Source organism: Martes martes (genome assembly GCF_963455335.1).
Source record: "Martes martes genome assembly, chromosome: 6".
NCBI lineage: Eukaryota > Metazoa > Chordata > Mammalia > Carnivora > Mustelidae > Martes > Martes martes.
The window spans coordinates 63,690,312-63,762,400 of NC_137893.1; the positions used below are offsets into that span (position 1 = coordinate 63,690,312).

Here is a 72,089-nt window from a genome sequence, read left to right on the forward strand (position 1 = left end):
GTGATAGAAAGAGAGAGAGAGAATGTGTGAGAGATGGGGGGGCGGATTATAGGCTAGATCAGGCACATAGTTGGTGGAATTTCATATTAAAACAAAATCACAGGGCGCCTGGGTGGCTCAGTGGGTTAAAGCCTCTGCCTTCAGCTCAGGTCATGATCCCAGTGTCCTGAGATCGAGCCCCGCATCAGACTCTCTGCTCGGCAGGGAGTCTGCTTCTTCCTCTCTCTCTGCCTGCCTCTCTGCCTGCTTGTGATCTCCGTCTGTCAAATAAATAAATAAAACCTTAAAAAAACACAAAAAACCAAAATCACTGAAAGGCAGTTTGGCGTACCATTTTTATTTATTTATTTGTTTGTTTGTTTGTTTATAATTTATTTATTTTAAAGATTTTATTTATTCATTTGACAGATGGAGATCACAAGTAGGCAGAGAAGCAGGCAGAGAGAAAGGAGGAAGCAGGCTCCCTGCCAAGCAGAGAGCCTGATGCGGGGCTCGATCCCAGAACCCTGGGATCATGACCTGAGCCGAAGGCAGAGGCCTTAACCCACTGAGCCACACAGGTGCCCCCATTTTTTTTTTTAAACTTAGAATTTTGTACTCCAGAAATTTTTTCCTGAGTAAATCATTATGGGATGGTAGAAAGTTATAATTATAGTAACAAAAAATTGAATACTATCCGCATGTAACAAAATAAAATAATTATAATACACATACATGTATAATTAGACATACAGTGGCATACATTATGCATTTATCAAAAATAATGTTGCAGAAGAATTTTCAGCAGTGTGAAAAAATGGTTGCATATATTGTTTATGAAAAATATCAGGTTACATAATTGAATGTACATTACCTCATTTGTGTTAAAAATGTGTTTATTATTCAAATAAAGGACCGAATGAATGTAACATCAAAAAGCAGTTTTTCACTAGAAAGCAAAATCCTTGGAAATAGGGAATAAAATAGCCACATTCAGATACATGATAAGTTATTTAAAAATGTTGGTGAATTTTATTAAATGTGTGATGGAATTATGTGTGATTTTGATTTTCTTGTTATTCCTTTTTATAAATTTTCTGCAACTAATAGATATCACTTAAAGATGAGAAAACATACCAAATTTATAGTATAGAAAATTTATGTATATGGACAAAGAATGAAATAAATGTACAAAAATGAAATTAAGGGGGCACCTGGGTGGCTCAGTCTGTTGAGCATCTGCCTTTGGCTCAGGTCATGATCCCGGGGTTCTGGGATAGAGCCCTGTGCTGCGCTCCCTCCTCAGCAGGGAACCTACTTCTCCCTCTCCCCCTACCTCATGCTCTCTCTCACATCATTTCTTTAAATAAATGAGTAAATAATATTTATTAGAAAAAAGAAATTAAGTTTTGTTTAAGTGATAAAACAACAGAATGATGGATGCCTTTTTAGTCTAATGTATCTTTATACACATGTGTATGCACACACAGAGACACACAGACACAAAACTTAAAAATCACACGTCCTGTGATATAACTGTGTTCACAGAGAACATGAATCTATAGTCTATTAAAACACCAACTCTACACACAAAAGTCAATTTTATATAATAGCAAATAAGTTAGAAAAAATAACCAAAGTTTTAAAAAAGGTAGTTCTCACAAAAGCAATAAAAAATAAGGTACACAGAAATACTCCTTTCAAAAGAAGAGCAAGAATGTTATCAAGAATCTAGTAACATTTTAATTATTGAACACAGGTGACCTGGCCTCAGATTATGTGCCTCTCCTGAATTCATGGAAAGGAGTAAAGCCAAATTCCTCACTATTCTCTACCATATCCCAAAATCAATTTTGGAGATATTGAAGATTTAAATCTGGAGAACAAAACTTAAAAAAGGTTTAAATGGACATAAAGGAGAACATTTTTATGACCTCTGAGAAAGAAAAGATTTCATAAGATTTTTGCTTATAAGGGAAAAAAAATTAAATTTGACATGAAAAGTAAGAGTTTGTGAAAATTCATGCAAAAATTTGGAGAAAATATTTGCAACATGTATGTCTAATGAAAAAATAGTAATAAGAATATAGAAAGGCAGCCTACAAATTAATTTAAAAAATGGCAAACAGAATAATAGAAAAACAATGGAAAATGAGCAAAAAATATGAGCAGACTTGTCACAGAAAAGCAAACCCAAATGATCAATAAACATACAAAAAGAATTTCAAGCTCATTAGTAATCAGGGAAATTTATACCAAACTCAGAATGAGATTCTGTTTCATACCTATCAGACTGGTGAAAATCGAAGTTCTTTGAACAACATCAAGTGTTGGTGAGAATGCGAAACAATGGAACATCTAAAATAGTATAAGTAGAAATATAAAACTTTTGTTTCCCCCAAAGTATAAAGTGATTGGCATCATTCTGGAAGACTGAACATTGACATACATTGTGACCTGCCAATTTTATTCATGGAGATACACCCAAGGTAAATTTTAGCATGCGTGTACCAGGAGACTCGGACAAAAATGTTCGTTTCTTTGTAACAGCAAAACCCAGAAATGACACGGATGCAGATAAACAAGAGAATGTATAAATAAATGTGATATATTCATACAGCTAAATACTATGTCATGGTGCAAATGAGCTACACACTATTCTCATCAGCGTAGATAATTTTGAATGAAAAGAACAAATCACAAAAGAAAATCATCTTAAGTTCAAACCTGAGCAAAATAAAGCAATACACTGTTTAGGAATAAATGCCCATGTGGTAAAACTAGGAAGAAAAACAAAAGAATCATGAACCTATGACCAAAAAACAGTTCTTTTCTCATGAAGTCTACTTTCTAATTGGAGAGATCACTTAACACCCATGCTCTAAGTCACAAGTCTCTGGAATGATGACTAGAATTGGAAAAAACTACATGGGTCTTCAAAAATGTCTAAGTTCTTAAGCTCCGTGGTGGTTATACAAGTATCCAGCCCCATAATTATTCTTTGGACTTTACACATAAGTTAAAAATATGCTTTTTGGGGGGCGCCTGGGTGGCTCAGTGGGTTAAGCCTCTGCCTTCAGCTCGGGTCATGGTCTCAGGGTCCTGGGATCGAGCCCTGCATCAGGCTCTCTGCTCAGCAGGGAGACTGTTTCCCCCCTCTCTCTGCCTGCCTCTCTGCTTACTTGTGATCTCTCTGTCAAATAAATAAATATAATCTTTTAAAAAAATATGCTTTTTTGTATTACTTACTTACAAAGTAAGTAAGTTCTTTTGTTAAAGAAACAGAAGTAGGAGTTAGAGTCTTTTGAAATGGACTATAGAGGTTATATTCAATAATGCTGCATTACTTATACTATTGCTCCCAAATTTGAGGAATATGTTTTATCAGAGTAACTGAAAATAAATGCTGCACCTCATCTGGACTTGGTTACACCCCATTTGCATGTGACATTTACAGGTGAGTTGGATTCTGTCTTTAATATTGGGCTTGATGACTTCTTCGTTACCACAGGTCTTCAGACAACCAGCACTGAAGATTATTTAGATTAATGTTCACTTCTCTTTGAAAGAAGATAGAGGGGAAAAGTGACATGAATTTCAAAAAGGAAACTGAAGGCGACAGGTCCTAACAGTGTTGGCTGAGATGTGCCTCTTTAGATGACACCAAGCCTGCAAGGCAGGCAGGGAGTCCCCTCAGGAGTTGGGTCTTAGGTGTGCACTCACTCCAGGGGCATGACATCATTTGATAAATTTACATCAAAGCCCTTTGGTTTTAGCCCCGGAGAGGTGGGTTTGGGGTAGCTTTCATGGACAAAAGTCAGACTTAGAAAAAAAAAAAAAAGTTACATCGCTAGTTTCTGAACCAAAAGAAGACAGAATTTCCTCCAATCGCAAGGAACCAAGACAAAGATCACATTTCCCGGCTGCCCACTCGACTTACCACACCCCCTCCCCCGGTTCCCCTTTAGCAACAGAGAAAGAAATCACAGTAGTGAATTAATAATTCTGTGAGACAGACTTTCCTTCTCGGGTGTGATTCAGCCCAGCAGCCTGGAGGAGGGGTAGGTAGTGAGTTCTTTAACTCTGAGCGCTCTGGACTGGCTTTCAATATTAGACATCGGGAGTTTTTGAAAATTAACACTGGAACAAAAGTGACTATCGTACTCCATGTTCCCTTCCCCCGCCCTCTATCCAAACTTAATCTTCTGTTGCTTTGGGGCGCTTAAAAACAAAACAAACAAAACCCCCCAAACAACTGGGAAACACTATCTAGAAAGGTAGAGATCAAACCAGTACTCAGAGCGCGCTGTGACAATCATCACCACCTATGATTGATTTTACTACGCGCTAAAGGAAAAATCTGTTTTACCATAAATGACACTCCTTCACCTCTGTAATCAGCCTCCTTCCTCTCTCTTTCCAGCGTATCTACTTAATCATGCATGACTGCAGCAAGGTGATGCAGTAGTTTCAATGTAACTGCCTTATCTAGGTCTGGAATGAGCAAGCCTGTGTGACTGAGGCGTCCTCAGCTCCACCGGCGCCGCCCCTTGGCTATGAGAATAGCAGCGAGAGTTTTTCCACTGTGGCCTTCCAGGGGTGTCTGTGCCACCTGAACCCCCTGGGACATGCCCCCCAATAATCCACAGACCAGATGGGAACTCCAGGGCACTGTGCTGACTTTCTTGCCCGACACATTTCTAAGTTAAAAGTCTCACAATAAATTTAATTTCCAGTCCCCTTCTCTGCTTTCTGGGTTTTCAAAACCAGGGAGACTTTGCCTCCAGTAACATATGGGTCCAGAGGAGATCCTGTTCATTGTGGATTGAGAACTCATTTTTTTTCTTTTTAGAAGATTTTATTTTATTTGTTTGAGAGAGAGGGAGGACAAGCAGGGGGAGGGGCAGAGGGAGGGAGAGAGAGAAGCAGACTTCTGCTGACCAGGGACACCCCTACCCCCACCCCAGGCTGGAGCCCAGGACCCCGGGATCATGACCTGAACTGAAGGCTCATGCTTAACCAACTGAGCCACCCAGGCACCCCTGGACGAGGACTCAGAGATGCCCCTGTTGAGTCTGGTTTTTCAGTCCTCCACTGACATTCTTGGGATGATTTCTATTGGAGATATGCTTCTAGTGGATGAACTTCCCACTAAGAGGTAATGTAAACCCTTTTAGCCCACCAGAGTAAAATCAACACTTAATGGTAAAGCCTCACAGGACTTCCTCACCCGGGGAGGGTGGATTATTGTATTCATAATACAGCTGTTATCCACAATTAGGTCGGATGGTAGTCAACTCAAGCAAAGCCTGAGATAATCCTTAAAAAGCAAACCCTCTGGGACCACTCAAAAGTCACTATTATTCCTCTCCAGCACATGATAGAACATTCTAGAGAGAGCCCAAGGGCAGCTCAGACTCACAAAGGAATAAGGAACCCCAAATATAACTTTTGGTTGGGAGATGTCTGGACAGTTGCCATTCTCTGAGGAGGAGATCCCAGGCCCTGGGGCCCAGAGCAGGAGGGTTCCTTGAATCTCATCTCCACCCTCCCTCCTTTGGGAAAACTCTGCATTGGATTTTGACCTTGAAAATCAATATGATCCTATCCATTAAATGCACTTCACACAAGCTACATGTCAAATATTTTAATATAGACTCTGCTTCCCATTACAAGTATGTTCCCACTGTTAGAAAATTTGTCCCACCCTTTTCTTAATAATGTTAACACTTGACGAAGAAAACTGAGATTTTTTCCCTACAGCTTTCCCTAAACTAGAGGAAATGGACAAAAAATTCTTATAGTTTAATATTGCATTTAAAAATAGATATTTTATGAGAGTTTTTTTTTTATAACTCTATGTCTTTTATGAAGGATAAATCTGGTAACAGAAGGATTTTTATTTTGTTGAACAACATGTTGAGGTCTGGGTAGAAAACTTTGTAAAAGAGGAGCTCTATTGGAGTGTAATTGTTAATCAAATTTATCAGTATTTTCTCTTAGGACAACATATTCAGTTTTGTTTAAGAAATCATTTTCTATCTCCAGATCAAACCTGTGTTTTCTCCCCAGAGATGTAAAGTTTTGCGTTTGACTTACACGTCCTTGCTTTATCTAAAATTGATTTTTGTGTGTGGTGTGAACTAGGACTTTCAACTTCAATTTGGTCCATAATTTTAATCAGTTTTCCAACTGTGTTTATTAAAGATTCCTTCCTTTCCTTATTGCTCTGCTATGTCATCCCCATGTAACAAATTTCCATGTATCCATATGTCATATAAAGTGATGCTTAACCTCACTAATGATCAAGGAAATGCAAATCAGGACTATGGAGGTATCGTTTTATACCTGTTCAATTGGCATCTCTTCTTCTCTTCCATTGAAAGTTTGTTTGTCCTTGTGCCGATGTCAAGGTGTATTATTTTCTATAAATTGTCCTTCTAGGACAAACCTTGTAGGTTTCAGTGCATGGGTCTTATTAACCCTCTTGGTTAAATTTAACCTCCTTGATTCTTTTTGATGCAAGTGTACATGGGATTGTTTTCTTAATTTCTCTTTCTGATAGTTCATTATTAGGGTATAAAAATGTAACAGATATTTGTATATTCATTTTGTATCCCGCAATTTTACTGATTTTGTTAGTTCTAACAGTTTTTCATTGAGCCTTTATGGTTTTCTATTTATAAAATTATGTCATCCATAAATAGTAACAGTTTTATTCCTTCCTTTCCAGTTTGGAGGGCTTTTCTTTTTTCCTGCCTAATTACTCTGGCTAGAACTTCTAATCTTATATTGAATAAAAAGTGACAAGAGTATGCATGTTTGCTTGTTCCTGATCTTAGAGGAAAAGCTTTCTGCTTTTTACTATTGAATACAATGCTAATTGTGGACCTATCCTATATGGCCTTTATTATGTTGAGGTACATTCCTTGTGTATTTGCTTTGTTGAGGCTTTTTATCATAAATGAATATTGAATTTTGTCAAGTGCCTTTTCTACATCTGTTGAGATGATCATATGCTTTTAATCTTTCATTTTGTAAATGTGATGTATATTGTTGATTGATTTGCAGGTATTGAACTGTCTTTGTATTGCTGGTTAAATCACACTTAATCATGGTATATGATTTTTTTAATGTACTATAGAATTTGATTTCCCCCTATTTTGTTGAGGATTTTTGCATCTATGTTCATCAAGGATATGGGCCTATAAATTCTTTCTTTCTTCCCTGCCCTCTTTCCCTTTTGTCTTCCTTCCTTCCTTTCTTTCCCTCCCTGCCTCCCTCCCTCCTTCCTTTTATCTCTTCTTTCTTTCATTTTCCTTCCTTCCTTCCTTCCTTCCTTCCTTCCTTCCTTCCTTCCTTCCTTCCTTCTTTGTGTCTTTGTCTGGTTTTGGTATCAGGGTAATGCTGGTCTAGTAAAATGAATTAGGAAGCATTCCCTCCTCTTCAATTTTTTTTTTTTTTTTTTTAAAGATGAATTTTGAGTCTCTGTCATTTTTGTTTTTTTTTTTTTAAGATTTTATTTATTTACTTGACAGAGATCACAAGTAGGCAGAGAGACAGGCAGAGAGAGAGAGAGAGAGAGAGGAGGAAGCAGATTCCCTGCTGAGCAGAGAGCCCGATGCGGGGCTCGATCCCAGGACCCTGGGATCATGACCCGAGCCGAAGGCAGAGGCTTTAACCCACTGAGCCACCCAGGTGCCCCTCCTCTTCAATTTTTTTGCATGAGTTTAAGAAGGGTAGGTATTAAATTTTCTTTGAATCTTTGATAGAATTTACTTACAGATCCATCTGGTTCTGGTCTTTTGTTTGTTGGAGGTTTTTATTACTGATTTAATCTCCTTTTAGTAATTGGTCTAGTCAGCTTTTCTATTTCTTCACAATTCAGTCTTGGAAGATTGAGTATTTCTAGGAATTTACCCATTTCTTCTGGGTTGTCCAATTTGTTGGCATATAATCATTCATAGTAGTCTCTTATGAAACTTTGTATTTCTTAAGTATCAACTGTATCTTTCCCTCTTTCATTTCTGACTTTATTTATGTGGGCTCTCTCTCTTTTCTCTTAATGAGTCTAGCTAAAGTCTTATTACTTTTGTTTATCTTTTTAAAGAACTAGTTCTTAGTTTCATTGATCTTTTCTATTGTCTTTTAGTCTCTATTTTATCTATTTCTACTCTTACCCTTATTATTTCCTTCCTTCCACTGACTTTGGGCTTCATCTGTTCCTCTTTTTCTAGTTCCTTTAAGTGAAGATTTAGATTGTTTACTTGAGATTTTTCTTGTTTTTGAGGGAGGCCTGTATTACTATGAACTTTCCTCTTAGTACAGCTTTTGCTGCATCCCATAGATTTTGGTATGTCATATTTTCATTTGCATTTGTCTCAGGATATTTTTTTAAAATTTCTCCTTTGATTTCTTCATAGACCCATTGGCTTTCAGCAGCATATTTTTTAATCTCCACACATTGGTGATTTTCTAGTTTTATTTTTGTGATTGATTTTTAGTTTTATACCAGTGTGGTCTGAAAAGATGCTTAATAAGATTTCAATCTTTTCAAATTTATTGAGACTTGTTTTGTGGCCGAAAATATGACTGATCCTGCAGAATGTTCATGTGCACTTGAGAAGAATATGTATTCCACTGCTTTTGAATAGCTGCTTCTGTATATATCTGTTAAGTCCTTCTGGTTTAATGTGTTGTTTTCTCAATATTTCCTTATTGATTTTCTGTCTGGATGATCCATATAATGATGTAAGTGTGGTATTAAAATCCCCCAATATTTATTGTATCACTGTCAATTTCTTTCTTTAGGTCTGTTAATATTTGCTTTATATATTTAGCTGCTTCTATTTTGAGTGCATAAATATTTATAACTGTTATATATTCTTGGGCTCCTGGGTGGCTCAGTTGGTTAAGCAACTGCCTTCAGCTCAGGTCTTGATCCTGGAGTCCCAGGATCGAGTCCCACATTGGGCTCCCTTCTGGGCAGGGAGTCTGCTTCTGCTGACCTTTCCCCACTCATGTTCTCTCTCTCTCATTCACTCTCTCTCTCTCTCTCTCAAATAAATAAGTAAATGTTATATATTCTTGTTGGATATCATTACATATTATAATCTTTGTCTCATTAAAGTCTTTATTTTAAAATCTATTTTTCTTTTTTTTTTTAAAGATTTTATTTATTTGACAGACGGAGATCACAAGTAGGCAGAGAGGAAGGCAGAGAGAGAGGAGGAAGCAGGCTCCCTGCGGAGCAGAGAGCCTGATGCGGGGCTCGATCCCAGGACCCGGGATCATGACCTGAGCCGAAGGCAGAGGCTTTAACCCACTGAGCCACCCAGGCGCCCCTAAAATCTATTTTTCTGATGTAAGTATAGTAGCTATATTATATAAAGTAGCTATACTTATATCAGAAAAAATAGAAACAGAAAAAGATAAAAGTGTCTTTTTCTTTTTTTTTTCCATTTTATTTTATTTCTTTTCAGTGTTCCAAAATTCATTTTTTTTTTTTTTAAGATTTTATCTATTTATCTGACAGACAGAGATCAGAAGTAGTCAGAGAGGCAGGCAGAGAGAGGGGAAGGGAAGCAGGCTCCCCGCTGAGCAGAGAGCCCGATGCGGGGCTCGAACCCAGGACTCTGGGACCATGACCTGAGCTGAAGACAGAGGCCTTAACACGCTGAGCCACCCAGGCGCCCCAAAATTCATTTTTTATGCACAAACCCAGTGCTGCACGCAATACGTGCCCTCCGTAATACCCACTACCATGCTCACCAACCCCACCCCACCCCCAAAACTCTCAGTTTGTCTCTCAGAGTCCACAGTCTCTCATGGTTTGTCTCCCCCTCTGATTTCCCCCATCTAACTTCTCCTCTCCACCTCCCCATGTCCTCTGTGTTATTCCTTATGCTCCACAAGTAAGTGCAACCATATGATAATTGACTCTCTCTGCTTGACTTATTTCACTCAGCATAATCTCTTCCAGTCCCATCCATGTTGATATAAAAGTTGGGTATTCATCCTTTCTGATGGAGGCATAATATTTCATTGTATATATGGACCATATCTTCTTTATCCATTCGTCCAATGAAGGACATCTTGATTCTTTCTACAGTTTGGCAACTATGGCCATTTCTGCTATGAACACTGGAGTACAGATGGCCCTTCTTTTCACTACATCTGTATCTTTGGGGTAAATACCCAGTAGTGCAATTGCAGGGTCATAGGGAAGCTCTACTTTTAATTTTTTGAGGAATCTTTGCACTGTTTTCCAAAGTGGTTGCACCAACTTGCATTCCCACCAACAGTGTAAGCGGGTTCCCCTTTCTCCACATCCTCTCCAACACATGTTGTTTACTGTCCTGTTAATTTTGGTCATTCTAACTGGTGTAAGGTGGTATCTCAATGTGGTTTTGATTTGAATCTCTCTGATGGCTAATGATGATGAACATTTTTTCATGTGTCTGTTAGCCATTTGTATGTCTTCTTTGGAGAAGTGTCTGTTCATGTCTTCTGCCCATTTTTTGACGTGATTATCTGTTCTGTGTGTGTTGCGTTTGAGGAGTTCTTTATAGATCTTTTGACATTTTTAATTATAATGTGTCTTGGCGTGGATATTTTTGGATTAATCTTCTTTGGAATTTTCTGGGCTTCCTGGATCTGGATGTCTGTTTCCTTCCGCAGGGTAGGGAAGTTTTTAACCACTATTGTTTCAAATGTGTTTCCTGTCCATTTATCTCTTTTTTCATTCTGGGACTTCTATTATGTGAATGTTGCTCCACTTGATGCTGTTCCATAGTTCCCTTGAATTATCTTCACTTACCCAAAAAATGGTTTTCTTTTTTGCTTCTCTGTTTGGGTGAGTTCTACTGTTCTGTGTTCCAGGTTACTGATTCTTTTGTCTGTCATCTAGTCTGCTATTGAACCCCTCTGTTGTATTTTTCTGTTCAGTTATTATGTTCCTTAGCACTGTGATTTCTGTTTGGTACATATGTTTTCTCTTTATTAAAGTTCTTTCTGTGTTTATCCTTCTTCTCTTGGGATTAGTGATCATCTTTATGGCCATTAATTTGAACTTTTTATCAGGTAAATTACTTATCACCATTTAATTAAGGTTTTCTTCTAGGGTTTTATTTTGTGCTCTCATTTGGAATATATTCCTGTTTCTTCATTTTGCTCAACTCTCTCTGTTTGTTTGTATGTATTAGGCAAAAACAGCTATCTTCCCCAGACTTAAAGAAGTAGTCATAAGACTGGGGGTGTGTTAATGTCTGTTTTCTGTGCATCAGGGAAATGGGAGCCTGCCAAGAATTGTCTGGGGATGGGGAGCCTGCCAGAAATAGTCTCTCCAATTGTTTTAGTCCCATGGTACTCAGAAATGCAAGTCCTCCTGGCCACCAGAGCCAGGCATTCAAGGGGTGTACCATGTGTGGACTATGTACTCCTGCTAGCTTTGGTAGGACTGCTGGGAAGTGCCAGGCCAGGGGAAGTTTGCCTGCTGAGTTTAGCAGGATGCTGCTGCAGGAGAGTTCAGGGTTGAGGCAAGCAGAGCTAACAAGGTAGAGAGAGAGTGCAAAAATGGAGCCCAATAGTATTTGTCCCTGGAGAGAGTTCCAACAGATCTCTCTCCCTCTGATAGATGCTTTAAGAATAGCCAATGTATCTCCTTCATGTATGGTCTAGACACTTTCCAATCTGCTGGTTTTGTGCTGCCTCCAGGGATGAGTGAGTCTGTATGTGAACTCTTTAAGAGTGGAGTCTCAGTTTCCTAGAGCCTTTTGGTTCTCCTAGTCATAAGCCCCATTGGTTTTCAAACCCAGACATTTTGGGGACTGGTCCCCAACTAGGGTTGGTGTCCCTGATATGGGCCTCAAATCTCTTACTCTTCAGGGATACCCTCCATATATTTGAGGTTCCTCCGCTTGTGGGCCATTGTGTAGGGGGATGAGGAGGGAAATTTTTGGTGAGACTGTGCCTCTTGCTTTCCTACCTGTTTTGATGTGGACTCTTTGTCCTTTGTTGTGAATGAGTTGTTCAGCTTGTTTTCAGGTCTTTCCAGAGTGAACTATATTTAGCTATAGATTTGGTGTGCCTGTGGAAGAAGATGAATTCAGGGTCTTCCTGAACTACCATCTTGAACTGCTCCCAAGAAAACTTTTTTAAAAAAAGATTACAAAAGGAATACTTGTCCATCACCAGAAATTATAAAAATATCCAAAATCATAAATTAAAAATAAAAATAATTTTTAAGATTTTTATTTAGTATGTTAGCTTCATAAACACTATTCATATTTAGGAAATACTCTTAATTTACTACTAATTATACTTTGGTATATATTCTTCTGGTATTTTTTGTCAGTTTGTCCAGAATATGTCCAATTTACTCTTCATATATACCTCTGCATATTCTTAGATACACATATACAAATGCATATATTCACAGAATTATGATCATAACAGTATATAGTATTTTATCTACTTCTTTTTCTATTTCATTAACATTTTCCCATATTTTTCTTCAAAAACAGGAAATTTAGTAACTGTGTATTAAGCTAATTACTAAAGTGAATCCAAATTATACTCCCTCTGGATCTTAAAGCAAAATTTTCATTTTTTAAAGTGAGTAATTGTTTAACAACTCAGTACAATAATTCATTAATGTATATTTTCACTTCTTGTTAAGCTTTAGGCACATGCTGTGTTCATTCATAGCTCCAACCTAGTCTTGACCTAGTTGGCCTTATCAAGCCTGGAGGTATATAAAGTGCCCCAACCCTAACCATAGATGCAATCCTTAATTTATATTGGAGCCATGACATTGTTCGTGAGGTGGGTTCTTACATCTTTAGTTCATTGAGCTGCATCCTTTCTTTTCTTTCTGGCCTGCACAGAGCTAGCTGAGCTCATGTCACTGGGCAGCTAATCCTGATTAATACTAAAATTCCCCCTAACGTCCCTGGAGCCAGATTATAAAACTGTACTGAGCTTTTCTGGGGCCTTGACAGAATGCTTTCTTATTGCCAGGTATTTATTAATTTATTTTGTTAGTCAAGTCAATAAAAATATATTGATTGCCTCCTCCATGCCAAGGTATAGGTGGGGATACTACTGCCTGGGCTTTGATCTGCTGCTAAATGAATGATAAGATATCATTTCGAAACAGATGGACTACAGTCAACCTGATAAGTGCCTGATTCTGAAAATCACCACGGCCTGGACAGTCCTGTTTTGCTCCAAATTGGATCTCTTAGATATTTATCAGTATTTATCAATATCTTAGCTATTGCCCCAAAGTGGATCTCTTAGATATTTATCAATATCTCAGATATTGATACTATATGGAATTTACTATACTTTTTGGACACTATAACTTGAAAATCTGGTTGCCCATTTTAGGACTCTGTTCCATAGCTAGGTTAGTCCCCCATAAATTCTGGCTTCTGCTCCTATCCTCGTCTCCCACTTGCAAAGGTCCTGGCAGACGTTTCATGCAAGTTTTCTTGGGGCTGAGCTTCACAATATTTAGTTTATATTATGTTTTATAAACATAGTTTATAAAAATATCTTTATATACTTTTCTCACTTTTCATATACTTTTTCTCACCCTAGTTTTAAGTCTTCAAGTAACTATTAGAGGTAGGATGGAAGGTTTGTTACATTCTGTTTCACTGCGAGGAAATTAACTTTAAGAAGTCAAATGACTTATTGATATTTACATAGTTAATAATTGGTCTCCCTAGGTCTTGAACACTGACCTTTTTTCTCTTATTTCCCTGGTTTTTCCATCTGATGGGGGCCAGAGATGACTAACCTCCACTTTGAATCGACCTTACAGTTCATCTCAGAAAGCAGTCAACTTTTCAGAGTGAAAGATTAATGTATCAGACCTTCCAGGATAGTTTAACCTCCAAATAGCTACTCAAAACTATCAATATCAGATACTGTATAGTTAGTAGGATAAAAACCAGTGGATATAAAGGACATATCAGATAAAGGGCTAGTTTTCAAAACCTATACAGAACTTACCAAACTCAACACCCAAAAAACAAATAATCCAATCAAGAAATGGGCAGAAGATGTGAACACATATTTCTCCAAAGAAGATATCCAAATGGTCAACAGACACGTGACAAAGTATTCAATATCACTCAACATCAGGGAAATACACATCAAAACCACAATGAGATACCACCTCACACCAGTCAGGTTGGCTAAAACTAACAAGTCAGGAAACGACAGATGTTGAAGAGGATGTGGAGAAAGGGGAACCCTCCTACACTGTTGATGGGAATGCATGTTGGTGCACCTACTCTGGAAAACAGTATGAAGGCTCCTCAAAAAGTTGAAAATAGAGCTACCCTATGACCCAGGAATTGCACTACTGAGCAAAGATACAAATGTAGTGATCTGAAGGGGCACCAGCAACCTAATGTTTATAGCATTGTCAACAATAGCCAACTATAGAAAGAACCAGATGACCACTGACAGATGAATGGATAAAGAAGTTGTGGTGTACGTATACAATGGAATATTATGCAGTCATGAAAAATGAAATATTGCCATTTGCAACAACATGGGTGGAACTAGAGGGTATTATGCTAAGTGAAATAAGTCAGTCAGAGAAAGACAATTATCTTATGATTTCACTGATATGTGAAATTTAAGAAACAAGGCAGAAGATCATAGGGGAAAAGAGGAAAAAAGTGAAACAAGGTGAAAACTAAAGAGGGAGACAAACCGTAAGAGACTCTTAATCTTAGGAAATAAACTGAGGGTTGCTGGAGGGGAGGATGTGGGGGGATGGGGTAACTGGGTGATGGACATTGGGGAGGGTATGTGTTATAATGAGCACTGGGTCTTATATCAGACTGATGACTCACAGACTTGTACCCCTGAAAAAAATAATATATTACATGTTAATTAATTGAATTTAAATTTAAAAAAAGATGAGAGAAATTAAAAAAACAGTGGATATTAAGGACTTTTGATAAACATCCCTTAAATTTCTCCTGGTCTCTTGAATATAGAGCTAGCTTCTATGTTAGAATATGGTTTTTATTGGCATAGACCTAACAGAGGGAAAGTGCTGTACAGGATTCCTGGAGATCCATGCTAACTTGGCTATCTCCAGAACAGAGACGTTATCCTCTTACATGTAGTGTATGGGTGGTGTGAGTTGCTAGCATCTTTGCCAGCCTTTCTAGATGCCCCTTTCTGGGTTGGGGCTAAAGGCCTGGAAATGACATTTCCCAGGCTATCTTGCTGGCAAGACTCTTGCATAGAGTGACCCCATGAGAGGAACTCACTAGAAATGGAAAAACAAAAGAAACAATTATCCTGTGGTAATGGAGGTAGGTAGCAGATATAGGCAGAATGGAAATGCAGTCCTTGGATTTCCCTACTTTTCGAAAATCAACATTTTTTTTTTTCCTGAGCTTCTCTCTACCAATAATTCTGTTTTATTAGCATCATGCTTCTTATATTAAATCCCTTCCTGCTTAGGGGTGCCAAGGTGGCTCAATCTGTTAAGTGGCTGCCTTCAGACCAGGTCATGGTCTCAGGGTCCTGAGATCGAGCCCTGAGTCATGCTCCCTACCTAGTGGGGAGTCTGCTTCTCCCTCTCCTTCTGATCCTCTCCTGGTTCACTCACTCTCTCTCTCTCTCTCTCATAAGTAAAATCATAAATAAATAAATAAATACATACATAAATCTCTTCCTGCTTAGAACTTCTAGAGTGGTATCTTTTATTTCTTGAACTAATTTTGACCAATTTCAGAACTTTCCCCGTGGTATTGTAATTTTGGTATTCATATTTGTTTCTTTCTCTGGATGTTTTTTCCTCTGTTCTCTCAAAGAGGTGGATGTGTCTTTTTCATCTTTGTATCCCAATGTTTGCAATATAAAAGCACTCAATAAATTTCAAAAGAGTATACAAAGAATAAATTTGAGTAAGGAGAGGGTGAGGTGTTTTGGAGCGAGCCAAAAAATGTATAAACTGAGTAGGCAAACCAAAATCTTCAAAGTGTCAATCTTTAAACCCAGAGTTGGTTCAGTTGGTCAACTAGTTGATTCAATCAGCACTACCTTGATTAAGAAATTCTATGCAAATAAAGCCTTTTTATAACCAAGTTGGACCTCTTAAGAAATCACAAAAATCATGTATTTGTAGATCATGCAAATTAGCATTGATGTTCTTGTTAGGGTTAAATTCAATGGTGACATGTCTCCTCACTGAAGTTCTTTAGTGGCTGATGATCACTATAAGGGAAACTACATATATATTGTCCAGGTTGGGCCTATCGTTGGAAGTGGAGAGGGTTGACCCTGAGCAAAACATGAAATTCTGACCCCTGATAAACATATTTTCTCAAATACTGTCTCAGCATTTGCTTCCAGACAAAGTCTAAACTAAGCTGTGTCAGACATTGGGTTAAGCATTTGGGGCACAGAATAAGTAAGTTTTCCTATTTTAAGAAAATCACATTGATGATTAACTGGTTCACCAATAGTTATAAAATAGTGATAGAAAGTGTACAATTTAATGGGAATATGTAGGAAAAGCAGTTAACTCAGACTGAGTTTCTTAGATGAGGGGACTCTGCAGTTGAATTCTGGGGGCTATATAAGAGTTGGGTAACGAATAGAAGTGGTGTAGAACAAAAGAGGGCATAGCAGAGGCAGGCTCTGGGCTGTGGGCTCACGGCATGCCTGGATTCTACGTGGGTGTGCATATATGCAGAGAGCCCCAGGTCTACATCACAAAGAGCCTTGTGGGCCATGCTTAAGGGCTTGGATTTAGCTGAAAGTCCATGGAGGGCCATTAAATATAGATACTGTGTTTCAGTGAAATTCTGCTCAGTTCAGAGACCCCCAGCTTTATTCAAGTCCTTGCCCCTAAAATCCTCCAGTTCTAGGGTGTCCCATTGGTCCATAAACCTGATCAGATGGATATTTTAGAAAGATCCCATGGGCTGCCTTACAGAAGATGGTTTGCCGGTATCATAACTGAGAGCCAGAGGACCAGTTAACAAGCTGGTATAGTGGTCCAGGTGGGAGGTAATCTGGTTGATGATATGGAAGCCTAAAAGAGCAGATCAGTAGATTCCAAATGAACAAATTTTGACCCTTTTCCTCCTGTCTTCTATTTTTTTTAATTAAAAAATTTTCTTGGGGCGCCTGGGTGGCTCAGTGGGTTAAGTCTCTGCCTTCAGCTCTGGTCATGATCTCAGGGACCTGGGATCAAGCTCCGCATCAGGATCTCTGCTCAGCAGGAAGCCTGCTTCCCCCTCTCTCTCTGCCTGCCTCTCTGCCTACTTGTGATCTCTCTCTCTCTCTCTCACTCTCTGTCAAACAAATAAAATATTTGAAAAAAATTTTTTTCTTGTTCATTCTATTTCATTTTCATTTGTATTAAATAATATTTTCTATTTACCAGATGGTTTGGAACATATCCCTACTATGTTATTATGACATCTGTTAGAAAATAATCAGGTATGATCTTGAATGTGTGTTGGGGATAGAAGAGACACGAGGGGATTTACTTGGACCTACAATACCAAGTTATCCTTTCTTCGAAAATACAAAATCCTACATAGACAACAAAAGAAGCATAAAGTCAGTTTAAGCAATATATTTCCAAACTCTGTGGTTAAAAATAATTGTGGTACATTTTCCACAGGCCCCAAAACTATTCTGCTGCCCCTAGGGTTCCTGTGTAGCTTGTGCTGGGCCAACAGGGCTGAACCTTCTGTGGATCCAGAAGTTTCTTTGGGAACAATTTCCTTTCCACTCTGTAAAATTATTCTTGTTTTTTTTCCCCCACTGTGAAAAAGACCATCCCTTTTAAACATTCATTTATTAAATACATTTTTTTTTTTTACTAGCAGTAATTTTGCATGTTTTGTCTTTAGTCTGTTTCAGCTATTAGAAAGCTGGAACTCTCAGTTTCGGGTAAGAAAAAGTCAGTTGCCATTTTAGATATTCAAATGTTGAATATTTGAAATATTCTCTACTTTAAATACAGTGTTTTAAACAAAATGTAATTTTGGACACGAGTTAGAAAATATAATAGTGTGAAAACTAAGAAATAGCTAATAACATGACAAATACTTTTATTTTCAAGTGCCTGCTTTAAAACCTGCAAACCTGATGTGTTTAAATCCTGAGGAAAATATAAAACAACTACCAGACTTCTATCTAGTCATTTTACATTTTCTAAAATTTGAGTTTAAGTCGTTTTCTGTTCAAGTTTTCTAAAGATAAGCATGAAAATTGTGAAGTGCTAGCTAGCTACTTCCTATTTTCTGACTCATTATTCTACTGGAATATCTAACTACAAAACAGGAATTCACAGAGAAGCATTATAGATTTGTGAAACGTGTTCAATAGTCAATCAATATGTTAGGAGATTTCACCTTCACAAAGCCTGTTGATAGAGGACACAGGATCCTCCGGACCTGGAGGATCTGGGGAGCAAGGACTTGAATGAAGTCTAGGTCCCTAAGTTCTGAGCATAATTGCACTGAATCACAGGACCGGAAAATAAATAGTTCAGTATCGTTTCATTTTTAAAAAATTTTAAAAAGATTTATTTATTTATTTTTGAGAGAGAGAAAGAGAGGGCACAAGTTGGGAGGAGGGGCAGAGGGAGAGCTAGAGGGAGAAGCAGGCTTCCCATTGAGCAGGGAACCCGACGTGGTACTTGATCCCAGGACCCTGGGATCATGACCTGAACTGAAGGCAGATGCTTAACTGACTGAGCCACCCAGGTGCCCATCAGTATTGTTTTAAAGGCAGAGGTAAGTAGGTGAGGGCTGGGGATGGGTGAGGACAGCAAGAGAGGGATCTTATTCCACTTCTCTCCTTAGTCATTGCAGGACTCCCAAGTTTCTTAATATTAACAAATAAATGAGTGTGTTTGCTAGGATTCCTCATGCTGTAAATAATGTCTTCTCTTACTTTGATTCCTGTGTAGACTGACAGCTGGATGTCATTTTAAATATGATAAAATATTATTATAGTAATATTATATTATATATACTATGTAATACATATTATATATTATATAAGAAATATAATATATAATATAATAATATATATATAATATAAGTAATATAGTAAGTAGCATCTTATTCTAACGATCTCTAAGGATTACCCAAATTACTACCTGTAACTCAAGATTCTTAGGTCTTAAATGGATGGGGGTGTAGCTCGGAAATAGGGATTTCCTCTGTGAGTTAAATAACAAACCAGTTCAGAAGTGTACAAAGTCACTGGAAGAGACAGAGTGTGGCCGAACTGAAGGTGTTGACGTGATTAAAGTGGGCCAACCAGAAATTGGGGTAGTGACACAAAGAACAGGGCAAAGTCTCAAAAGCAGACAGGGTCCATCAAAGTATCATGGGCAGGAGATGGCATTCGGGACTCCTGCTGTGTAAGGAAAGAGGACTTGACCATTGAGACCTAGAGGTGGGCATGTCCCAGTGCATAGAAGAGTGCATTTGTCCTGTGAACTCAGATACTAGCTCCCCCAATCTGATTCCAGGCTTGCCAGGCGTCCTAATAAGGATTCTCATAGAGTGAGCCTCTGAGGAGGGAGCATACTGACGAGACGGTGCAAGTGTTTGTACCTCTTTGGTAGTAAATTGTTCTCATGTAAATTACCAATACACTAATATATCTCTGATCTTGGTTAATATGGCATTGCCTCTGGAAGATGGAGCTTTTATGGCAAAAAAGGCACACGGGGATAATCAATGCCACCTATGGGGTTGCAGATGATAGGCTGATCACCTGCAGAAGGCACCACCTGAAGGAAGACACCTGCCTTCTTCAAATGCCCCACGTGCACGGTATAATTGTGTTCTCTTTCTCTCTGTTGCGTTTATGAAAATAGTGCTTCTTTGGCTACTATTGATTCCAAATCCTGACTGCATATTAGATTCATCTGAACTTAAAAAAAAAATCCAATTCCGAAGAGTGCCATCTCAGGCCAATTAAAGGTGGAATCTCTGGACACTGAGCGAGTTTAATATGTCCTTGGCTCAGTTACTGATAGAGAAGAACATTTTCTGGTAGGATGAGCAAGGAGACATTCCCTAATATATTTTAGAGAAGATTTAAGGAGAATTTTACAGTTGAGGAAGCTGAACAGGCAACTGAGCCATGGTCTGAATCTGAAGTTTCTTTTACAAAATAGCAAGTTCTTTCTATGATACCTGGCAGAATGCAGAACATAAGGAAAGAACTCTGCCAGATTCTAGTGAAGAGAGGGGGGAGACGGGAAAGGAAGGCAGAAGGGGCATCCAGAAAGACAGCCCAAGAAAAGGCAAAGAGGTAGAGAAATTTGCAGGATGATCTGTAGAGCTGTCTTCAAAGTGTGTGCATATGACTCACTGGGGCATGGCTGGAAAATGGTAGAATTTTGTTTTGTTTAGTTTTTTTATCTCTCTTTTTTCTTTTCCTTTTTTTTTTTTTTTGCATGTTTTACAAGGTGCAGGATCCATTGATATGGTAATATAGGTATATAGTATATCAAGAAATAAATACACATATAATGGAGTACATGCTCAAAAACTGTTTGCTAGTAGGGACAAATCGTCAAAAAAGCCTAGAGTCCATTGTGTAGAGAAGATCTTCTCCACTAGGGCTGTGTACAGGGCCCTGTCTGGCCACAGGTACCGAATTACTGGCCACAGGCAGGGCACAGGCATGACATTCTCAAAACATTCTGCAGGTGTTACTGGTGTGGTGATGGCAACCTTAGGTTAAGAATCATTATTCTAGAGCAGAGGTTCTTAAAGTATTGTCTGGAGATCTCCAGGGGTCCTTATGACTTTGTCAGGGACTCCACGAGGTTAAAAATTATGTTCATAACAATACTCAGGTGTTATTTGTCTTTCTTGTTCTCAGACTCTCCTAAGTGTGCTGTGGAGTTTTCCCTAGGCTCTGTGACATGTAATGACATCATCATTTTGGAAGCTGATGGAATTTTTGCTTATATATTCTGTGCTTTGACATGTTTTAGTTTTAATTTCTAAATGCTAAGTATAAATAGATATAACACACATAAACAAAAGTTCTCTGGAGTCTTTAGTAATTTTTAAGAGTGTAAAAGGGTCCCAAGACCAAACTATGTCTTTTCTAGATGGAACAGGAGAGAGTATAGAAGGGCAGGAGATATCTATACTAGTGGCAGACGGAAAAAATGAATACTTAAATTGGCTCAAATTGTCAACAGCACCACATAACATGTTGGAAATTCAATTCCAAGGGCTTTTAAAACTTTTTTTAAGATCTTATTTATTTATCTGACAGAGAGAGAGAGATCGCAAGTAGGCAGAAAGGCAGGCCGGTGGAGGAAGCAGGCCGATGCGGGGCTCGATCCCAGGACCCTGAGATCATGACCTGAGCCAAAGGCAGAGGCTTAACCCACTGAGCCACCCAGTCGCCCCAATGCCAAGGGCTTTTGATCTCATCTCATGTGATGATTTAAATCTTTAAAAACATGTCTGAGAGTGCATTCACAATATATGTATTATTTTAAATCAATGAAAATATACTATTAAAAATAAAAAAATGTGAGGATTTCAAAGCAGTGCAATAAAGATGAAGTAATACTCTAAAATAATAATAATTTTTTTTTTTTAGATTTTTATTTATTTGACAGAGGTCACAAGTAGGCAGAGAGGCAGGCAGAGAGAGAGGAGGAAGCAGGCTCCCTGCTGAGCAGAGAGCCCGATGTGGGGCTCGATTCCAGGACCCTGGGATCATGACCTGAGCTGAAGGCAGAGGCTTTAACCCACTGAGCCACCCAGGCGCCCCTAAAATAATTATTTTTATTAATGGTAAAAACACCTTTTGCTCTCAGTAAGAAATAATGAAGTCAATAAATATACTTCATTATTTAAAAAAAAAATCATTATCTTTCACATTGTGATAAAGCTATTCCGAAGTCTCAGTTCACTTTGCTGTGATCCTTGATGTTAATGACCTCCAGAGCTGGAAAGGACACCTACAGAGGATAGAAAAGCAATAGAAAGCAGACCAGAGAGAAAAAAAGTTATTGTGCCTCCTTATTATATTTCATTCTAGCTACCAACTATGCAATGGTTTTTGTTGAAACGCAGGTAGCAAATTCCAATCTTGGATGTCAATTAGATATGAAGATGGAGAGCTATGCTGGTATTTCCAATAAATGGGTACAAAACCCCTTGAAACTCTTCTTTGGGTAATTTTTAAACAGACTAAAAATCGTTGCTTCCAAGCTTAGGTGTGCAGATAGGTAAGTTTATACGTGGCATGGCTCCATCAGTTTTGGCCATAAAGTCACATAACTTGGGATAATTCAAATGTGATTTGTTTCAACATGCAGGAAGTAAATGAATGCAGATGTCACTACTACCCCCTCTTAACTGGGCAACTCACAGTTCCTTCAGGGCTGCTCAGGGGACAGTGGCCTCTGATGTTGAGAAAGGGAGAATAGCCATTCACGTATCAAATACTCACCAAACGAGGTTTCCTCCTTTCTTCCTGCACCCTCTGTTGCATGCAGCCAGCTTTGGGAAAGCCCTCAGGGAGTTTTAATTAGAGGAGACAGCTCACCAGGTCTCTGGTTTACAGGCACAGGTGAGCAGTCAAGTTATACAAGAGAGCAGGCTAGAAGGGGAGAGTGGAGGCAAAAAGGCAGAAGGAAGCTAGGGACCAAGCCAGAGTGGCCGAAGGCTAGAGATGAGTGGATTTGAGAGACATTTTGGAAATAACACTTCATAAATTTTGGAGGTGGGAGGAGGGGGAAAATGTCTAGAGTGGCTGGGAAGATAATGCCCTTTTCTGAGTATGGGAGGAAGGGGACAGGGATAAACATTAAGAGTTCAATTTTGGATGATAGGAACTTCCACTCTTGTGGTATGAGGGTGACATTTGCAGTGCTGGAAGCAAAAATCAGTTCCTCCCAAGTCTTAATTCTCAGCTCTCTTTATGCTGAGGTTCTTGGCCTTTTTTGGAAAATCATCCATTTCTTTGAGACTCTGAAGAAAGCCTCTGATTGGCTCCACTTCAGAAGAAAAATGAACACACCCGGACATAAAATTGTGTGTATGCCTTATAGGCAACCCCATCCGCAGAGATCCATCCCCGCCAGCTCCCTTGCTGTCTTCCAAACCTGCCCCCTATTACCCTGTCTGTGGGTCATTCTTCTGAGTCAGAGATAATTTGCTAATTTTAAGTCACTTCCTATTTTAGAAATCCTGATGACTTATGGTCAAATGCTTATGTTCATCATGCTGATTGAAGAATTGTAGCTTTTAATGCTGGGTGAGAGGTGGGAGGAAGAATGAACAAAAAGAGAAGAGCTGAATTTGAGGCTTTATGATTCCTCTGGGCTGGCATTCATAGAGCTCACACAGGACGGGTCTTGATGGGACCCTGAGTGATTCTTGCCTCATTGAACCAGAATTAGATCCAAAGTACATTATAGAATAAGTTAAGTGGCACCATAAGAAAGCAATCAGTCAAATCCAGAATGTGGGCCCTTCTACAGAAGGAAAGATCGAATTGCCCCAACAAATTAGTAAGATGACAAATTAAAAAAGAATGTTACAGAATAAAAGAGGCTTAAGCTAACCCTAAAGCAATAGGACTATGTCTCCACAGTCGACAACCTGAGAAGTTAGAATACATACTTAGTATTGGATGACACTAAAAATCATTTATCTAGGTGTAAAAATGATGGTTGTACTAAAAAAAAAAAATCAATTAGAGATGCACACTGATGTATTTGTGGGTGTGAGGACACACATGGCTGGGATTTGCTTTGAAATCATCCAGAAGAAAAAGAGGGAATGAAAGATGAAACAAATCTGGCAAAATGCTGATCATTGTCAAAACCAAGTAATGGACACCAAACTCTGCTTTCTTGTGTGTTAACATTTCCCGTAATAAGTTAACAAAAGATCACGAATGATTTGTCAAAGCATGGTTCTAAAATCTCGCTGATGATCAGAATCTCCTGGGGAGCTTTAAAAAAAAAGATTCCAGAATCTGCAGTCCTCCTGAATCAATCTTCTGTGGGTATGTTTGGACTGGGTGGAAGAATGTGTCATTTTATAACTTCCCAGGCCCTTGGTGCTGTCGATCCTTGCAGCCACCACGGCCATCTGTCACCTCTTTTAAGGTCTGACCCAGGAAATCTTACACCAGGCTTCCCACCTCCCTCCTATTTCTTTCTTTCTAAGCCTCTCTGCTGCTGCTCTCTCCTGGTTTCCTTTTCTGCACTGCAAGAAGACCGAAGGCAGCAACCTTTGGAGGGGCACAGGGACCTAATGTCTCCTGAGAATGGGACAGGTTGACCCTTCCCACTCCTGCCTGGGCCTCAGTATCCCTGCAGTTGAACAATGCCTCACCCTCATGCCGTTATAATGTTCGCAAAGTTCTTACTACATGGGGGAGGGATGCATGTCCACTATCCAGGTGTACCTCGAAATGAGGCTGTTTAGGAAACACAGCCTTAGTATTTGGGTCTCTTTCTCTCACCATTTGTAAGCAGAAAACATCAAAATCTGTTCTTAAATAATTTATTTTTTAATATTGACTTTTGTGAAAAGTTACACATATTTAGGAAAACTTGAAGGAATCCAACAGAGTAAACAGCTCTCTATCAGGGACAATTAAATGTGCAAATTTCAAATGTTTTCTAAAATAAGTATAAATAATTCCATTTTTCACATTAAGAATGAAAATATTGATACACACAAAATATTAAAATATTGACTTTAGAAAAACTGGATGAACACTGATGTTTATTTGAGATCTTTAGAAAAAATGATTAAAATTTATGTTGAGGAAACAGCACTCGGTGTGGCAAACATGTCAGGTAATACAAGTAAAGGCTGTGTAGAGTTATAGATTACTAATATTTTCAGGTCATAAGTTCCAGACCAAAAAAAAAAAAAAAAATGGCAGCCTTTACCTCTGGGGACAATGTGTTTCCCCCTTTTTTCCCCTATAACAAGTATGACAGCAACACAAAGCAAACAGAGAAACTGCAGGCCAAGGACAGAAAGAAATTTCCTTATGCTCATGGTCACAGGGTTTTGCTGTCCCAGCGTGAAGGTGCCACTGGTTGTGTGGTCGCTACTAGGACACAGAGTTAAAACACAGCAAATAAAACTATCATTAAAGTTCACATCGTCCCAGTGACCTTCTCCAATCTCATCCCCATTCCTTCCCAATTTCATCTCTAAAGAGGTAGGATATTCAAGGCATCTGTTTACTGCAGAGAGCAGTTATTTTTATTTTTATTTTTTTTTTCATCTGGCTAGCGAGAGGCTCTAACCCAAGTTTCATCAAGAAGCATGAGCTTTTAATGAATATGCCTCTGGTGCAATTCCTTCTTCTTAGAGAAGACAACCTCAGTACATCAAAGAGACCAAATCCCCAAGGTACTCAGGTACTTGCCCAAAAGAGGACTGACTATGAATACACTATTTCAAGAAGACACTACAGCAAACACTTTACCCAGAGCAGAAGAAACATCTTCATTTAAATAACCCTGAAGTTTGAAATAAAATAAATAAAGTGAATTATATAGACAATATATTTCATCACAATAAAAAAAAATCCCTCATACATAATATAAGGGTACATTATATATGTACACATTTTCATGCACACCTCAGGCTAACTTCCTTAGAAGTGAAGACAGTGATAACCAAGAGAATCACACATCTTCCCACTAGAATATTCTGATTTCTTCCAAGGTGCATACTGTAAAGAGCAGCTGGTTTGCTTTTCAGCGTGAACTGATTCGGTCTCAGCAGTCTCAGAGCCACAGTCTGTGGATAGCTCGGTGTCTGCCGTGTCCGCGGGAAATGGACGAGGCTGGGAGGGAAAGACCACTCACCACTGACACTCAATTTGTCCGTTCTCCCTGAGCTTCCTGAACTTGAGGGCCTGCGGGCGTGGCGGGTCAGCTCCGTGGCTCCAAGCCTGGCCCACGTGGGGCTGTGTGGCGGGGAACGGCTCCGGGATCCCCAACCCACCTGACCGAGCTTCTTCTCCCTTTTCTCCCGAGAAGATGATGTAGTCCCGGCACACATTCCGAGTCGACGCAGTACCTGGCCTTCCGCGTGGCAGGCCAGGTGCGGAGGAAGAGCAGCAGCCCATCCGCCGCCGTCACTGGCCTTGCTCTCGCTCCAAGGCCACCTGGGCAGGCTGGCCGCGACGGCGACCCGAGCTTCTCTTTGCTCCCCTGCTCGAAGCCGCCCGCAGCTCCCTGCGGCTAGCACCATTGCCCGCTGAGGCTCAAGGTCCCCGGGGCCCTGCCGCACCCCTCAACCATACAGCTGCTTGAACTGGAAGCACTCGTTGCAGTAGCCGCTACATTTGGCGTTGCCGAAGTGATCGCAGGCAGGGGCCCGGCAGCGCTGTTTGGGGGGCTCCTCGGGAACCGGCTCGCCCCGGTGGACCCCCGCGCCCACGCGCTGGCTGAGGTGCTGGCACTCCATGCAGAGCTCCTCGCTGCGGCACGCCAGGATGTTCTTGCAGGAGGCCCGGGCACACTTGGGCCTGGAGGCGCTTGCCGTGCTTCGAGTCGCGTCTCTGCGCTGGCTCGATCTCTGAATGGAAAGAGCAGAGAGAACTGTTGGCCAGTTGGTCAGGGAGAGCACCAGGCAATCTCGTCTGCCTGCACGGGTATTACCAAGAACTCGGTGGGTTGGAGAGCCACCGCCTGACCCAGGGAACCGGAGCTGCATGTGCTGTCTGAGACTGGGAGCTCCCCAAAGACGCCTCCTCCCAGTCCCATGAGAGCAGGCTGAGTGCAACCAAGGAGCATGACCTGCAGGCCTGCGAAGGCTGGCCCGGCTAGCCTCCGCTTGGATTAGTGATAAGCTGCCCTTCCCCAGACAGATTCCCTACCATGCTGTAAACAACAGGAGAGGCAACCATCAGCCCAAGATGGCTTTTCTCTTATGCCACTGTGTGCAGGCACGTGGGCTACTCTGCCTCCTTCTCCTGTCTCCTGATAAAGGACTACTTCCAAAAGTCTGCTGGCCACTCAGATCCCTATGCTGCTATAAATCAAAAAGTCTTTGTTTGGCATCAGGCTTTTCCCAGACTTTAAGAGGTTTTATTCTGTGGCTGATTTGATTTACTTGTTAAATGAATTCTAAAGTACAGTTAGGCCACGAAAATCAAGAGTACCTACTGCACTTCCAACCCTGGGGGCCACAGGGACTTCTCCCCCCACCACAGCCCCCCTAAGGTTCTTCCCCGGAACCTGGCAGGGAGGAAAGTCCGCTGTCTCAGTGGGAAGCAGCGGCTCCAATGAGGAGAGCTGGCCCAATGGGGGAGGGGAAGGATCTCAAAATGTCTCACCAGTTGCTCTTCGGTCCTTTTTGCTTCGTGAAATCTCTGACTCTGAGCTTCGATGAAACACTTTTGACAGTATCCTTCAAACACGGTGCTTCCCAGGGTGCCACATTCCCTTCCCAGGCAGGGGACAGCATTCTGGAACCTGGGGGCCGTGGGACTGGCTTTCGTGGAGGCAGTGACAAAATCTGAAAGACAGTTGGAGCTCATCAGTGCCACAGGTGGTCTCCAAGCAGAGAGAGAGAGACAGCCAGGTTCTGGATATAGGTTAGGGCACCCTGGGCTGTGCATACATGAGCACGGCCTTTTCTAAATTCAGTCAAAGAAAAAAAATTATAATAATGCCATTATGGAAACATCTTTGACTTTACAGACTTCTCATTTTTTAACGTGCTTCACGGGCCAGGCATGGTAACAGAACAGAGACACTAACTGCCCATCAGTCCTTCTTCAAGCGAGAGGTTTCTAAAACCACCTGCATTTTCTCAGGGTCAGTGGAGACGTCCCTCTCTTCAGCTACTGCCCATCAACTCTGGACTTCTATTACATCTACATGTCCAAAAAGTCTTGTTTAAACTCTGCCTCACAAATGCCAGACGCTAAATGACCGCGTGAAATAAAATTCTATGAACTCTATCTAGGAGGGGCTGTAGGACTTTGGAAGGTGGTTTTCTGTGTCTTTCGCCTCTGAGTGACCATCCCTCTAGGCCAGCTGCACTCACCCCCTGGCCCAGAGGGGCTGCTTTCTGGCAGCTCAGGAGCAAAATTGCTTTTAGCGCAGGAGTTTAGAAACGGGGCTTAGGAAATTCATCAGTTCACTCACGTTTGTTTTCTCTGTACTCGATGAAACACAGCGTGCAGAAGCCTTTGTTTTCTGGAGTCCCAAAATACATGCAGCCGGCTTTTCTGCACTTGCTGGTCCCCATCCTGTCCCCTGGAGTCCGTGTGGCCTGAGAGAGGCAGCCGGAGGGAGCCTCGGTCCCGGCTCTATGGCAAGAATGTGTGGAGAGACTCTGGACGAGCTGCGAGGGGTCTGACTTGGACCTCTGGTGAAAGGAAGGAGGGACGCTGGAGCTGAGGCCCGAGGAGGGCTCTGCCGTAGTCCTTTTGAAGCAAGTACTGCAGATCCCATTAAACGTCCTGGTGACGTCCTGCAGGCAGGCTCGGCATTTACCGGGGTCCAAGTGCCTCGTGCTGTCTGAGGGGTGGCCCGCGCTCAGCTGCCGAGCGTTGTGGCAGCGCTCACAAAATCCATTGTGCTGCACGTTCAGCGTGAAAGGGCAGCCAGGGCTCCTGCACTTCATAGCGGTGGTCTCGCTGAACAGGAAGAGACTGGGCGCCGTCGGAGGGGCCGAATGAGGCCCCCCAGTTGGCTCCTCAGGGCTCCAGCCCATGGGCTCATAGGTCTCGCCCCGGGAGGGCCCGAGAGCCATGCCAGGGAGCACCTCAGGGCCTGGCTTGGAGTGCAGCTTTGAGGGTTTGCTTTGGGTCTTTTGCCGCCTCTCTGAGCACTCGTGGCACAGAGGCTGGGTGTTCACGGACATGAAGAAAGGACAGTTGGGTGTTTCACATTTTACGTCCATGAGTGAAAGCTGGGGAACAGAAGGTTCCAAAGGATTCTGAGCATGTATCTCTCTCCGCTCCTGCTCATTGTTCTCCTGCCATTTCTTGTACTCATGCTGGACAAGTTCAAAGTAATCATCTACCAGATTTATTTCTTTGGGTAAGTTGGCTTCATCTAGCCTAAAGACCAAAAAGAAAAATATGAGACTACACACAAACATGGATACACACACACATACACACACACACACACACACACACACACACACACACAATTTCACATCATGAGCTCAGAGGCCAAACTCCTAGAATGTGGATTATGGCAATAACTTGATAACCACTCACTGAAATGCAGGCCAATGATCATGAGTCTACACCTCCAGCAGAGCACAGTCCAATACTGCTAAGGAGATTTCATTTTTTCAAGAACCACAGTCTTATTTAATCAATCTTGGTCCACTCCAAATTACTGATAATTCTAAAGAAAGGGCTACTCTGGGGACGCTGCTACACTTGACTACTCTATTCCTCTTTTAAAAACTCATTTTTACTTTTTAACTTCTCTGATGTCAAACTTCTAGTAAAACATCATGTAGCATGTTCCTTTGGGACTAGTCTACATTATAATTCAAACTACTTTGGGACCTCGTTGCCTGTATTTTGGGGTTACTAATCTTAAACTGCAGGCCGGTGTCCATGAGCACGAACTGCCCCGCACAGTGACCAAGCAGCGGACACACCCCCAGGTGCCGTGCACTCACTTCTAAGCCTCTGTCATGTGTCCGCCTCCCCCTCTGGTGTATTTCAAGTCCTAACAAATAGGCATCTCTCCAACATAAAGCCAGTGTTTGAGATCTGGACACCTGCACTGCACGCCTTCTGGGTCTCACCTCGACTTCCCATGTGGCAAAAATCACATGCCTGCTACATAAAGAGGATCCACAACCCTGACTGTGTCTGAGGTGTCGGTCCTTACCAAGAAGCCAAGAGAAAAAGGCTTCTGATGCCACGAATTTTCACTTGCTAGCCTAGCACTAGGGCAATTAAACAAAACACAACAAAACTATCCTTGGTTCGATGGACTTTAAAACCACAATCCTGACTGTCAGCATCCAGCTATGCAGGAAAGTGACCATGGAGAAATTACTCGTTGCACGTGAAACCCAAGTTGGTATGGCCTCCTGTCATCCTCTCTGACTATATACACCATGCTTGGATCTGTCGCACACTGGAGGAAACTGGCTTCAAATAACTTTACGGTTGAGCTCTGGGATGGCCTCAGCTTATGTGGCGGAAGTAAAAGCAGTTGAAGATGACAAAGGACAGAGCTAAGGATAAACTCTTACTTTGCGGCATTGATCAAATGGGTGGTGCCGTGGTCCCAGCCTTGGACGGGGATTTCGATCACCATCAAGTACTCTTTCAAGAGCTTTTCCTTCATCTCGTTTTCAGGATCTGTCAAAAAGTGAACTTTTAAGTCTTCAAATCTTCCTCGCTCTCTGTTAACAAGTGGAACAGCTCGGATTTCTGAGGGAAAGAAGGAACACATAAGCGACCCGTGATTCTACTAAATGAGATTATGTGTGAGGCTGCATATATAATGGTCACATTTCACAAACACAAAAAAGATACAATGAAAGGGTAGAAAAGTATCATCTAGTCACAATCAAATGCAGATGAGGAAACAAACTACACTAAACTCTAACATAAAATGCTTTGTATGTTCTGGAAGCTCGGAGAATATAAGGCAGCCTGGAGGCAGTGGATCTCATTGGGTAAATCATCACACTTCAGAACCACGCTGATCTGAGTCTGAATCCTGGCTTTGCCACTGTCAAGCTCTGTGACATCAGGGAAGTTACTGAACTTCTCTGAGCTTCAAGCATCTCTGTAAAACAAGGCTTCCAGTGCTTACGGTCCGTAGGGATGCTGTGAGGATGAAATGAGATGAAATAAATGTCTACATTTATCCCCTAAAGCACTTCGCACACTGCCTCTTCCACGGGAAGCTATCCTAGTAATGGCTAACCTGATAGACACTGACCCGCTCTGGGTCAGGGCTCTGTGGGCCTCACTCTATCATATATCAAAGGGTGGTGGTCATGTCACAGATCTCCTACTTGCAGTTAAGCTGTGGGAAGTGCTTTCCAAGCCAAACACAAAGATGGCAGGATTACTGCCATGGCATTACTGTTGCTAACCAGGCACGTGACAGAACACTGTTTTCACATACAAATAATAAATATAAATGAGGCTCTTGCCAGAGGGCCCCAAAGAGCCCAGTGGTCAGTGGGAACAGGGCGTCCCAGTATCTAGCAGCAGTTACAAATGTGAATCCGCGTTGTGTTCTCACCAGGTCCGCTGTCCTTCAGGGTCACCAGGGGTACAAAGTGCTGGCTGTCATAGCCAAGAATGATGGGGTATCGGTAGCACTCCTGGGCCGGCCAGTGGAGGGGCAGGTAAATCCCGCCCACCTTCAAGGGAGCGAAATTGGAACCCGATTCCAAACTTCTCAGCATTTTGTCTGTTTAGGGAAAGAACAAGAGAAATAAGGCCCTCAGGTGATTTTCATCAAATTCCCTTCTGCTACTATAGCTGGTGACCCGGGTAGCCTCAGGTAGCCTCGTTTTTTTCCGAAGAGCTAACGCATTAAAGCCGATCGGCCCTCGAATACAAATAAGCAACCTGCGGCTCTCACCTGAGATGACAATGATTGGTCTTCTGAGGATGTTGCATAGGACAAATATGTGTATTTCTTCCAGTGAGTTATACTGAAGTCCACCTCGGGCCACGGGTGTGTCTGTGGATGCCATTTTGATTAGGCTGTCCCATTCATCAGTCCAATTCTAGGAAGTGGGTAAAGGGGAAATCAGGATTGAATGAACTATGCATTAAAGAGTCAGTCGGACTTTGCTCTACAATTATTCATTTATATAACTTGGCTTGCTTTTCCCCTTTCTGGAAATCATCATTCGACTGATCATCATTTTTCCCCAGTTTGGTTTTCTTCCTTTACTTTTTTCCACTATAAGGCCAACATAGAAGTGGGGGAGGATGGGGACAGCACCTGCTTTCAAAAAAATCCCTGATGAGGCATAACACTAAAGCCCCTTATCCAAATGTTCACAAAAATTCCAAGCCTGTGACTGAGAATGGTGAGCCCCACGTCTGAATTTGATTGGCAGGCTCGGTAAAGCATGCAAAGGGCAATCAGATGGGAAAGAACCAAAACACCACAGGAAAGGCCAAGCAGCCCTTCTGCTAAAAAGAAGAGATCCACAGCTGGGAATCTGCTGCCCGGAAACCTCCCAGCAGTGACAAAAGCCTCATGTTCATCCCACAGGAGGTTTCTGGTGTTTTCCATGGACTGTGCTCTGCTTAGCCAAGTTCACGTGACCTAGGAAGTCATATGGTCCTCAAGAGTGGCGGCTGGCCTGAGAGACCCTTCACCCACCATGGAGCTCTATCGATAGATATTTAATGGAGGAACAAAACATACCCGAGTGTCATAGCAAAGCCCCGTTTCCACAAATTCCTGGGATTTAAGAGACTCCAGCTGCCAGCGGAATTTAAAGTTGCGTGTATCCGTCTCCTTGAGAGTGCTGAAGAGTGCCTTCCTCAGGACCAGGTCTGTGTCCTGAACACCCCACATATACTGAGAAGCAGCGTGCATGAGGCAGTTTCCATCACCTGGGGAAGAAGCCATACACATCAAAGGTCTAGCAAAAGTTTTTAGAATGCACTAGCCCTGCTTCTAGTACAGGGGACCCAGTAGGGCATGTGAGAGATGCAAACGGTTTACTTTCTTAGTCCAACAGCCAACTGAGAACATTTCACAAGGTGATGACAGCTTTAGGGGAAAAAAAAACACTCTTTTCATTCTTAATTTTAACGATGGACCCAACAGAACAAAGGGGCCAGGAACTGATTATCAGGGGACCTTGGTTCTAGCCTGGCTTGCCCTAACTGGTTTAGGTGTGACCTTGGGGGAAATTCCTCAGCTTCTGAGTGTTGCTTTTTTTTTTTTTTTTCCTTTGTGAAATGAGGGTATTGGGTTATGATCTCTAAAGTCTGTCCCGTTCTAGCATTCCTTAATGTTTTGGCTAATAAGACACTGGCACTATTACTCCATGGCTCTAGAGAGAACACACGGGGTAATGTGCACAAACCAGGAAGCTGGCTTGGCTCCGCTTACTAGACAGGGACGGTCTGGCTATGACTCAGTGGTAAATGACTTGACCATTCCACTGAGGCCTCTGGGGCCTGGGAGTTTCCTCTCCTGGTTTATCAAGTGGGATCAAGAACACCGCATTACCTCCTCAGCCTGCCTTTGAGCATTGTGAGAAACAGGTCTAATTTTACTCCATGAATTTGTTACTTTCACAGGTCAAAACCCACAATTCAAGAGGCTGCCTTTTGTCCAACCTCCAAACAATAAATATTTGGGGGGAATGTTTAATATCAAAAAAAGTCAACTCCTTAGTAACTCGTGGCCAAGTGCACCGCTGTTTTTACAAACAGGAGTTCGACTGTTTTTTTTACATTACTCTACAAGTAGGGTTATCAATGTTTTTTGAAGGCTTTATCAAATCTTAAGTACACTCAAACTGTAAAAAACAAAAACAAAACAACAAAGAGAACCCCTCCAGCATATATACCCATCTACACTCGTATCCCTGCAATTCAGACATAGGGAAAAACGAGCTGAATAAGTATTCACAAGAATGAACAAAAACAGATCGCTCAGCCTTTTGTCTTGGCAGAAGTGTGGCAACGATTGCATTCTGTTGAAATTTCCCCTTTGCAAAATCTAGAGCAAAGATAAGGCTTTTTTTCTTCTTCTTGTGCTTACTTTCAGTTCTTTATTGAGATGCACCAGTACAAAATTCCCTAAGCAACATCTGGAATTCCCCAGTGCTAAGTTATTTGACTAGCAATTGAGCAACAGCTATTGTACTTTTTGTTCTGGTGTGTAGACATTTAAACTGCGAAGGGCGCCCTGGACTTTCCAAGTGGGTGTGGTCAGGGTGAGCTGGAATAGGGCTACTCATTATACAAGTGAAATCGCGGCAGCCAATAGACGCTGGAATTTTTCATTTGAAGTTTCAATTTTATGCCACCTACTCCCTTCCTCATTCACCGCAGTCTCATATCCTCAAATGCAAACTTGTGAATCACCCCCTCCCCAAACAGACCACTGACTTTGTACAACCCTCCTGAGGGGCTGGGGGTTTAAAAAAAAAAAAAAAAGGTGCTTAATAAAAGCCAGAGAGTAAAAGTCGCTTTGTCTATCCCCCACCCCCAATATCTTTTCTTTCTTTTCCAGAATTTTAAGGAATTTTCTTGAAAGTGGGGAAATAAGAAGATCTGAGTCCCCACATTCCTAATTCCCAGAAAATGTTATCAAAACGCACTTGCTTTTGTAGCTTTATTTGTAGCATGAATCCTTGGAGACTTTAATGACATACCTTTGCAAAACAAGTGTTTACTATTTGTATCCATTATTTTCTTAAGGAGTAAGTTCAACCTAAAATTTCAGTTAATTCTGTTAATGATAAGAAGGTTTTCCTCTTCCTACCACATCTCTAGTTTGGCAGAATCTCTCTGTTTCCAACTCTCCCAGAGTTCACTCCGTTCCTTTTTTGTAACAAAATGGGAGAGAGCTAAAACCACAAACTGTCAGGAATATAAACCCCTTGATGATGACTTAACATAATTACCCACTTCTACGCATCACTTGATTTAAGGCCAAGAAAAATGTAAACACTAGCTCTCCCCAGTTTTCATTCTACTTTTGTTTCTAAGAATCTGTGCTTCAAAAGTAGAGGCAAGATGTTCAAGTAATGCACCAGAACCAACCCCTCTCACTGAACACCACAAAATACCTATTCCAGGCACTCCATGCTGCCCAACTCAAAAATGGCCAAAGTGAATGTACTAACCAAGTTAATTAATACTCTCATCTTCTCATTGTCAACAAGGATTTCTGTGCTTGGATGTATTAATTTGTTCAAGGTGGTTTTAAAGAAGGACTGTTACTTATATAAGAACCTGATTCCTGCCTCATCTAGACTATAAGCATTTAATTGATCGTGGACAGTCTACTTGCTTCTTGTAATAATCAGCAATATTATAATGCAGGATTTTGTATCTGCCTGAAACAGTGTGCTTGGATGTGGCCATAATGAACACACTCTTGCTCGAAGGAAACAATCAAAAAGCAAAACAGTAAAGTTTAGAACAGGAAACAGCTATAGTGGTAAAGGGCCATTGAGCAGATACACACGGATAGCAAGAAATTCAGAACTAGGAATCCTAAACATAATGAAGTAAAGCTCTAAAGTTTGTGCTAAAAATCTCAAGTATCTTTCCACTTCATGTCATGGGACCAAAACCAACAGAACCTAGGTAAGGGAGAGGCAGGCAACAGCCATTCACTGGTTAACCCATAAAATGCCATCATTCAAGTCGTGTAAGGTCATCATTACGAGCATCTTCTAATGACAGTGGGAAACAATAGTAATACTAGTTTTCACACCATGCTTTCCTTTTGAACTTAAAGCCTTTTAATGTTTCCATTACTGGCCAGGAAAGGGTATTTTACAAATGATTACACAAACAGCCACAAAAATTAGACACATAAGTCCCTCAATGGGAGGCATGGTATTTCGGAATGCATTCTTCAAGTCTCAGTGCCTCTGCTCTCTAATACACACAATTACAAAATATCCTTCGTAAAAATATTGGCAAAACCAGTTTGTTTTTTATCACATGTCTTTCATAGAGTATTCTATATTAAGGGGTCTGTGCTCTCGAGAGACTTGAATTTGGGCCAGCGCTATCAGAATTGAATGAATGGGGACCCAGCATGGTGGGAGCCAAGCCTTAGACAAATCTTCTTACCATTCGTTTTCAGTGCCACCAGCTTCCTGACTTCTCGACACCAGTTGAGCTTCTTCTGGCTTTCGAGGGAGGCCTGGATGTTTCTGTCAATGAGAGCTTTGTGGATGATCTCCCGAAATTGTGGACAAAACTGGCACGTTCTGAACATTTCTAGTGTGTATCGGTGCATGGATTTAAAATGGTGAATGATCCCATTGGTAGGCTTAAATATATCTTCCGGAGTTCTCTCTCGTATCTTCACAGCTTTCCGCATGTTGCTCAAATACAAAGCCTGGGGAAGGAGTTGTTCAGCCATTGTGCTCTGCAATACCTGAAGAGGAGGGGAGGAAAACCCATTCCGTTAGTCCGTCTTTGATACCACTCCTATATACCTGCCTGCAGGAAACCCCAGTGTTTGATCTTGTCATTACCCTAATCTGTAGGCAAAAGATCTTACTCACCTCTACTCCCAGGACACTAGCTGGCCCCCAAGATTAACTCACACTGGACTGTTTTAAGTTACATCACTTTTAAAGATTAGTCTAAACAAGAGAAGGAAGGCGGGGAGTGGGTACTGAGGAGGAGGGGAATAACCCGCGTTTTCAGTAACGTTTGTCAGGGAGCCAAGCCTATCTGTCAGCAACAGGTAGTGCACCTCATAACCGGCAAGCTCCCCTCGCATTCTCATGGCACCCTGATGCCACAGCCACTGGGTCTTTGGAGCCCTGAATGCCAGTGAAGGACACAAGGTAGTCTGCGCAAGTCTGTAACTCCTCGCTAAGACCATGGTTCAGCAGTCCTTGCTCTCCGGCAGTTCCTTGATTTTTCCTTCAAGCCCTCCCTCCCTATACTGCAAAGGAAATGCTTTGTGAAAAACCTTGCAATTTTATGTTGTTACCTAGGCTTCTGATTAGAGTTTCCTCTTCAGTCCCAAGGAGAAGTATTTATAAAGAGCTCATTTGCAAAATGTATTATAATATTTATAAAGGTTAAAAAAGCCTATTTCCAGTAAGATGCTTTGCAATTTTAAGAGCAAACAGTAAGTCTTTCGGAACCCTCTCTGTTGAACTTTATAACATCAGAATAAGAAATAGAATTGTAAGAATAATAGAAAGATAAATTTTACACTTTCAAGAACAGGCATTAGAGTTCCATTATTCCAACGCAACTGCCAACCACATTTATTATTATCCTCCAGGGACCAACACTCAGATGCATTTCCCACCCTGTCTTCATGCTGAAATCTTCAAGCATAATCCACTGGTGGAAAGAAATCAACGTCTGGAAGCAGGCAAGGAAAGATGGCCAGGAACACTCAGGACAAATGAAGGAAGCTGGGGGCAAAACCCAGCATCTACAACACATGCCAACAGCCTGGGTTGTTATGAATTGACACAACATGGTATCCTCGCAGTGTGGGGTTGTGTGGAAAGCCAGCTGTCATTCACAAGCCTCAGCAGGGTGCCTCACCATACATCTTGGTTTCCAAGATGAAGACAAAGATGGTTTCAGAGCATGAAGATATTCCCTAGGGAGTTTCATGACGATTGTTAATTTTGCTCCTGTATCATACTATTTACCAGGGCAAGCTTTTAGTTGAAGAAGACCTGAAACCTATGTAAGGGTGAGAAGAATTTTTAGGGAAGCCTTTCCTACGTGGGTCTAGGCTCTCTTAAAGCCATTGATGAAGCCGTTTAAATTCTTGCGGTCCACTCAAAGCAGAGAGGTTGGACTAGATGACCCCGAGGTTGCTTTCTGGTGATAGCTCTGGATCAGGATTCCTAATCTGATTGCCAGTGAGGCCTGGGAGAAGTAATTCTCTGGGTCAGTTGGTAATCTTTCCTTTGACGTCAGACATTCCCTGGAGGTGGAACTGGGCAAAATTAGAGCAGGACCATAAGCACAATGAGGGAATAAAAAACATTACACCTATCTCCACTTCGTGGCACGGCCCAAGTCAGGCAATGTCACTCATTCATCTGTCCATCACTCAAAAAGCATTACCTGACCACCTACTAAAGGTAGAGTGCCATGCCTGATGCTGGGGCTAAAAAACTCAAGATGACCTTATTCCCTGTCTGCAGCCAAAGCAACAGAAGTACACGTTTTCCGCTCAGGTTCCACACCAACCAAGGCAGACAGCTTTGCCTACATGCCAGATCTTCCGACACCTGCCCCTCGCTATTCCCACAGCACCACCTCTGCGGCTGCAATGCCTGCTGCTCTCAGATGGGACGAGGTGGGAAGTAAAAAGATCTGAAACAAGCTAGGTGTTGCCTTTTTGTTTTTCTGAGTCTTCTATTATTCTCTTCTCTCTTCAAGATCTTTCAGCCAAGACCTCAAATAGTGAGAGCCATTAGCCATAATCAAGACATGCAAATGTCCCTACCAGATAGCCCACGGTCCTCTCATTCATAGGTTTGGCCTTGCGCAGACTGCGGAACCGCCTCCTTCAAAGAATCAAAACCCACCATAAAAATTCCCAGTTCTCGGATTTCTCCACATTTAAGATTAAGGAATAAATGTTCCCGACCTACAATGGTAATGTCCTTACAGGTAAAGACAGACGCTATCACCCTTAACATTTCTTTTACATTTGTTACCTCACTGACTTTTTATGCACAAATGCCTCATCGAATTTTTGCAAAGGATCCCTCCGAACCTTCGAAAATTGTACAAAGAATCATAGAAATCAAAGCAGCCCCTTGGACAATGAGAACGCAGCAGTAAGTGGCTGCTCAACAATTAGGGACACAGGGGTTTTGGTTTAATCGACAATGGTTCTCCTCAGATGCTGCCCTGAGTCCCTTGACCAGAGACCAGCTTTCTAAGGAAAGAAGATCAGAGGCAGGGAGAACTGAAAACAAAGCGATCTCAAAAGAGCTGAGCTCCTTCCTTACTTAATACCGCTGCTTTCCTGAGAGGCCAGGTGGCAGGATGTGGGACAACCCGGGCTGACAAAGACTGTCTGACTGTGGGGTAGGGGCTGGGGCAGGGGCCTGCAGATCACTGTGAACGGGAGCATCCGAAAAGCAGGCCGACGACCCACTTTAACATGCACACTTCTCTTGCACTGCTGCCACTGAGGATCAACACTGTCCCTGGACCCCACCCACCTCCCCGACTTCACTCCCAGTGTCTGCAAGCTGTCCCCGGACAGGCTGGCTGGCGGAGTCCTCCACCCCCGCCCGGTTTCGTGGCCTCCCAGACATCCCACGGGCGGTGGGGTGCTACTGTACAATCTGGGAAGAAGCCATAGCGGTTCTGCAAGGTCTACGTGTCCAACAGCATCCAGAGCTCGATTTAAAAATACGAAAGGCACGAAAAAGAGCGAAACACCAAGGACCACCAGACTTAGGAGTCCGGAGGCTACTCGCCAGGAGTCTGCTACAGCTTAAGTTCTTTGCAGTATTTAAAAGGAACAGCTGGCTGGAGGATTCCAGAGCTGTCACCCCAACATCTGGCGCGGCGACCTCGACTCCTAGCATTTCAAAACCCACAGTGGGCACAAACGGCCAACAAAGTCCCCTCCAGGACTGCTGCCAAACCCATGCCTGGTAGACGGGGCCAGCCCGCGAGTCGCTGCCGATTACACACCCGCAGCCCCGGACCCCGCCGAGCCGTGGCAGACGGCAACGGCACGCGGCGGTTACCTGTCCCGGCCGCGCGTTCCTCTTCCGAAGTCCCAAGTCCAGGTCAGGGCAGGCGCGCGCCGCAGGCGGGGTTCGGGGCCGCGCGGAGGAGGCGCCCCATGGACGCCTGGGCTCGGCGCTCGCTCGCTGGCCCGGCCGGGGGTGGGGATCGCGCCCGCTGCCTCCCGCCGCCACCGCCGCCGCACTTGTCCCGGCGGCCGCTGTCACCGCTCCGCCCCCACGGGCTCCGAGCTCGCTGCACTTGGCCCGCTGCGAAGACTGCAGACTGCCAGTTCTCTTTTTCCCTTTCTGTTTTACCGCCGGCGGAGAGCGGGGATTTCCACCCGGGGACTTTCCAGTCACGTGACGCCCGGCCCGGCGCCGAGAGCCGCGGGTCGCCGGCCGCCAGGGGGCGCAGAGGGCTCGGGAGGCGCAAGGTGCTGCAGGCAAGCGGCGCTCCGCCTCTCCCCGCGCGAGAAACTCCTGAGCCCCGCCCCCGGGTGTCCCCGCGTGAGTCACCTGGGCATTTCGGAAGCTGGCCCAACGTCACATCCATGTGGAAATCGCGATGATGGGAACTGGAAATGAAATAGGTTCTTTTTTCTCAGCCGTTTTTCTGCAGAAAATCACCAACTGTGAAGAACAAGAAGGGAAATAATAAAGAAAGAAAACCCTAAAAACCACCCGGGCGTCCGGGACCGCAGGCCTCGGATCAGGTTTGAAAAGTTGGGGCTGTGCACGTGATGATCTCCTAGGGGAGAGCCCTACTCTGGGCCCGGGTGGGGATTTCGAGAAAAGAAAGAGGTCACGGCCCTTGGTCCCCACCCCAGCGGTCCTGCCACCCAGACCCCAGGCTGATGGGAGTGACATCCTGAGGTCCCGCAGCCTTGAAATTTGCAGGGGCAAAACCAATCTTAGGTCAAGTTAAGAATCAGAGCAACTATCAACCCTGTCCTGCACTTAACTGATTTCCCATTCTCCATTTCTGCATATCAGTTGCCCAGGTGATGCCATGTTCAGGTAGCATTTCAGTTTAGAAATCATTTCTAATCCATTGCTATCCTTGCCATGTCCCCCTAAGATCCTATTAGGAGTTCTTTTATTCTTATTTTTTTATTTTTTATTTTTTATTTATTTGATAGGCAGGTGGAGGGAGAAGCAGGCTTTCCACTGAGCAGAGACCTATGTGGGGCTGGATCCCAGGACCTTGGGATCGTGACCTCAGCGGAAGCAGACGCTTAACCGCTTAACCGATTGCCACCCAGGTGCCCTTAGGAGTTCTTTTAGTCGACCTGACAATTAGTTCACTCCCAGGTGCTAAAGGCTGATAATACTTTTTAGGCACTGGCCGCCCCACCCCTTATTAAATAGTGTGGTAACCCACTGTCTTTACCCAGGGGACATCCTGTGGAAATAGGTGTCAGCCACCTGGGCAGTGGAGGTACCTGAACTGCAGAGGGAGAGGCAGGCGCATGTGTTGCCTAGCAGTGCCCCAGGCCTATTACTTAGAAGAGCTAAACTAGAACCAGACTGAAATATTCTGTACATTGTCTCCTTCTAGACTTAACTATACTTGTCAGACCATGTGTCTCAGTTTGGGAATTAGAAAAATATACTTCCCTCTCCAGTAAGGACCTGCAGAGACAGATGGGGGCTGGGAGGAGGGTGGCACTTTTTTGGCAAAGGGAGACTTAGAGAAGAGAATCAGTGGTGGCCAAGTTTCCAAGGCTCGTGTTGGCCGTTTGAAACGGATAGTTCAGATTTCCGACAACTCCAAGAGCTCCTTGTATTTCTTCTTGTACCTGCTGGTATAAGCTTCTCATTCACAAATGTTTTTAGCTGCCAACTCTACAACAATGGATAGTGAATATGATTATAATGTTTATTAAGTCTTTACTATATGCTACTCTCCAGGCTAGGTGTTTGAAATGCGCTCTGCCATTTAAATCTCCAAACAGCTCCACTTTGAAGCTGAAGAAATTGAAGTGTAAGAAGCTTAAACCATTTGCCCAAAGTTGACTTGATGACTCAGTGGCAGAGCTGTGATTGGAACTGGGCCTGTTTACTCCGAGCAATGTAAACGTTGTTAGGTCTTAACTATTACTCTCAGAAAAGATCCTCCAAGATTGAAAATCTCAAGGCTCCTGTTTCTATCCTAGCCCCCAGCCTCACAAATGCACGGCGCTCATTTAGGCAAACGTGGATGCTGGGCGGTGGTAGTGATGAGGGAGCAGGAGGCTGGCTGAGGACAAAGCAAAAGCTGGCACCTTGCACCCCTTCTCCACCCACTCCCCTGGGTAATATGTGTGACATTCCTCAGGCACCCCTGACTGCCCTAAAAGAAAAACTAATAGTTAACTTGCAGAGATCACAATCCTGCAGGGCAGGAGTCTCCCTTGGTTTACAAATGTCCTAGAGATCTACAAACAAAGAAGTTACCTTGTGCTATTGATAATTTCCAGAGGCAATTAGGCAAGCCCTAAATAAAGTTAAATTTTTTTCTAAATCTCACTAATTTTTCTCACTAAAATTTTCCAAATCTCACTAACAAGGACACTTGGTAGGAGAAATGTGAAACTTTATCTCTAGATCTCCAAGATAGTGTCGAGAATCATTCCCAAGCATATGGCCCACTGATATATATCTAAAGGGTCTCATAAGAAGATCTTTACTACTAGTAATAAATAACCTTTCTCCCAACAAGAGCTAGCCCCTCAAGGTCCTGGAGACCTTGCTTCCAAAATTCCTTAGAGACCAACATCATCCCCTTTGTTCTCACCTACCCAACTCCTGTGTATATAACCAGCCACTCCTCACATCCCCGGGGCAGCAGCTCTTCCTGCCCACGGGTCCTGTCCCCGTGCTTTAATAAACCACCATTTTTCACCAAAGATGTCTCAAGAATTCTTTCTTGGTCATCGGCTCCGGACCTCACCCCACCGAACCTCACCTAGGTTCTAGAACTTTATCAGTAGAATGTGGGCTTGGGAGCCAGATAGGCCTCGGTTCCATCCTTGGGAAACTTTCCGGGCTAGTCGAGATGATAAGAGATGGTGTTTGGGAATGAGCGGCCTCAGACCACTCTCCCCTTGAGCTCTTTTAGAAACAGAACTTGCCTTCTCTGTCTCCTGTCTGTAGCTCTGGCCCCCTAACTCCTCCTGTAGCTTCCATTGCCCCACTGGGTCTACAGTGGGTTTGATGAGGGAGTGCATAGCAGGAGTAACAAGCCTGAAAGACCATGACCACCTCTGCCACTTCTGAGTGTCCCAGAGTTTAACTGTTCTACCATCCTGCGAGCCAGGATTTGTGATGAGTTAATAGCAGTCAGATGCCAGAGTGGTCTGGAACCCTCGGTTTTGCTCTCTCTGCATTTTCCCCACAGTTCTTCTGCTAAAGTGATTGTCTCTGTTGGAGGAATCCTCAGTCCTGTCCTCTGCTAGTGTTTACTGTCCTTTTCTGTCTTCTAAGACAGGGCTCTGGCCATACTCCTTTTCCCTTTCTAAAACTTAACACGAAGGCAAAACCAATAAGGATTTTCTCGGTGGTAAACCAGAGCGAAGAGTGGAGGAAGAACGGGAAGATTCCGTATGGGCGTATGGGGTAAAATTTGGAGAGATTGGTGGAATGAATCGAAATCAAAGAGATACAGAGTGCCCCAAATACTTGTAAGGCACCTGAATCTCTGTGATAGTCTTTAGCAAGATGAAGAGAACTTTGCAAAGAGGAATGTATGCTTATTAACATCTAGTGGACACATAGGAGGAAAAAGCCTGTTTCTTTATTAGAGGGGAATTGAATTCTGATTATGTGGAGTGTTTTGGAGAATTCCTGAATGATGTCCCAGTCTCACCGTGATGCCAGTGTTCTCGTGTCACAAACCACATAGAGTGAGCACACGTGACCTCTTGGAGTTCGTCTTTAGGACTGGGTCTGCAGCCTGTATGCGTATACCACATAATGAAAAACATGTGCATCCCAAGATATGGGTTGGGGGAGGCAGCAAGGGCAGGAGAAACCAGATAACAGAGAGGCAGATACGACAATTAGGAAAGGGACCTGAATCTGTCTCAGCACTCACTGTAGTTCATGAGTCTTTTTTGGAAAATCAAGTTACATCCATGTGCATTTGTGAGAGTGTAAGAATCCCAGGGTATGGCAGACTTGGGTCAAACAAAAATTGGACATTTCATGTCTGTTGTACCATTCTTCCTTTCCCCCCCCAGCATTGTGCTCTGTTGCGAAGGAAGGTCCCTATTAAACACATTTTGAAACAGCCTTTTTTAATTATGGCAGTTTAGTTACTGCAGGATAGTTTTGAAGCCTGCTTTAAATTTTAGTAAACCTTGGCTGGGCTTTGAGACTACTAGCGGTGCTTGCACTCTCAAAGGTTAGTGCTGAGAGGACAATGCAAGCTCTCTGTGGGCTTTACCTACAAGGAGAACTCCGATAAATGATCTCATAGATTTCATTACGTACCATACAAATGCTAACTTATCCTGAAATACTACTTCTTATCTAGGAACCTCAGATCCTTTGTAGGTATTATCTGGGGGTGCAGAGAAACAAAGACCCACAGTGGTAAAGGGACATAACTGAGGTAATCCAATGAGTCACTAGTAACAGGAACAAAGACCTTCCAGTGGAAGGGAGGAAATTGGTTTCCTGCCAAGAACAACTCCTTTTACTCCATTTTGCCTGAAAATATGGGATGCTGAAATCTAAAACTTGTTAGAAAATTCATTTCTCCATGAATTCTGGTTGAATTTCCTGTCAATACCTGACTGAAACACTTGACAAAATAATTTTATTTACCTTATAAATAAATATTCAATTCTCAGTTTCATTTCTGTTTCTGTGGAGGCTGCTGTTGATGACCAAATATGACCAATGACAGATCTGAAGTGAGAGCTACTAGCAACCAAGTAGTATGCAGTGTTGGGGTTAGCAGTAAGCAGGACGTTAGCTGAAATAAATTTGTTTTTATTTGGAAGAGTGTGACCATTGTGAAAATTGCCCTTTGATACTCCCCTTTTTTCTTCATTTGTGCCTGAACTCCCTCAGTCCAGTTTGGGATGCCCATACTTTTTGTCTCTTGCCAATCTTGCGTCCTCTCCCATCCTACCCCTCTATTACCACCACCCCCTTCTCCATAAAAAAGGATTTTGGCTTTCACTTTTTCAGGGGCCTGTTTTCTGGGACTGGCTAATCTAGTTAAGGCAGACTGTGTTCATTTGCAAAAAAAGATTGCAATGTGTTATTGTGCTATATTTCTTAGGAAACATTCTCAGTGAAACTGGAACTTCCTAGAGCTTTAATGGTGGAAATTCTAATCACCTTAGCAGGCTGGTGAAGAAGCTGTTATATTTCCATGTGGGAGTCCAAGTTATAAGACACCCAATAGACTTAATGATGTGGGAGAATCAATCTCATGATATTAAATGTACACATGTCCCTTCATTTACTCACTAACAATGGGCTACATTCATTGACGTCATCACATTCTTCTTTCTTCTCTGTGTGGAGAAGGAAAGACTTCTCCTTTTCTCTCCCAGATTTGATGGCTGGGTCTATGGCAGGCTAACAGAAGAAAATGTATACAAATTTTTTATTTTTTAATATTATGTTTGTGGGGGCATCATAAGAAAACTGTGTGTATCCCAAACAGTGGTGAGATTTGACAGCTTATGTAGGGGAAGGGAAGGAGAGATGTAGGTATTTTAGGGGAAAGTAAATGGTTTTTGGAGAGGATGAATGGGTCCTTAGAAGAACAGATAAGAGATGTGACAGTTTGTGACAAAGTTTGGGTGTGGCATCAACGTCTAGTCACTTCTCCTGGGATGAGTCAATCTCTGGTTAATGAAGCTCCTGAGTAGGGGGTACATGAGAATTGAGTTCAATTTGGAGGACTGTCCTTTAGGCAAGTAAGGGACGTTCAGAGAAGACCTGTTCCTGCATTTTCTATTTTTCAAGTGCCTTTAGCTCGAGAAATTCAACATACCAAAGTGCAAATTTTGGGGTGGCCTGTTTTGAACTTCATCAACAACAACCAGCAAAATTCACCCCTGTGGTGTTGTGTTTCCAGCTCTGCAAGAAACTCAACTTAGATTTGGATTCCTATTAGTTAAATAAAATATCTTTAAAAGATATATTATGGTATTGTATTAAAGCTAAAAGAGAAAAACACAGAACAAAAGCACGTGAAAATATTTTTTCTAAGAGAAACAAGAGCTCATCATTAGAGAAATGATTGCTCTTTGATTGTCTCTGGTAAAGCAGAAACCAGTGGCCTTTTAGGACCTTAAAGGAAAGGCCCCCACATAGAGATAAAGCTGTTTAAATGTGTGATGAAGATACGGACCATCCCTTGACACTGAAGGCTTAGACAATGCCAAATTCCTCCCCAAGGTTAGAATAGGTACCTGTCACTGAACACAATGTCTTTAAGGACTAACTCTCCATTTCTAGCTGACCTTCCACAGAAGTTTAAAGGAATATAATTTCATGGTCAGTGCTAAAGTTCTAAAGAGGCCAGCAGAGGAACCAGGTTATCAGAAGCAGCCTTTCTTAGCAGTTCAATGCACAATTGTCAAGGACCCAAGTCAGCTCAGAAGAATCATAAAATTCCAAGAAGCCTGAGATCCAAACATGGATGGTGACAGCTGAAGGAATTCAAGGCATGTCAATCCCAAAATATGCACTTTGTAACATTGATTATTTTGGGCTGAAGCACTTGGAAAAACAAGTGCCTGGGGTTGCCTGAGTTTTCCACACTTAAAATAGATCTGCTGACCCTGTCTTGAGACATGTTCAGCTCTCTAGAGAAAACAGTCACACAGGCATCCTACTTCATCTCCAGAATGAAATGTAATTTTCTGTCGAAACAAATAACATTCATGGTATCTTAAAGAAGTACTTCCCAAAACTCAACTCATTGCATCTTAGCTCTGAAATAAATGCTTAAGAAGAAATGCCTTCATTCTTCAGGCTCTTGTGGTTGAATCTTGGCTTCTCGGGCTGAATGGAACATTTATCCTTTGGTTGGTTCTCAATGATGTCAGATACCCAAACTCGAACAAATGAGATTAAACTTAAATTTTTTTTAATGAAAGAACTTAATTCATATGTACATTCCTGGCTTTGAACTTCAGGAAAATTACTGTACTGCTTGGGTGGTTGAAAAATTCTTGGCCCTGGGCATTTTAACAATAATCGCTCAGAAACATACAACCTGTTATGTCTTATTCCCTAACTATGGGAGGGTTTTTTGTTTTTTTGTGTGTGTGTGTCGGATTTTTTTTTTTTTTTTTGGTGGGCTTTTGTTTGTTTGTTTTTGTTTTTGTTTTTTTGATAATTGAACTACTCATGCAGAACTCTTGTTTTCAAAGTGCTTTTCTAGAGCGAAATCAGATGATATGAATGGAAAACTTACCATCACAAAATGTAAACAGTCTCTTAAGTTTATTCTAAGTTTTAAAGGTTCTATTTTTGTGATGTTTTCTGAGTTAATACTTGTTTCACTCTTCTAAAAGCAATGTTAATTCTTTAAGTTGAAATTTCTGATAGAAATCATTTTGAAAAACTGTAAGGAAATTGGTAGAACTTTCAGCTGAGCCAAGATGTTATTTTTTCATCTTTAAATTGGTTTTACTTATCAGATGAAAGATTTGGAATACACTGGTCCCTCAGAGTCATTCCAACTCTAACATGTTATGTTTCTATGCTTCTATCAAGAAAATTGTGTTTGGATTAATACCCCGTTGGGCTATATTTAATACAGAAATCTGAGGACAGGCTCTAAATCACACTGCTAAGTTCAAAGCTCAACTTTGCCACTTTAAGCTAACCGACCTCGGGCAAGTTACTTCAGTTCTCTGGTTTTAATTCTGTGTTTGAAAAATGGAGATGATATTAGGACCTAGGGTTATTAGGAGGATTAAATAAATTGATACATGTGATGTGCTTTGAGCAGTGATTGACACATGGTAATGTGAATTATTATTATTTGTTCATTTTAGTGACGGGGCAAAACCTTTTTTTCCAAGGTTTGCTTGGCATTAATCATACAAGGCATTCCATGATTGTTTTCCATATTATTGGGTATTATCTTTATTTTGCAAGGGAGTTCAGGAATTCCTTTATGCATTTTCTTCTTTTTTTAATAAATATAAAATTATAGAACTATGAATGTTAGCATATGATGGGGTTTAGAAACTGTCAAGACCGATGATTCTCTTTTCTTTTTTCTTTATGATGGTATTTTAGTTCTTTAAATAAACATTTTCCCCAGCTTTATTGAAGTATAATTGACAAATAAAAATTGAATACATTTAAGGTATACAATGTGATGATTTGATATAATATACATTGCGAAATGATTAACATACCAATCTAATTAACACATCCATCATCTCACATAGTTACCATATTGTATGCATGCGGGGAGAATACTTAAGATCTACTCTTAGCAAATTTCAAGTATCCAATGTAGTGTTATCATTTTTCATTAAGCATTTGAATTTTTTGGTCCATTTAAAAAATAGCAAGTAAACCAATTTCAGTTCATATACACTTATTTTTAATTCACTGAATGTATTGTTATCAGAAACAATTATTTTTATGTAAGTGACTTAATTTCTTGTCCACATCATAATTTGCTTTTTAAAAAGATAAAAATCATACACAGTTAAGGTGTACAACATGTTGTTTTGGTATACATCTACATAGTAAAATATTTACTACAGTCAAGCTAATTGACATGCCCATCTCCTCACAGAGTTACCATTTGTGTGTTTGTGTGTGTGGTGAGAGCACCTGAAATCTACTCTCTTAGCAAATTTCCAGTATGCGATATAGAATTATAAACCACAGTCATTGTGTTGTACATCTTGTTGTATGTTAGATCTCTAGACTTATTCATCCTTTATCATTGCAATTTTGAACTTTTTGACCATAATCTTTTTTTCTTTACCTCCTGGCCCCAGAGGTCACCATGCTAATCATTAGATCCTCAGAACTTACTAACCTTATGACTGCAAGTTAGTACATTTGACCAAGATCTCCCTCTACCCAGGGATCTCTGAGTTCCTTGGAAATGATATGAAGGTCATCCTCAAAGCTATGCAGGATGGGTGTGGAACGATGGGCCTCCATGGTCTCTCTTCAAATTCTACCAGAATGGCTTGGCTTCCAACTACTTTATGTAGTTGTAATTCCTGGTAAGAATTTTCTGATTTAACACAAATTTCTGATTTAACACATTTTATAGATGAAGAAACTGAGCCTCAGTGAAGTGAATTGATATGCCCGGGGACACATAGAAGGTGAATAGTAGAACAGAAATAAAAACCAGACTTCCGACTGCCCAAATGACCACATTCTACACAATGTTACCATGGAAACTTCTAAGCAGATTAAAATAAAAACAAACAGACTCACAAACAACAACAACCAAAAAACCCCAGAACATCTCTAGGAAACACCAATGCATTTTTGCCAAGTGGGGCTTATTCTACTTGATGAAAGCAGTGAAGACTAAACCCAGGGAACAACAATTTAGAAGTTAAATAAGATGCCAGAGGTTAGGCCTTTAGATTATTTTATGAGATCTTCAGCACTTAAATTTGATTTTCTATATAGAAATGAATAATTGCTTTTTAAATGAAGCAACCCAAAGAACAAATAACTCATATGTGTCAAGCACCATGGGATTTAGAGATGAAAAATTCCCTACAGCTGGAAGGCAAGCATTATAATTTGAAATTTCCTGACAGTTTTTGCAAAAAAAGAAATACTAACCTTTCTTTTCCAGGCCAAATGCCAAATTAGGTAATTACCCTTTGCCCACTTTCTTTCCCTAAGCTGTTTTAATTAGATAAGAACTCTGCCTTCACTTCCTCTTGTGGACTGAATTGTGATGTTGGCACATGTCTTTTCAATAACTGTTAATGCCCTAGTTTGCTGAAAGCTTTTTCCTGCAGAACCAAAGAAAGTTTTGTCATAAGTACCTGGCTTTTTTGTACAAAAAGCTTCCCAAGGAGCAGAGGGATTAGGGAGCAAATTTTTATGTTTCCCAGAGCTAGATGTCCCAGCTTCAAGTCTGCTCCAGACACTCAGGGAAGAATCAATAAGTCCTACTCTCCCTGCTAGTCCTGGATATGTGTGACAGAGAGTAAGGGGAAAGCTACTAACCAGGTCAAAGTCTTAGAGTTCACCCTCCACCCCACTCGCTGTGCCCCTCTCCTTGAAAAACTGCCAAAGAAACAATGGATTCATAGAGTAAAAACCACATGCCGTCCTCTGACCCTCCCCATCTTATCAGCTCCATGACTTTCCCACGGGAGCAGAACAGCAGTGCCCAATACCCATTCAAGCAGGCCTTATACTCAGAGCAGACTTCTACCACAAACTACCCTGCTTAACAGCAAATGTATTTTAGGTAAGTTATTCAACTTCTTGAAGCCTCTTTCCTCAGGCTTGCATATTTTTTCACTGAAAATATCTTGGAGCTGTCCCGTATCAGCACATGTGATCTACTCTATTACATTTGTAATGGCTGCACAACATTCCATTATATAACTGTACTGTTATTCCACTATTGATGGACGTTAGGCTGGTTTCAGTCTTTTGCTCTAAGAGGCAATGCTGCCGTGTGGGTAGGTCATTGCACACATGGAAAGATGTCTGTGAGATAGACCCTTGTGAGTAGAATTACTGGGTTAAAGAAAATTTTTTATTTGAAAGCTGGGGGCACCTGGGTGCCTCAGTCAGTTAAATATCTGCCATCAGTTCAGGTCATGATCCTAGGTTCCTGGGAACCCTGGAATCAAGTCCTGCATCGGACTCTCTGCTCAGCGAGGCATCTACTTCTCCCTCTCCCTCTCCTTCTGACCCTCCCCTCCACTTGTGCTCTCTCCCATGTGCGCTCTCTCTCTCTCAAATAAATAAATAAGATCTTTTTAAAAAAGTTGGTAGACAGTGTGAAATGACCCAACATTGTGGTTATCTCTTCATATTCTCGCCAGCCTTGTGGGAATGTTCACTGGGAAAGGCATCTCCTTGTAGTTTACTGAGTGCCGCTGCTGTCCTAAGGAAGGGTGGGCATCCTTTCATATTGTAAGGAAGTATGTTTATTTTCCTTTCTGTGACTGCTCACTTCTTGGGTGCATTTTTTCCTTGAGTGGTAGGCGTTTTCTCACCTAAGCATGAGAACTGTTTATGTGCGTGGAAATTAGCTTTTTTTGTTATATGAATTGCAAACACACACATATGAACACAAACACACACATATTTTTGTCTCTTAACTTTGTTTAGTTTTTCAAGCTGAGTTTTTAGGAACTCTTTCATGGCTTCGGGGTTTTTATCATCTTTGGAAAGTTTTTTCTCGGTCTAAAATAAAAAAGTTAAAATCTCCCATTTTTTTTCTTCTCCTCTCCTCTCCTTCCCTTCTCTTTTTCCTGATGGCCACCTAGTTGTTCCAATGCCATTTGTTGAATAATACATCCATCTCCCACTGAATTTATAATACTCTGAACTTCTGTGTATATTTTAATATATTGTTAGGCTTTCTGCACTATTCTACTGATTTTTTTAATCTGTTCTTAGGTGAAGAAAACACTGTTTTAATAATTTAAGTGTTAAAACATACTTTCAAATCTGATAGAGTATCTATCATCTAACTTTTTCAAGACTTTTCCTGGCTTATCTTGCTTGTTTACTTTTTCATACAAAGAATTCCCTTATCCAGTCCCCCCCAACAAAATTTACTAGTATTTTGGGGGGAAGTGTATTAAATTTATAATTTTTAAGGAAGACTATATATTTATGATGCTAAACCTTTTTATTCAAGGATATGTTATGTCTCAGCGTGCCTGGGTGGCTCAGTTGATTAAGTGTCCAAATCTTGATTTCAGCTCAGGTCGTGATCTCAGGTTTATGAGATTGAGCCCCCTGTTGGGCTTGGCACTGGGCATGGAACCTGCTTAAGATTCTCTCTCTCCTTCTCCCTCTGCTCCTCTCCCTTCATGCCCAATCTCTCTCTCTCTCCATCAAATAAATACATAAATAAATCTTTGTAAAAAGAGAATATGATATGCCTCATTTTCATTTAACTATCTTTGTGTTCCTTGGTAGAAGTTTGCATATACAGGTATTATAAAATGGAGATAAGGGCACCGGGATGGCTCAGTTGGTTGAGCGCCCGACTCCTGGTTTTGACTCAGTCATGATCTAATGGGATGTGAGATCAAGCTCCAGATGCAGCTCTGTGCTCAGTGTGGCTACTGCTTGAAGCTTCTCTCCTTCTCCCTCTGCTTTTCCCTCCACTCATGTGTGCATGTGTTCTCTCTCTCTCTCTGAAACAAATAAATCTTTAAAAAACTTAAGTGGAGATACTATGAAGAGGAATAAAAAACAGTACTTATCTCAAAAAGTCATGGTAAGAATTAAATGAAGCTCATGTATAGAACTCGGTCTTTAGCCATGCTCAAATAATAGAATGTGTATAATGTGTGACACATGCACACTTTATTGGTGTATCCTGAAATGTATGTGACTAATCCAAGAAGAAAAATCAGTCTCTCAATAATCTGAATTTCCAAGATTGTGACTCATATGTGGCTCTACCCTGAAATAGAAACTATTTTCCTATCTTTGCCACTCTTCCCTATGCCCTACTCACCTTTGTCACAGGTGTAGCAAGGAGACAAAAAGTTCCACCAGGGCCATCTATGTCATCCTTGTTGGACCTGAGAGTTTAACAGGTTATGGCTGCCCTGTCTATCCAAGGAGGGTATCAGCAGCAACCAGGAAGAGGTAACTGAATAACTGGTAGAGGTAACTGGGTGGCTCAGTGGGTTAAGCCTCTGCCTTCAGCTCAGGTCATGATCTCAGGGTCCTGGGATTGAGCCCCGCATAGGGCTCTCTGCTCATCGGGGAGCCTGCTTCCCCCACTTCTCTCTGCCTGCCTCTCTGCCTACTTGTGATCTCTCTCTCTCTCTCTGTCAAATAAATAAATAAATAAATCTTTAAAAAAAAAAGATTGGTTCATTGTCAATTAAATATAGAGAGTCTGGATTATCATCTTCTGACACTTAGGGCCCCATGTCCATATATTTTATATACTCTAAGAGCACACTCACTGTATTCTCAATATTGAACTAAATGTGTGATTTGCTTTTTCACACTTAATCTTCACAAAGAGGTATCATTATCCCATTTTGCAGATAAAATAACTGAGGGTTAAGGTCGCAGATCTAGAAGCTGACAAAACGTCTACTAGAGATTGGCTTGTCTCTAAAACTGTGATACTAACCACAATGCCTAAGTTAGCAGATGTTTAACAAGTTAAATAATATCAACTGTGAAAAAGTTAAAATACTATTTGACTGCGTGTGGGAACATGCTCCTTCATCTGGAATGGTAGCATTGTCATGCAAGGTATTCTTAGAGAAGTATTCTCTTTGTTACTAAAATCATACCTCCTCTGAGGGCTACAGTTCCTGGTCCTTTTTGAAAATCAACCTGAAAAGATCCTGGGGAAATTAATTATCTTTTCAGCTGTGTTTGCTTTTAGGGAACAAGATTTACACTTTCCTGTGATCTGTGCTATAACCACAATACCAGAGGGACGCTCTGTCTTAATTTTTTAATGCTTTCATTAGATAGAAAACTTACTTGTCTCACACCTCCATCCGGTCTTTCCCAGGTCACTTATCCAAACTCAGAAATATTTCAGCAAATATGGAAGGTGATCCAGTGAATTACTTGCTTCCCAGAGGAAAGAGCATGTGGCCAGTGAATCAGGGGAAACCGCCTAGGGAAGAGCACACTCAAGGCATTTCAGTGTGAGTCACAAAACATGAGGACTATCCCATGATCAAAAAAGATGAATGAACAAAGCCAGGGTTCCTTTTATAGTTTCCATTCATGCATTTAGCTTGGGCTTTTTTCCACACAAGCTGGTGAGGCTTGTCATGGTGAGGAATAAGGGATTGTCACTAAAGCACCCAAAGGGATGTTCTATCACAGAGAAGGTTCCGATCAGGTGTGAAGGAACCTGGGAACCACCAATGAGAGAGTGGGTCAGGCATGTGGAAGGTCAGCATCGATAAGGTCCAGCAAGGTGAGCCTGGCAGCAGAGGAATGGGGAGACCCATGTAGTCACAGCATCAGCAGGAGATGCTGGCAGGACTAGGTATCAGAGGACCTCACTCCTAGAAGAACCGGGGAGAGCAAGTCTAGGACTCAACCTGGAGGAAGTGGAGTATTTGGTATTTTGGCAAGGCGGGTACTCAGGGAAAGGACCGATTCAGTGGATTGTAAGGGGAGGTCTGTATATAGGAACTGTGTGTCTATCTTGCTCACTGCTCTATTGTCTTCAGGAAGTCTTCTGCTCAGCACATAGGAGACATTTGAAAAAGTATTTGATGAGTGAATATATGAGGCGTAAGGCAGGCACCCAATTTCTGAATGTAGAACATGTGGTGCGAGTGGGTTCCTGAGTGGGGCTGCCTTGATGTTGAGTCACCTGAGCGCTGACTAAGGTCATGGTTATTCCAGAGCCTGGGGTGGGGCTGAACCTGCAGGTGGTGGTCAAGGGCCCAGGTGGAAGAAATTAGGAGGATGAGCAGTAGCAGGTAGTTCCTTACTCATTCTTGGACAGTTTTACATATGATTGGGTCTTCACTTTTGGTCACACACACTGTCTTAGCCCATTCAGGCTGCTACAACGAAGATAACGAGGACTGGGTGGCCTATAAACAACAGAAATTTATTTCTTACAGTTCCAGAGGCTGGAAATTCCTAGATAAAGTTGCTGACAGATTGGGTGTTTGGTGAGAGGTCACTTCTGGTTCACAGATGGCCATCTTTTTACTGTGTTCTCAAATGGGGGTTGAAGGTGAGGGAGCTCTCTGGGGTCTCCTTTGGAAAGGCACAAATCCCATTTGTGGGAGATCCACCTTTACAACCTAATCACACCCCAAAGGCCCCACCTCCAAATGCCACCACTTGGGAGATTAGATTCAAACATGTGACTTTGGTGGGGACACATTCAATCTATAACACCCACGGAAATGGTCTTCATTTTTGATCAAACACACTGAAAAGTTTTGCCTGTTTCCTCAGTTTCTATGGAGCTTAAATGGTAGACTCTCCCCCCGCAACCCCCCCCACCAAGATTTATTTATTTATTTGAGAATGCGAGAGCAAGAGAGTGAGAGAGTTAGAGAGAACAATAGCATGGGGGAGGGGCAGAGGGTGAGGAGAGAGTGAAATCCTCAATCAGACTCCCCACTGAGCATGGAGCCCATGGTGGGGCTCTAACCCAGGACTCCGAGATCATGGCCTTAGTAGAAATCAAGAGTTGGATGCTTAACTGACTGAGCCACCCAGGTGCCCCCCAAATGGTAGACTCTTAATTAGGAAGATCACATGCCCCAAATGCCCATCTTTGGCACTATCGTTCAGTTTCAGTGTTTTAAATTCTTGCTATGTGGCTGTCACTGTGATAGGTCCACTGTATATAGTATTCCTATGCTTCCAAGTAATCCTTAAAGGTAGATGTTTTTGATTGCTCTTTCTAGATTAGAAACCTGAGGATCAAGTTCAATGTTGTATGGGAGGCTACACAGACAGGAAATGTTGGAGCCAACACTCACGGCACTTCCCATGTGCTTGGGAATGTTCTAGTGTTTTATATGCAGTCATCTATTTCATCCTCACAATCACTTTATAAAGTAGGCACTGTTATTATCCCTATTAGACAGGTAAAGAAACTGAGGGTATCATGCCCAAGGCCACCCTTTCCTTAAGTGGCAGCACAGTTTGGCTCCAGCATTCTTGTTCTTAACCACCACACTGGAATTTTCCATCTCAGGTTCTCTAGACTTTCTGGATAAATTAGTCTGGCTGGCCATGGGGACTGCAGGGTGGGGGATCTTCTCTCTGGGAGCAAATGGGGCCCTGGGGACTTGCAATTCTTTTATGCCACTCAGTTATGACAGATAGCAAATCTGATTCAAATGGAAATGGAAATAGCTGTCTTTGTCTTTGTCTTTCACATTTACTAACCACTTAAACCAGAGTTCTGCCCTAATTCATACAGCACACGGTGCAAGTTCAGACTATAGTCTGTGTCTTGAGGTAGATTCATTTTCAGAAGCAGGTGGGGGTGGCATGCGTATTTCTGTGTCTTTTCTGTGTGGGTGATGACCTTGGCCTCATATGTGGACTGTGCACAGGCAATATGAAACAAAAAGATGCCTGTTATGGATCAGAAGGAAATGTCACTTGAACCAGGTCTCCCGAAATTAGTGCCTCTGATTACTTGGATCCTATGAGTCTATAGAAAACTTCGGGTGATTCCCCACATCGTGACTATTGTTTTTCCCATCAGCCATATTTTAACAATTGAGAAGATCATTTTAAATTATATTTGGAAAGGAATTTTTAATAACATTATTCCCAGCTCAATACACCTCAGAGAATTTGCCCTGGAAAAATCTCTCACTGAGTGTGCCCACATTGGGTAGTTTCCTTATTAGTGAGATCAGATTTCCTGGATATTCCAGAATTTCCTGTACCACTTTTTTTTTTTTTAAATCTGTGAGAGGAACTCTGAACCTAGAAATGGATCTCAAAGGGTAAATAAAGGTACATGAACTGTATATCTTTCTGGTTACAAAACCTGTATTTATGAGCTTTGAGCATTATCTAGTGCCAGCTTTCCCAGTTAAGCAAAACAGTCTCAAATTCCCTAAATTCTTTAAGGAATCCTTCCAATCAATTAGTCATTGTGTGCCTTTGCACTGTTTCCAATAGAGAAACAGATATGTTATGGATTCTAACCCTGCATATAATTAATATTTTATTAACAGAACATAATAGGTAATGATAATAGTACTTTTATTAATATAATGATAGGCATTAATATAAGACTTCACACAAACACATAATGGCATTTGTAATATAAACTTATTTTCAGTTTTCTTTTTTATTGATTTAATACTTAAATTTTTGAGTGGAACATATTTGAGTTTTTTAAGAAATATGCCTTCTGTGGCTAAAGGGCAGAGTTTGCCTAATTTCTATGAGATATACTGCCAAGAAAATGATTGCAAAGAGTTGTTTAGTTAAATGAGAGTCATAGAGAAAGTCCTGAATTGCTGTAAACATGTTTTGTAGCAATTTCTTAATATGTTATGAGAGCCAGTGGAATCAATTAGAAAACTTCATGGAATACCAGGAATTCCTATCCCTACCCCAGTTTCACTCATAAATACGCTATGACCTTTAGTAAGTGACTGGAGACAGATCTTTACAGCAGTGAAGCGTGGATTCTGTGTTCTAGAAAGAGATTGTTCATAATTCAACCCCCAAATGTCCCATTAACTACTATTTGCTTACATGAAACTAGGGAGAAAAACAGGAAAAGAGTTGCTAAAATACATTTTCTAAGACTTTAAATTAGAAAATAAATTTTTGAGGCAATAAATAGATAACCTGGCTAGCATCATAGTCCGGGGGAATACAAAGGTAACTTAGGTTATTTTAAGCTTTGGTTCCCTTTGCTTAGATGAAGAATTTATTATCTCTTAGGAGCTATTGAGATATGTGCAACTGTCAAGAACCTGTACTGAACAATCCAGGACAGTAAACGATTCAGTTCTATTTTATGGTTCCAATGGTCAAATGCTGTTGGAATTTAGGTATCAACACGTGAGACATGGCCAGGGCTGGAAGGTCCATGGAGGAACCGAGAGCGGAGACTGGTCTTAAGTGACAGGGACAATGTCGGATGGGTTCTGGAGAAAAGCGAGGGCCTTCCAGGAGAGGGAAGTTATGCGGGCTGAGTCACTGAGGTGGGAAATGAGCCCAGGAAGTTAGTGGGAGAGTGAAAAAACTTGCCTGCCTTGAGTGAAAAAAGACTGGGCTTGGAAACATTGGAGGGGCCCCTACAACTTACCAAAGGACCTTAGCTTTGCCAAAGGAAAAGGGAGACCCCGGAGACTTTCAGCAGGGAAATGCTGGGATAAAAATGCTGCTTAAGGAAGATTGATGTGGCAGGAGGGTGCTCTGTAAGAGGCTGAGAGGTAGTCGGTCCTTTGGGTGGAAGCTTGTTGTATGTTGATAGACAATAGTGTCTCAATTCAGGAGATTAGTTATTTTGCCAACCAATGACCGGTCTACCTTTGCATCCATTTAAACATTTTATCTAACATTTTAATCTTATGAAATGTAGTATGTTTCAATATTTTGTATAGAAATACTCCTTACAATTGCCCTGTCCCACCTCCAGTCCTTTGGAGCAAGGGTAAGTAAAAATAGGCAAATGGGTACACTATTAGGAAATGGCAGATAAGGCTTGTCCTCAGAAAGCTCATCCATTGAGAGAGATGGGCTGTAAACACATCATTCCAAAAAGACTTAGTTATAATTGTGGCACACGCTAAGAAATTGTAGGTAATATGGGGAAGTCTAACAGAAGGGTCTAATGCAAACTTAAAGCCTGAGGATTTGGGGAAAGTCTCTCTGGGGAAGTGACATTCACACTGAAATCTGGCTGGAGTGGAGGAAGGGAGAGTTGAAGCTGAAGGGTTAGAAATTCTAAGAAGAGGAAATTATATTTGCGAGGGCCCTGAGGTGAAACAGAGTCCAGAGCATTCAAGGAACTGAAAGACGGCCAGCTGGGCTGGAGTGGCAGGGCCCAGTCGGAGGTATGGGAGGAGCTAGAGGAGACAGATGGCCTTGGGCCTTGTAAGCTACTTCTCCATCTTCTGGAACGCGCCCCTCCCCCGCCCCGCCCTGCTAAGAGCCACCGTGACTTCAAGACCCACACTTAACATCAATCCTTATATGAACTGTGTCACATCAGTGCAGGTAAGCTGCAGCTGAGCTAGGCCACACCTCAGGCTTTAGAGTCCATCGAAGGCACTCCATCTACATGATCCTAAATGCTGGAATTCTCCATGTGACCGCAGCCACTTACCCCTTCATCACCACTTGAACTACTCTTTGACCTCAGAGCCCCTTCTGCTCTCTTCCCTGTTCCTGACTGAGCTCCTAGCTTGCTCACGCGGCTCCTCTCTGACGTTGTGCGTCAGACAGCCCAGTGAAGAACTCCAGCTCAGCCACCTTCAACCCAGCCCTTGTTGAAGCCCCTGAGAGCTCTCCTTCTGCCTGGCCTTCTGCCTTCCCCAGATCCCCACGCTTCCCTCCAGAGTACCGAGGCGCCTCTTTCCCCTGCTCCTCTCTTGAGTTTGCTGGGAAACTCAACTTTGCTTTGCTGCAGATTTTGCTACTGCTTCACGCTGATTCTCCTTGACCCTCGCGCCACTTGATAACTATTTTTAGTGGATTGCTTATTTCATTCCTCCTAGCCACTTTCAAACTTTCAAATTCTGATGATCGTTTTTTTTGCCTCTCATCTGGAATTCTTCTAAGGTTCCACCACAGGGCCTCAGACCTAAAATCTCACCTTGTCATTGCTTTTTAGAAAACTCCCCAGTAACTCCCATTATCTATAAGAGGAAAGTCCAACCTCCTTACATACAAAACAGGGCCCTCGGTGGCCTGGCCTCTGCCTACCTCTCCCACCTTTCTGCTCAGGTATGCCGCCTCCTTCTCCTGCTCCATTCCACTTTGTGAACCTTACATTCTATCCATTCAAACTTGCCTTTCTTCCTGTAAGCCACCATGTTATTGCACATGCCTCTGGACATGGAGGACATGGTGGTCCTCTGTCCGGATAGCTTTCCCCATCCAGGTTACGTCCCAAATATTTGATATCTTTTGAAATTCAGCTCACCACTTGCAGGAGCTTCTTCTGAACCCCTTTCTTTCCCTCCTCCAGGAGTCCTGATCCCTCCTTCCATCGTGCCCCTACTCCACCTAGTGCATCCATCTGTCAGAGCACTTACTATATAACCAAAATAACCTGTTTTCAAATCTCCATCTGTCTTGATGCTTCAAAGCTCTGTGGAGATGGGAATGGAGATGGGAATGCTCCACTCTGCATGCTAGGAGCCTAGTACAGTGCCTGTCTTACAGTGGTAACCCAGAGAAGGTCACCACACCGGAGGGGCAACCTCTCTGTCTTGGCAAGCGATCTTACAGTCTCTCTTACTGAGATGATCTTCTCGCAGTGGACCCTTCAATCTCCTTCTTCTTCCTTCTTTCCAGAAAAAATTCTTTACTCCCACCCCCCCCCCTTCCTCAATCTTATTTTGAGGAAGAAGTGTTTCCAATCCTTTCCAAGGTTTGCCTCCAGCTTGGTGCCTTGGTTGGAACACAATCCCATTTCTGCTGTACTTTGCTCCATTAATTATTTCTCCTCCATCTTCCATGTTTGTTTCTTTTGTACTTCACCTTTTCCTACTAGCCTGCAAATGGGCGGTCTCTCCTACTCATACAAAACAGACACTCTTCCATCAACCCCTGTCCCAATTATCCTGTCTATGGGCATTTTTCCCTCTATACCCCCAACCTCACTCTCTCATGCTTAATTCTTTTCTTTTCTTTACTTTTCTTTTCTTTTGTTTAATTGTTTTCTTGATTGCACTTATTATAATCATATTATTTTATTTTTCTAACTCACTTTGTTTTGTTTCATTTTCACTAGAATGAGGGCTGGGGTCCATTCCAAATGTCTAGCACAGTGCCTTATGCATAGGCCCAGTTTATTTATCCATTGGGTACATTAACACATGAGTGAATGAGTGAATGAACTGAGTAAATCAATGAAATGGATGTCTTCACTGCCAAGCCACTTTGACTTCTGCACTTCGTATGGTCTTTCCAATCCTTTCTGGTTTCCAGTCCACTGCTCTACTGAAATTGCTCTTTCAAAGTTTGCCAATGACCCCTTCACTACCAAACCCCATGGCCTTGGCATTTCTGTGGCATTTGATAAACTTTCCTTGAAATTATCTTCATTATTGGCTTCTGGGAGAATATACTAACCTGATTTTTCTACTAGACCTCTGGTCATTCCTTCTTTGTTGCTTTCTCTGGCCCTTCTTCCTTTACTCAATTTCTTATTTGTTTACTGGCAAGTAAATTACTCTATCACTGAGGAACAATAATATTGCAATAGAGTGGTATGTATTAAATAGACTAGCCTGGGAAAGCTAACGACCTTTAATAACATTATTTTTTAAGGAAAACACATTTCAAGTTCAGACAGCCAAATGTATGCAAACTCTTGGAACATACAACTGTGGATGTTATGATTTTGACTTTCTAATTATATATTCTAATAAATACACATTATATATAAAAATATAAATATAATTTTACTTATACATGTTATTATTCATATATATGTATATATTACATACATATTATGCATACATGAGTGTATATAATCATGCATATATATTTACATATGGATAAAGATGGGATGTGACCATAGCAAAAGAAAAATTGTTAATGTGCAAAGTGGTGGGAAAAAAGTTCTCCTTAAAATTATTTTATTATTTACACAATTAAAAAATAGTCTTAGCAATAGATAACTGTAAAAGAAAATGATCATCATAGGGTGCCTGGGTGGCTCACTTGGTTAAGCATCCAATTCTTGATTTCAGCATAGGTCATAATCTCAGGGTGGTGGATTTTAGCCCCGCCTCAGGCTCTGCGCTGGGCATGGAGGTCGCTTTAGTTAAGGATGAGGATTATCTTTTAGCAGTCAAAGAATAGCACACAGTTGTCAGTTATTGAATAAATAAGAACTGAATGGATACACAAGTTTTTTTCCGTGGTCCCACACTAATGGGAGCGACATATCCACATAGCTACCAGTTACGATCCGAATACAGAAATGTCATCTGCAATATCTGACAACTTTGGTCAAAGCAGAAAGTTACCTCCTTTGATGTAGGAATATGTAAATAAATTATAAGTGAGTCTGGAGGAAGTGTGAGCAAGAGATTTGGGGCTTTGTTCCTTTGGTATATTTCCTGACTTCAGGCCTCACACATTTTCAGTTCCTCAAGCTCTTGGCTTTTTTTTTTTTTCTCTCTCTCTCCAATTTTTCCTGAATTCCATTAAATGATAAAAATTGTTTAGTCTCTCAAAGGTTCTAAAAGTCCTTGAAATGCACATGTATTACCTGACCATTAGGATTCTAATGAAGTATTATCAGTGAAGACTGTTTAGGTGGGAGTTGACTAGATTTCCAGCCTGGAGATACAGAATAGGGCTGTGTGGTCACCATTTAAGGGAGTAGATGAAACTCTAGGGGAGGAAAATTCAGAGAAGCAGGAGTGAGGACTAACAGAAGGAACACTGAAATGCCTGTGAATAAAAAAAAGAAAAAGAAAGTGATCAAAGACCCTCAAACAAATGAAATATTATAAACAGAGCAGGGTGAATCAATTAGTACAATATTTTCTACACATACTTGATAAAGAGAATCACCAGGAGCTGGTGGTTAACAATGGAGGGTTTTGTCCTCTCACATCAGTCTCCAGGACAGAGAACTGAAAATCAGCATCTTCAACGCATGAGTCCTGGTCATACTTATAAACAGGCAAGTTTAGAAAACATTGAATTGGCGTTCATTTTAATTTTCAGATGTGGAATTTAGAAGGCCAAATCCACAAATCCTCACACCCATACACCCGCAGGAACATCTATGCCTATAGAAGCACTCAGTGATTGACTGATTCGTTTGTTTAGTCTTTATTCAAAAACCCTCCTACACTGTTGGTGGGAATGCAAGCTGGTGCAACCACTCTGGGAAACAGCATGGAGGTTCCTCAGAGAGTTGAAAATAGAGCTACCCTATGACCCAGCAATTGCACTACTGGGTAATTACCCTAAAGATACAAATGTAGTGATCCGAAGGGGCACGTGCACCTGAATGTTTATAGCAGCAATGTACACAATAGCCAAACTAGGGAAAGAACCTAGATGTCCATCAACAGATGAATGGATAAAGAAGATGCGGTGTATATATACATACACACACATATATATATACATACACACACATATAATCACATATATACACACACACACAAAATGGAATACTATGCAGCCATCAAAAGAAATGAAATCTTGCCATTTGCGATGATGTGGATGGAACTAGAGGGTATTAGGCTTAGCAAAATAAGTCAATCAGAGAAAGACAATTATTGTATGATCTCCCTGATATGAGGAAGTTGAGAGGCAACATGGGGCATTTGGGGTGTAGGAAAAGAATAAATGAAACAAGATGGGATCGGGAGGGAGACAAACCATGAGACTCTTAATCTCACGAAACAAACAGAGGGTTGCCAGGGGGAGAGGGCTAGGGAGAGGGTGGTGGGGTTATGGGCATTGGGGAGGGTGTGTGCTATGGTGAGTGCTGTGAAGTGTGTAAACCTGGTAATTCACAGACCTGTACCCCTGGGGCCAATAGTACATTATATGTTAATAAAAAAATAAAAAATTATAAAAAATAATTAAAAAAAGAAAAAAAAGATCATGAAAAAAAAATATCCACTTGATATGAATGTATGATGGCAATGAGACTCTGCTCAACACAATCAAACTCTACATGCCACTACTTGATATAATTTATAAATTTCAAAATTTCGTGGGTGTTTTGAGTATATTACCTAACTACATAATTGGGCTGGTTGTGTGTGTTTGTGTTTTGTTTGTTTGCTTTTTAAACACTCACTGAATGAAGTTGGATCAGCAAGCTGAGTCATTTACTCCGTTAAAAAAGTCCCTAATTCCTCTTCCACTTGGGAATTTTGGATCTGGAAAGCTGAAGTATTCTATGTGTGATATATTCTTTTTAGAAAACTATTTGCACAAGTCCCTACACCCTTTCAGTCTGTGCGAACAGTGTATTGACACCAGGGCACATTAACTATAACTTTGGCCCTCGGTGATTTTTCTACCACACCCTTCTAATTTTCAGATAGGTTCCTCTTTGATTCCAATCCATCTCTTACTTGTTGAGAGTTAAGTTTCTGGGTTCTGAAGGTAAGGATGTTCTATTTTGGGGGATGCACACGAAGTACTTATAGTATTGTTGATAAATGAATATGTCTCTACCTGAAATGGATTAGGAGAAAAAAAGTATAAAACCACAAATGGAAGTCTATAGTCAGGAAGTACATTGAACTGAGATTGTGGGAGGCCTTCACATGTCCCTGGGGCCTCCTTTATTCACACTGAGAACAGAGCAAAGGGCTTAGCAGGTAGCCATCCCTAGTAACGCTGGTACTAAGTATTAAAAAGTGTGTGGATACAGTCTGAACTCCCCTGGATAGCAAGGTCCTGGAAGGGAAAGACCTTGCATTACTAACTCCCAGTGCCGGTTAACACAGGGTGGTTGATCAGACTTGCAAATGTTGATCAGACTTGAATTGGATTAAGGAGGACCTAGGAATGATTGTTCTCTCTATCTGCTCTGAAAAAGTGGGTTATCAGCCCTTACGTAGGTTATGACTTACGCTCTTTCTTCCTCTCTAATGATTTAACCAGTGAGAAGCAATAACAACAATAAGCTTTTCGTAAAATTCATCCAGTCTACTTCTTAAGGAGCTTCTGTCTCTCTCCCATGCATCTTTTCCTAATATGGTAAATAGTGGCTTTCAGAGAGAGTTTTCTTGACTTGATTTCACTTCGTTAATACTCCTAAAATGTCCCATTTTCACTATCAGAAGTTGCTCATTTCTTGTTGGGAGCTGTGGTTTTTGAGGAAGGGGAGTTCCTTGAAGGCTAGCAGCACTTTGGAATCCCCAGGGATGGTCCATGACAAAAGAGATTAGAATTCTGAAGTGATCCCCTTCCAACCACAACTAGTGAGTCTATCATCTGAGTCATAGTCGTCAACCAGGTCAGACTAAACACCCAAAGGAAAAGAAAAAAGGACAAAATCCTAATAAAAGTACGGTATACCTAGTAGAAAATTACTCACTCATGCTTTAGAATTTTGAGAACTAACTCACTGAAATATTTCCAAATTGAAAATTCCAAAAAAAACCTTTCTTACACTGTGTTAAGTATTGTTATCTTTATATATTTTCTTGAACACATATTCCTTATATTTATTCATAATATATTCCTTGGTGTTTTTCTTTGAAGGAGATTTTTGCTAACATCCTTAACTTCAAATTATTTAAGGTATGTCTACATGTCCAACATAATAGAAAGAATTGAATTTACTTGAGAAACATAAGCCATCATCTGTTAAAGGCTATCTAGGTAAGTGATAGGTCCGAATTGACTTACAGATCAACACCATGCACTTTAGTCACTGAACAGTTTCTAGAAGAGGTTCTCATGTTGTCATAGGGAGCAAAGAAAATCAAGGGATAATCAAATTAAGTCATTTTCCTTAGGAATTAGTGCTTATGAACAGAGCTGAGTATTTCTGGCCATTACCTACAAGAGTCTTCTCCTCTCCCGTCTGCACTATGACCCAGTCTTGGCATGGACAAGTCACCTAACCATGGTTGTGTCCAATTTTAGCTGCTGTCACTGCCGCCTGTTCTAAAGCTAGCTTTTGCTTTTTTGCTATTATTTTTTCCTCTCACCAGCAAAAGGCCTAAACATGTAAGGAATATAGACTAATATCTGAAATTCAGGTTTTGTTAACCTGGATTTCTATGCCAACTCTGTAGCTTCCTGGCACTGGGATTTGGGCAAGTTACTTAACAGTCTCCTTCTCTTTCCTATGAGGTCATCCTCGTCTGTAAAACTTCAGAACTTAAAAGTATAGGTAGGACATCATACTGTAAAGTTCTCACCATAATGTTGGCACAGAGTAAACTAAAAAATGTTAATGTTGTAAGAGAAAAAGCAAGGGAGGGGGCTCCCAAGACCCATTCTGAAATCCTGACTCCATTGTCTGCTAGCTGCCACCTTGGGAATTCTCCTAACCCCTTCCCCTCAGCCTCAGTTTCCTTATTTGTGAAATGGGCAGGATATCCTTTAACATTCCCTATTGAGTTAACTAGCTTAAAGGAAAAAATTTTTGTGAAATTACCTTATAAAAAGGGTAACATATTAAAGTGTTATTCATCTGATTATTAATAGTAATAGTAATATGATTACAAAATTTGGGGGAATTAACCTTATTCCTATTTGGGAAAAGTATTTTTCAACTGGAGCTCAATGGTTCTTTCCTGATGAAGGTTATGGCTTTTTTTTTTTTTTTCTTGAATGACTCATGGCACTTGTTATGAGCTATCTTGTAGGTTTTTGTTTTTCTTCTTCCTCTTCTTCTTCCTCCTTTTCTTCCTCTCCTTCTTCTTTTCCCTTTGCTGCTGCTTCTCCTTCCTCTCTGTCCTTCCTTCTCCTTTTTCATCTTCATCTTCTTTCCTGTCACCACAACTCTGTTCTAATCTCTTCGAGAGCAAAGACTCAGTTTTAAACCTGTGGGTTGCAGTGCTCAGAGCTTACAGCAGAGACCAAGAGGGAATCCTCTCCAGGACACCCGAGGACGGTGTGAAGTACTGGGGCCCAGGAGTGGAGCAGACATGGTCTTCTCTGACAAAAAGACAGAAAAACAAGAACCTTGATGACATGGAGAAATTCTGAGTTAAAAAGGAACACTGAAGGGCTTCCATTAATTTGCCTTGATCTTAGTAAAGAAGGTAGGGTCATGAGATAAGGGAAAACAAGAGGGAGGGAGCTGGGATCTTAAGAGGGTATGTGTCAAAGTGCTGTGTCAACTTTAAAGCATTCCATATCTCTTTCTCCCTGTATGATGAACAAAGACTATGTCTTACTAATTTTTAAAAATCCCAGTGCCTGTCACAATAATGCATATAATTGTCACTTAAAAATGTGTTGTGACTCTGAGATGGATAGAAAATAACACAATTATTATTTTGTTATTGTTATTTGTTACATAATAACAACAGCATATATAATATATAATATCCACATAACATAATAATAATAAATAATAACAGCATTTATTAGGTACTTATGACATCATGTGTTTATAACCTTATGTCCATTGTTTCATTTAATACTCAGAACAACCTGTTCAGGTACATGATATGTTTATTCCCCATTTTAGAGATGAGATAACTGATGCTCTGGAGGACATTTCTGAAACACTGTTGTAAAGTTTTAGGGTACGAAGTTAAGTAAGAAAACATAAAATATTATAGATGGGTAATAGAGGCTCCAATTGAAGGTGGGTTACGTGAGTTCGTGATAAAAGTCAACAGGATTATTGTTTTTGCCTCAGCGCATTCTTTGTAGCCCAAAACAGCTGGTGGAGTTGACCTCATCTTAGAATCCATGTGGACATTACTCCTTTTATGTTTCCTTGGACCTCATGGGTGTGAGCCATCTGATAAAGGGGGACAAGTTAATGAAAGGTGATAGAAACAACTGAAATGTGTTCTTCTGCCTTTTGGAGACAAGTAATTATCATTGGCTCTTGGGTTGTTGGGATACTTCAAAGCTTCATCTAGGTGTGTTTCACCCCACCCTCTTCAGCAAAACTACTTGGCTCCTGGCCTATAGTATTGTAACTTCATTCAGGAAATACTGGTTAAGAAGATTCAGGAGGAGCCACTGAAAGGCTGGTGAACTTGACAACCTAGGCAGCCTGTGTTTTTCTGCAGCTCAGTTGTTTGCTGACTAATAGGTGTAGGGGGTAGAGGAGGAGAGAGAGATCCACACCAAACAAAGAACTGGACCATTTGGGTGGAATTGCTTGGGTCATTCATCAAAAACCATCACATATATGGTCCATCTCTTGTTGAAGCAGGACAGGGCAAAGATCCTAGCTGTGAAGGTAAAGCCTGCTCCCTTTGACCAAAGCCAAGTCTGTTTAGAAAAAGATCGGAGGGTTTGTAAGATCTTTCCTATAGAAGGGAAGGGGAAGCAGGTGGGTAGGTACTTAAATGGTTGAAGCATGAAATAATAGGTACCTTTTATTTTAATTGCCTGGAACAAGGAAGAATGTGGTATTATACCAGCTCAGTACTTACAGCTTTTGCATCCAGTCTGCAAAAACAGCTTGTTCAAATTGTGCTATTAGGACTTGTGTTGGGATCTGGACAATGGAACATTCTGAAAAAAAAAGCAGGGCGGGTGGTGAGAAGGTTCAATATGGTGTTACCTAGAGAGGAGGTAGAAGAGGTCCTGCATTTGCCTGGGGAAGGGAGGTTTGGGCCTGCTCTCAGCTTGTTCTCTGCACACTGACTCTGCCTGTGATACTTTAAAAATTCTCCCTCCCTAGTTGCACCCATAGAGATACCAAATTATTAGTTTGGAAGGCAATTTGGATATCAGAAGTTTCAAAAGCCCTGCAGATGATACTCATTCACAGTCAAGCTGAGACCCCCTGTTTAGGGGGCAGCAGGTCTGAGGGTGAAATGAGAAGAGGTCTCAAAGGGGAAAGACTGTTGGTGTCCTCACAAGTGCTAAACAGAGACCTAGTACCATTGGTAGGAAGGGAGGCACTTGGGCTCAAAGGAAAGAAGAATGAAGGCTTTGAGCTGTCCTGAAGATGCAGGTGGCTTGGAGGTAAAGGAGCTTTGATGACTGGGTGCAATAAAGGAGAAGTCCCCCCAACGCCTGGGAATGGTGAGCAAGGCCAGCAATGAGCCAGCTGTACCTGGGCACCCAGCAGCCCTTCAAGCCTCTCATCCCTCACCCCTCAGAACAGCTCAGTTTTCTCTCTTTTTCTATATTGGGCTTCCCCATAAGATTTCCTTTGAAGGAGATCTTCTCAAAACAACAACAACAAAAAAGTTTTGAAACCACTTAGCTTGTTGACCTTTATAGCTATTACATTTCTGAAATTCTATAGTATGAAATCCTGTTTGATGTTTTCTAAGAAATCAGTCTACCGATTGATGCATTGTTCCGAAGTCTGGGGAGGAAGGAAGGAGTGCATGAGAAGCATGGAAAGTGTGAGTAGAAGAGGGAGGGCTTCTCTTAACTAGGGGCAAATGCAGGAGCCCTCACCTGTCCAGGCTGAGAATTACCTGGGAGCTTTTTAATAAAACCCCCTCCCAAACCAATTACATCCGAGTCTCTGTAGATGTTGTCTGGTGATGGGTGTTTCTACAATGGAGCCCGCTTGACAGCCACTGGTTCATGGGTAACCATGTTTTGTATACACGTGTACATGTTAGATAAACTCCCACACGTCAGGTTGCTTCAGAATGACCTGGAAGACTTCTTCAAACACAGACTGCTGAGCCCCACCCCCAGAGTTTCTGATTCAGTGGGTCTGTGACCCTCAGGCTCCAAATTTGCTATTAAATGTAATGTGGTATCTTGGATGGGATACTGGGACAGAAAAGAAGACATTGGGAAGCAACTGAGAAAGGAATGTATCCATGTGGATTCATTAGTTGTGGCAAACGTACCTTACTTATGTAATATGATAACAAGTGGGGGATTGGTGTGGTGTAGATGGTATTCTCTATAACATTACTGAGCCAACTACAGTAATTCTGTAAATCTAAGACTGCTCTAAGATAAACAGAGTTTATTAAAGCAGGGCGGGGTGGGGAGGGTCTTCCTGGCTGTTACAATGCAAACCATTCCTGTGGCAGGTGTAGAGTTGTCTTTGAAGAGTACCAAGGAAAAATAATCAAATAATTGTATTTTCAGTTTGAATGAATCCTTGTTCTGAATAAACTATATAAAATGTCTTTAATTCCTTTTATTTATAGTTGTGTGATTTAAAAATGATTCTTAGAGCTGTACTTTAAATATATATATATGTATACATATACGAATACAATACACACACACATCTCAACACATTTATAGCTAAAAGAGAAGGTAGCTGGTTCCTCTTTATTATACTGCAGCCATGCAGTGGGAATACAACCCTAGATAAGAAAAGCACCTGTTCAGTGGGTGTGGTGCATAAACAATGAATCTTGGAATACTGAAAAAAAATTAAATTAAATTTTAAAAAGGCACCTGTTGCAATGACAAAATTCTTAGTAGAAATTTTCAACCTTTTGGATATGATTATCTGGACCATTTCAGTGGTTCTCTCTCCCTCTTCTGCTTTTTGGCTGTCCTAAGAGAATCTGCTCAAGGTGGTCTGGATCAAGCAGCATCCTCCAGACAATATTTTGCTGCTGGTTTGTAGTTACAGATTACCTTATATCACTGGCTTTGAGAGTGAACCTTATCGAAATTCCCATCTATTCATTTAGGTTTTAATGTGTCCTTGGAACACTGTGGGCTCACAGTGTGTGTGTGTGTATGTGTGTGTGTGTGTTCCCCGGGGGAATAAACCAACCACTTTCTGGTTATGTGTGTATATTAACTATCCAATATTGATGTTATTTCCCTAACGTGGCTTAAGGTCCTCTCAGTCTTTATTATTGGTTGTTCATAGTCCCTGCACATAGTTCATAGTACCTGGCACAGTTCAAAATAGTAATTAGCAATTACATCTGGGAAGGAGATAATAATTCAAGGCCAAACTAAACACCCCATGGGCAATTACAATGGATTGGACCTAGCAGACACCATTTACCTTTTGGTGCCAGGTTTAAAGGATTTATCTTTCCTTTCTTCTTCTCCTCCTCCTCCTCCTCCTCCTTCATTTTTTAAGATCTACTTATTTATTTTAGAGAGAAAGCATGTGTATGGGGGGGGGGCGGCAGAGGGAGAGGGAAAGAGAAAATCTCATGCAGACTCCTTGCAGTCTCACAATCCTGAGAACATGACCTGAGCCAAAATCAAGAGCCAGATGCCCAACCAACTGAGCCAGCCAGCCCCCCACCCCCATTTATCTTTTCTTATCAAGTGGCTTAACTATACATTTGTAGATTTTTTTTTTTTAAGATTTTATTTATTCATTTGACAGACAGAGACCACAAGCAGGCAGAGAGGCAGGCAGAGAGAGGAAGGGAAGCAGGCTCCCTGCTGAGCAGAGATGGGGGCTCAATCCCAGGACCCTGGGATCATGACCTGAGCCGAAGGCAGAGGCTTTAACCCACTGAGCCACCCAGGCGCCCCATACATTTGTAGATGTTAAATGCAGAAATCAGAAGCACTCTAAGACATTGGCAGGGGTCTAAATACCAGCTTTAAGTTGAGAGCTCAGACACCTGATTCATCTTCCAACCAGGCAGGGGCTCCTAAGCGATAAGACTGCAAGGTTAAGTGTGAAACTCAATATTTGAAGTGAAAGATTCTCATCTCCTGGGCTTTCCTCTTCCTAAACTGAGTAACAGTACTGGAAACAGTGATAGCTAAACTTTAGAGAGCTTTTCTGGGGGTACGAGGCACTATTCTAATGAGCTCATTTCATCCTCACAAAGGCACAGAGAGGGTAAGCAAATTTCAAACACTCACACAGCTTGGAATAAAGTCAGGATCCCAATTTGGGTTGTTTGGCTTCAAAGCCCATGCTCTAAAAACAATTGGCTCTCCTGCCTTTCTTGGAGAGGACACCAGAAGTCTCACTCTTGACTAGCTTAGCTAGAGGTTCTCCTCCAGGATCTGGACTGGAACTGCCCAAGGACCTACACAGCTGCCTAAGACCTAGAAAGAGAAGGTCCCATCCTTAGCTTACTTCTATCCATCCTGCTTCTTACATGACCACTACCTCCATCACCACCAGCAACTGGTAAATAATGATGTAATGATGTAATGATGGTAAATAATGAGTTTCTGTTCTGTGCTAGGTGCTATGGATACAAAAAGGAAAAAGAGACCATCATTCTGCCCTTGGGAACTATGGAGGAGATGGACACCTGAGCAAACAAGCTGACAAGTCCCAAACAGCTTCTGGAAAAGGCCAGAAGAAAGAGTAGTGGGAGCCCAAGGCAAGCCCACCTCGCCTTGATTCATAGCATCATGCTTCCCTTCCTCTCATTTAGTTTTCTCTCTGTTACTTCCTTGATTTCTTCTACTTACAACTCACAAGCCTAAATGGCAGGGATTTGAAGTTCTCTCCAAAAGGTGTTGGGTTGTTTAGAAGGAAGATGTTCTGTTCATCTAATAAGTAACTTATAGATGAATAGAGGCTTCAACTCAGCATATGCTTATCTGCTTTCTTCCCCTAGAAAACAGAGAACATTTATATCTAAGTTCCTCCTATCCGAGGTTTGCTTTCCAGGGTTTCCATTTCCCAGTCAATTTTGGTCTGGAAGCCGATGATCCTGCCTCTGATGTTTGTTATAATTCCTACATCATTTACCTCATTTCATTCCATCGTGTAGGCATTTTATCATATCACATCATCATGGGAAGAAGAAAGGTGAGGACAATACAGTATTTTGAGAGAGAGAAAAACAACATTCCCATAACTTATATTATAATACATTGTTATAATTCCCTATTTTATTGTTGGCTTTTGTTGTTAATCTCTTCCTGTGCCTAATTTATAAATTAAGCTCTATTTTAGGTATGTGGTTAGAGGGGAAACCATAGATGATGGAGGGCTCGGTACTGTCTATAGTTTCTGGCATCCGCTGGAGGTCTTGGCACATATCCCCCATGGACAAGAGGGACGGCTGTACTCTGTTCCTTCTTCTAGGGCAGAATCTTCTGTTCCACATGCAAGTCATACTGGCAGCCTTGCCCTCTCTTTGTATCCCTGTCTACCACAATAACAAACAGTGCTGCTGAGGCGTTGTTGTTGACGTGCTACCTTTAAAAAAAAACACCCTCTTGTCATGGGATAAGCCTCTTCCTGATGATGGATCACGGTTATCTGGCCTG

At 41.6% G+C, this 72,089-nt stretch overlaps 1 protein-coding gene across 1 annotated transcript; it reads right to left on the bottom strand.

The window, feature by feature from the left end:
• Positions 1-24,533: 24,533 nt before the first annotated feature.
• TNFAIP3 (TNF alpha induced protein 3) lies at positions 24,534-39,656 on the bottom strand. Its single transcript, XM_080807009.1, has 9 exons — positions 39,444-39,656; positions 35,812-36,121; positions 32,408-32,598; positions 31,607-31,754; positions 31,262-31,432; positions 30,255-30,435; positions 28,169-29,088; positions 27,352-27,533; positions 24,534-26,591 (listed from the first exon to the last, which is right to left on the bottom strand). Exons 2-9 carry the CDS (start codon positions 36,104-36,106, stop codon positions 26,307-26,309), a joined length of 2,373 nt encoding a protein of 790 aa, XP_080663135.1. The 5' UTR covers positions 36,107-36,121; positions 39,444-39,656; the 3' UTR covers positions 24,534-26,306.
• Positions 39,657-72,089: the final 32,433 nt, after the last annotated feature.

Bases quoted from the DNA above. Each gene is read 5' to 3' on its own strand.
- TNFAIP3 (XM_080807009.1), bottom strand. From the start codon at position 36,106: ATGGCTGAACAACTCCTTCCCCAGGCTTTGTATTTGAGCAACATGCGG. The intron at 32,599-35,811 runs GTAAGAAGATTT...CTTCTTCCCCAG, and splicing joins GGTGGCACTGAAAACGAATG to GTGATGGAAACTGCCTCATG. The intron at 30,436-31,261 runs GTGAGAACACAA...TCTTTCCCTCAG, and splicing joins CCTGAAGGACAGCGGACCTG to AAATCCGAGCTGTTCCACTT.